The following is a 71,854-nucleotide window of genomic DNA, read 5'->3' on the forward strand; positions in this document are numbered from 1 at the left end:
AAAAAAAAGAAAAACAACCGGGAAAAAAAACGAAAGAAACGAAATCGGAGGAGCCTGCCGGAGATGAGGCCATTACGGCTCGCCATCAGGTGTCCTCCTCGGGATAGGGTCACTTAAAGAACGAGGGTCAGCACGACGTAAAAAAAAAAAAAAAAAAAAAAAAAAAAAAAAAAGAAAACAAGAAAAAACCGTGAAAAAAATCGAAAAAAAAATGGGAGGAGCCTGCCAGAGATGAGGCCATTACGCCTCGCCTTCAGGTGTCCTCCTCGGGATAGGGTTATTTAAAGAACGAGGGTCAGCACGACGTAATAAAAAAAAAAGGGAAAAAAATCGGAGGAGCCTGCCGGAGATGAGGCCGTTACGGCTCGCCTTCAGGTGTCCTCCTCGGGATAGGGTCATTTAGAGAACGAGGGTCAGCACGACGTAAAAAAAAATAAGAAAGAAAAACAAAAGAAAAAAAACAGGGAAAAAACGAAAAAAAAATCGGAGGAGCCTGCCGGAGATGAGGCCATTACGGCTCGCCTTCAGGTGTCCTCCTCGGGATAAGGTCATTTAAAGAACGAGGGTCAGTACAACGTTAAAAAAAAAAACGAAAAAAAAAACGAAAAAAACAAAATCGGAGGAGCCTACCGGAGATGAGGCCATTACGGCTCGCCTTCAGGTGTCCTCCTCGGGATAGAGTCATTTAAAGAACGAGGGTCAGCACGACGTAAAAAAAAAAAAAGAAAAAAAACGAAAAAAACAAAATTGAAGGAACCTGCCGGAGATGAGGCCATTACGGCTCGCCTTCAGGTATCCTCCTCAGGATAGGGTCATTTAAAGAACGAGGGTCAGCACGACGTCAAAAAAAAAAAAGGGAAAAAAAACGAAAAAAAATATCAGAGGAGCCTGCCGGAGATAAGGCCATTACGGCTCGCCTTCAGGTGTCCTCCTCGGGATAGGGTCATTTAAAGAACGAGGGTCAGCACGACGTATAAAAAAAAATTGAAAAAAAAATGAAAAAAAAAATCGGAGGAGCTTGCCGGTGATGAGGCCATTACAGCTCGCCTTCAGGTGTCCTCCTCGGGATAGGGTCATTTAAAGAACGAGAGTCAGCATGACGTTAAAAAAAAAAGGGGAAAAAAACGAAAAAAACAAAATCGGAGGAGCCTGCCAGAGATGAGGCCATTACGGCTCACCTTCAGGTGTCCTCCTCGGGATAGGGTCATTTAAAGAACGAGGGTCAGCACGACGTAAAAAAAAAAAACAGAAAAAAAAACAAAACTGGAGGAGCCTACCGAAGATGAGGCCATTACGGCTCGCCTTCAGGTGTCCTCTTCGGGATAGGGTCATTTAAAGAACGAGAGTCAGCACGACGTATAAAAAAATATAATAAAAAGGGGAAAAAACGAAAAAATCAAAATCGGAGGAGCCTGTTGGAGATGAGGCCATTACGGCTCGCCTTCAGGTGTCCTCCTCGGGATAAGGTCATTTAGAGAACGAGGGTCAGCACGACGTAAAAAAAAAAAAAAAGAAAAAAAGAAAAACAACCGGGAAAAAAAACGAAAGAAACGAAATCGGAGGAGCCTGCCGGAGATGAGGCCATTACGGCTCGCCTTCAGGTGTCCTCCTTGGGATAGGGTCATTTAAAGAACGAGGGTCAGCACGACGTAAAAAAAAAAAAAAAAAAAAAGAAAGAAAACAAGAAAAAACCGTGAAAAAAATCGAAAAAAAAATGGGAGGAGCCTGCCAGAGATGAGGCCATTACGCCTCGCCTTCAGGTGTCCTCCTCGGGATAGGGTTATTTAAAGAACGAGGGTCAGCACGACGTAATAAAAAAAAAGGGAAAAAAATCGGAGGAGCCTGCCGGAGATGAGGCCGTTACGGCTCGCCTTTAGGTGTCCTCCTCGGGATAGGGTCATTTAAAGAACGAGGGTCAGCACGACGTAAAAAAAATAAGAAAGAAAAAAAAGAAAAAAAACAGGGAAAAAACGAAAAAAAAAAAATCGGAGGAGCCTGCCGGAGATGAGGCCATTACAGCTCGCCTTCAGGTGTCCTCCTCGGGATAAGGTCATTTAAAGAACGAGGGTCAGTACGACGTAAAAAAAAAGGAAAAAAAAACGAAAAAAACAAAATCGAAGGAGCCTGCCGGAGATGAGGCCATTACGGCTCGCCTTCAGGTGTCCTCCTCGGGATAGGGTCATTTAAAGAACGAGGGTCAGCACGACGTAAAAAAAAAAGGAAAAAAAACGAAAAAAACAAAATCAAAGGAGCCTGCCGGAGATGAGGACATTACGGCTCGCCTTCAGGTGTCCTCCTCGGGATAGGGTCATTTAAAGAACGAGGGTCAGCACGACGTAGAAAAAAAAACGGAAAAAAAAAACGAAAAAAAACAAAATCGGACGAGCCTGCCGGAGATGAGGCCATTACGGCTCGCCTTCAGGTGTCCTCCTCGGGATAGGGTCATTTAAAGAACGAGGGTCAGCACGACGTAGAAAAGAAAACGAAAAAAACAAAATCGGAGGAGCCTGCCAGAGATGAGGCCATTACAGCATGCCTTCAGGTGTCCTCCTCGGGATAGGGTCATTTAAAGAACGAGGGTCAACACGACGTAAAAAAAAATAAGAAAGAAAAAAAGAAAAAAAACAGGGAAAAAACCAAAAACAAATCGGAGGAGCCTGCCGGAGATGAGGCCATTACGGCTCGCCTTCAGGTGTCCTCCTCGGGATAAGGTCATTTAAAGAACGAAGGTCAGTACGACGTAAAAAAAAAGGAAAAAAAAACGAAAAAAACAAAATCGGAGGAGCCTGCCGGAGATGAGGCCATTACGGCTCGCCTTCAGGTGTCCTCCTCGGGATAGGGTCATTTAAAGAACGAGGGTCAGCACGACGTAAAAAAAAAAGGAAAAAAACGAAAAAAAACAAAATCGAAGGAGCCTGCCGGAGATGAGGAAATTACGGCTCGCCTTCAGGTGTCCTCCTCGGGATAGGGTCATTTAAAGAACGAGGGTCAGCACGACGTAGAAAAAAAAACGGGGAAAAAAAACGAAAAAAAACAAAATCTGACGTGCCTGCCGGAGATGAGGCCATTACGGCTCGCCTTCAGGTGTCCTCCTCGGGATAGGGTCATTTAAAGAACGAGGGTCAGCACGACGTAAAAAAGAAAACGAAAAAAACAAAATCGGAGGAGCCTGCCAGAGATGAGGCCATTACAGCATGCCTTCAGGAGTCCTCCTCGGGATAGGGTCATTTAAAGAATGAGGGTCAGCACGACGTAAAAAAAAAGAAAAAAAGGAAAAAAAACGAAAAAAACAAAATCAGAGGAGCCTGCCGGAGATGAGGCCATTACGGCTCGCCTTCTGGTGTCCTCCTCGGGATAGCGTCATTTAAAGAACGAGGGTCAGCACGACGTAAAAAAAAAGGAAAAAAATGAAAAAAACAAAATCGAAGGAGCCTGCCGGAGATGAGGCCATTACGGCTCGCCTTCAGGTGTTCTCCTCGGGATAGGGTCATTTAGAGAACGAGGGTCAGCACGACGTAAAAAAAAAAACAAAAAAACAAAAAAAAAACAACCGGGAAAAAAAACGAAAGAAACGAAATCGGAGGAGCCTGCCGGAGATGAGGCCATTACGGCTCGCCTTCAGGTGTCCTCATCAGGATAGGGTCATTTAAAGAACGAGTGTCAGCACGACGTAAAAAAAAACGTGGAAAAAAAACGAAAAAAAAATATCGGAGGAGCCTGCCGGAGATGAGGCCATTACGGCTCGCCTTCAGGTGTCCTCCTCGGGATAGGGTCATTTAAAGAACGAAGTATAGCACGACGTTAAAAAAAAAAAAAAAAAACATGGAAAAAAATTGAAAAAAAAATGGGAGGAGCCTGCCGGAGATGAGGCCATTACGGCTCGCCTTCAGGTGTCCTCCTCGGGATAGGGTCATTTAAAGAACGAGGGTCAGCACGACGTAAAAAAAAGCGTGGAAAAAAAACGAAAAAAAAAAATCGGAGGACCCTGCCGGAGATGAGGCCATTACGGCTCGCCTTCAGGTGTCCTCCTCGGGATAGGGTCATTTAAAGAACGAGGGTCAGCACGACGTAAAAAAAAAAAAAAAAAAAATAGAAAAACCGGGAAAAAAATCGAAAAAAAATGGGAGGAGCCTGCCAGAGATGAGGCCATTACGCCTCGCCTTCAGGTGTCCTCCTCGGGATAGGGTTATTTAAAGAACGAGGGTCAGCACGACGTAATAAAAAAAAAAAGGGAAAAAAATCGGAGGAGCCTGCCGGAGATGAGGCCATTACGGCTCGCCTTCAGGTGTCCTTCTCGGGATAAGGTCATTTAAAGAACGAGGGTCAGTGCGACGTAAAAAAAAAAAGGAAAAAAAACGAAAAAAACAAAATCGGAGGAGCCTACCGGAGATGAGGCCATTACGGCTCGCCTTCACGTGTCCTCCTCGGGATAGGGTCATTTAAAGAACGAGGGTCAGCACGACGTAAAAAAAAAAAAAAAAGAAAAAAAACGAAAAAAACAAAATTGAAGGAACCTGCCGGAGATGAGGCCATTACGGCTCGCCTTCAGGTATCCTCCTCAGGATAGGGTCATTTAAAGAACGAGGGTCAGCACGACGTAAAAAATAAAAGGGAAAAAAAACGAAAAAAAAATATCAGAGGAGCCTGCCGGAGATAAGGCCGTTACGGCTCGCCTTCAGGTGTCCTCCTCGAGATAGGGTCATTTAAAGAACGAGGGTCAGCACGACGTATAAAAAAAATCGAAAAAAAAATGAAAAAAAAAAATCGGAGGAGCTTGCCGGAGATGAGGCCATTACGGCTCGCCTTCAGGTGTCCTCCTCGGGATAGGGTCATTTAAAGAACGAGAGTCAGCATGACGTTAAAAAAAAAAGGGGAAAAAAACGAAAAAAACAAAATCGGAGGAGCCTGCCGGAGATGAGGCCATTACGGCTCACCTTCAGGTGTCCTCCTCGGGATAGGGTCATTTAAAGAACGAGGGTCAGCACGACGTAAAAAAAAAAAAAAAAAAAAACACAAAAAAATACAAAACCGGAGGAGCCTGCCGAAGATGAGGCCATTACGGCTCGCCTTCAGGTGTCCTCTTCGGGTTAGGGTCATTTAAAGAACGAGAGTCAGCACGACGTATAAAAAAATATAATAAAAAGGGGAAAAACGAAAAAATCAAAATCGGAGGAGCCTGCCGGAGATGAGGCCATTACGGCTCGCCTTCAGGTGTCCTCCTCGGGATAAGGTCATTTAAAGAACGAGGGTCAGTACGACGTAAAAAAAAAGGAAAAAAAAACGAAAAAAAACAAAATCGGAGGAGCCTGCCGGAGATGAGGCCATTACGGCTCGCCTTCAGGTGTCCTCCTCGGGATAGGGTCATTTAAAGAACGAGGGTCAGCACGACGTAAAAAAAAAAACGAAAAAAAACAAAATCGAAGGAGCCTGCCGGAGATGAGGACATTACGGCTCGCCTTCAGGTGTCCTCCTCGGGATAGGGTCATTTAAAGAACGAGGGTCAGCACGACGTAGAAAAAAAAACGGGGAAAAAAAACGAAAAAAAACAAAATCTGACGAGCCTGCCGGAGATGAGGCCATTACGGCTCGCCTTCAGGTGTCCTCCTCGGGATAGGGTCATTTAAAGAACGAGGGTCAGCACGACGTAAAAAAAGAAAAAGAAAAAAAACGAAAAAAACAAAATTGAAGGAACTTGCCGGAGATGAGGCCATTACGGCTCGCCTTCAGGTATCCTCCTCAGGATAGGGTCATTTAAAGAACGAGGGTCAGCACGACGTAAAAAGAAAAAAAAAGGGAAAAAAACGAAAAAAAAAATATCAGAGTAGCCTGCCGGAGATAAGGCCATTACGGCTCGCCTTCAGGTGTCCTCCTCGGGATAGGGTCATTTAAAGAACGAGGGTCAGCACGACGTATTAAAAAAATCGAAGTAGCCTGCCGGAGATGAGGCCATTACGGCTCGCCTTCAGGTGTCCTCCTCGGGATAGGGTCATTTAAAGAACGAGGGTCAGCACGACGTAAAAAAAATAAAAAAATAAAAAATAAAGGGGGGAAAAAACGAAAAAAAAAATCGGAGGAGCCTGCTGGAGATGAGGCCGTTACGGCTCGCCTTCAGGTGTCCTCCTCGGAATAGGGTCATTTAAAGAACGAGGGTCAGCACGACGTAAAGAAAAAACCGGGAAAAAAATCGAAAAAAATGGGAGGAGCCTGCCGGAGATGATGCCATTACGGCTCGCCTTCAGGTGTCCTCCTCGAGATAGGGTCATTTAAAGAACGAGGGTCGGCACGACGTAAAAAAAATCGGGAAGAAAACGAAAAAACAAAATCGGAGGAGCCTGCCGGAGATGAGGCTATTACGGCTCGCCTTCAGGTGTCCTCCTCGGGATAGGGTCATTTAAAGAACGAGGGTCAGCATGACGTAAAAAAAAAAATAAAAAAACAACCGTGAAAAAAGCGAAAGAAACAACATCAGAGGAGCCTGCCGGAGATGAGGCCATTACGGCTCGCCTTCAGGTGCCCTCCTCGGGATAGGGTCATTTAAAGAACGAGGGTCAGCACGACGTAAAACAAAAAAAACATGGAAAAAAATGAAAAAAAGATCGGATGAGCCTGCCGGAGATGAGGCCATTACGGCTCGCCTTCAGGTGTCCTCCTCGGGATAGGGTTATTTAAAGAACGAGGGTCAGCACGACGTAAAAAAAATAAAAAAATAAAAAATAAAAACAGGGAAAAAAATGAAAAAAAAAATCGGAAGAGCATGCCGGAGATGAGGCCGTTACGGCTCGCCTTCAGGTGTCCTCCTCGGGATAGGGTCATTTAAAGAACGAGAGTCAGCACGACGTAAAAAAAAATATAAGAGAGAAAAAAAAAGAAAAAAACAGGGAAAAAAAACAAAAAAAAAATTGGAGGAGCCTGCCGGAGATGAGGCCATTACGGCTCGCCTTCAGGTGCCCTCCTCGGGATAGGGTCATTTAAAGAACGAGGGTCAGCACGACGTAAAAAAAAATATAAGAAGGAAAAAAAAAGAAAAAAACAGGGAAAAAAACGAAAAAAAAAATCGGAGGAGCCTGCCGGAGATGAGGCCATTACGGCTCGCCTTCAGGTGTCCTCCTTGGGATAGGGTCATTTAAAGAACGAGGGTCAGCATGACGTTAAAAAAAAAAGGGGGAAAAAAACAAAAAAAAAACAAAATCGGAGGAGCCTGCCGGAGATGAGGCCATTACGGCTCACCTTCAGGTGTCCTCCTCGGGATAGGGTCATTTAAAGAACGAGGGTCAGCACGACGTAAAAAAAAAAACGGAAAAAAAAAAACAAAACCGGAGGAGCCTGCCGGAGATGAGGCCATTACGGCTCGCCTTCAGGTGTCCTCCTCGGGATAAAGTTATTTAAAGAACGAGAGTCAGCACGACGCATAAAAAAATATAATAAAAAGGGGAAAAAACGAAAAAATCAAAATCGGAGGAGCCTGTCGGAGATGAGGCCATTACGGCTCGCCTTCAGGTGTCCTCCTCGGGATAGGGTCATTTAGAGAACGAGGGTCAGCACGACGTAAAAAAAAATAAAAAAATAAAAATAAAAATAAAAACAACCGGGAAAAAAAACGAAAGAAACGAAATCGGAGGAGACTGCCGGAGATGAGGCCATTACGGCTCGCCTTCAAGTGTCCTCCTCGGGATAGGGTCATTTAAAGAACGAGGGTCAGCACGACGTAAAACAAAAAAAAAAACATGGAAAAAAATGAAAAAAAAATCGGAGGAGCCTGCCGGAGATGAGGCCATTACGGCTCGCCTTCAGGTGTCCTCCTCGGGATAGGGTCATTTCAAGAACGAGGATCAGCACGACGTAAAAAAAATGTGGAAAAAAAACGAAAAAAAAAAAGATCGGAGGAGCCTGCCGGAGATGAGGCCATTACGGCTCGCCTTCAGGTGTCCTCCTCGGGATAGGGTTATTTAAAGAACGAGGGTCAGCACGACGTAAAAAAAATAAAAAAAATAAAAAATAAAAACAAGGAAAAAACGAAAAAAAAATCGGAAGAGCATGCCGGAGATGAGGCCGTTACGGCTCGCCTTCAGGTGTCCTCCTCGGGATAGGGTCATTTAAAGAACGAGGGTCAGCACGACGTAAAAAAAAATATAAGAGAGAAAAAAAAATAAAAAAACAGGGAAAAAAAACGAAAAAAAAATCGGAGGAGCCGGCCGGAGATGAGGCCATTACGGCTCGCCTTCAGGTGTCCTCCTCGGGATAGGGTCATTTAAAGAACAAGGGTCAGCACGACGTAAAGAAAAAACCGGGAAAAAAATCGAAAAAAATGGGAGGAGCCTGCCGGAGATGATGCCATTACGGCTCGCCTTCAGGTGTCCTCCTCGAGATAGGGTCATTTAAAGATCGAGGGTCGGCACGACGTAAAAAAAATCGGGAAGAAAATGAAAAAACAAAATCGGAGGAGCCTGCCGGAGATGAGGCTATTACGGCTCGCCTTCAGGTGTCCTCCTCGGGATAGGGTCATTTAAAGAACGAGGGTCAGCATGACGTAAAAAAAAAAAAAAAAACAACCGTGAAAAAAGCGAAAGAAACAACATCAGAGGAGCCTGCCGGAGATGAGGCCATTACGGCTCGCCTTCAGGTGTCCTCCTCGGGATAGGGTCATTTAAAGAACGAGGGTCAACACGACGTAAAACAAAAAAAAACATGGAAAAAAATGAAAAAAAAAATCGGAGGAGCCTGCCGGAGATTAGGCCATTACGGCTCGCCTTCAGGTGTCCTCCTCGGGATAGGGTTATTTAAAGAACGAGGGTCAGCACGACGTAAAAAAAATAACAAAAATAAAAAATAAAAACAGGGAAAAAACGAAATAAAAAATCGGAAGAGCATGCCGGAGATGAGGCCGTTACGGCACGCCTTCAGGTGTCCTCCTCGGGATAGGGTCATTTAAAGAACGAGGGTTAGCACGACGTAAAAAAAAATATAAGAGAGAAAAAAAAAGAAAAAAACAGGGAAAAAAACGAAAAAAAAAAAATCGGAGGAGCCTGCCGGAGATGAGGCCATTACGGCTCGCCTTCAGGTGTCCTCCTCGGGATAGGGTCATTTAAAGAACGAGGGTCAGCACGACGTCAAAAAAAATATATGAAAGAAAAAAAAAAGAAAAAAACAGGGAAAAAAAACGAAAAAAAAAATCGGAGGACCCTGCCGGAGATGAGGCCATTACGGCTCGCCTTCAGGTGTCCTCCTTGGGATAGGGTCATTTAAAGAACGAGGGTCAGCATGACGTTAAAAAAAAAAGGGAAAAAAAACGAAAAAAACAAAATCGGAGGAGCCTGCCGGAGATGAGGCCATTACGGCTCACCTTCAGGTGTCCTCCTCGGGATAGGGTCATTTAAAGAACGAGGGTCAGCACGACGTAAAAAAAAACGGAAAAAAAAACAAAACCGGAGGAGCCTGCCGGAGATGAGGCCATTACGGCTCGCCTTCAGGTGTCCTCCTCGGGATAGGGTCATTTAAAGAACGAGGGTCAGCACGACGTAAAACAAATAAAAACATGGAAAAAAATGAAAAAAAAAAATCGGAGGAGCCTGCCGGAGATGAGGCCATTACGGCTCGCCTTCAGGTGTCCTCCTCGGGATAGGGTCATTTAAAGAACGAGGGTCAGCACGACGTAAAAAAAAATATAAGAGAGAAAAAAAAATAAAAAAACAGGGAAAAAAAACGAAAAAAAAATCGGAGGAGCCTGCCGGAGATGAGGCCATTACGGCTCGCCTTCAGGTGTCCTCCTCGGGATAGGGTCATTTAAAGAACAAGGGTCAGCACGACGTAAAGAAAAAACCGGGAAAAAAATCGAAAAAAATGGGAGGAGCCTGCCGGAGATGATGCCATTACGGCTCGCCTTCAGGTGTCCTCCTCGAGATAGGGTCATTTAAAGATCGAGGGTCGGCACGACGTAAAAAAAAATCGGGAAGAAAATGAAAAAACAAAATCGGAGGAGCCTGCCGGAGATGAGGCTATTACGGCTCGCCTTCAGGTGTCCTCCTCGGGATAGGGTCATTTAAAGAACGAGGGTCAGCATGACGTAAAAAAAAAAAAAAAAAACAACCGTGAAAAAAGCGAAAGAAACAACATCAGAGGAGCCTGCCGGAGATGAGGCCATTACGACTCGCCTTCAGGTGTCCTCCTCGGGATAGGGTCATTTAAAGAACGAAGGTCAACACGACGTAAAACAAAAAAAAAACATGGAAAAAAATGAAAAAAAAATCGGAGGAGCCTGCCGGAGATGAGGCCATTACGGCTCGCCTTCAGGTGTCCTCCTCGGGATAGGGTTATTTAAAGAACGAGGGTCAGCACGACGTAAAAAAAATAACAAAAATAAAAAATAAAAACAGGGAAAAAAACGAAATAAAAAATCGGAAGAGCATGCCGGAGATGAGGCCGTTACGGCTCGCCTTCAGGTGTCCTCCTCGGGATAGGGTCATTTAAAGAACGAGGGTCAGCACGACGTAAAAAAAAATATAAGAGAGAAAAAAAAAGAAAAAAACAGGGAAAAAAACGAAAAAAAAAAATCGGAGGAGCCTGCCGGAGATGAGGCCATTACGGCTCGCCTTCAAGTGTCCTCCTCGGGATAGGGTCATTTAAAGAACGAGGGTCAGCACGACGTCAAAAAAAATATATGAAAGAAAAAAAAAAGAAAAAAACAGGGAAAAAAAACGAAAAAAAAAATCGGAGGACCCTGCCGGAGATGAGGCCATTACGGCTCGCCTTCAGGTGTCCTCCTTGGGATAGGGTCATTTAAAGAATGAGGGTCAGCATGACGTTAAAAAAAAAGGGGAAAAAAACGAAAAAAACAAACTCGGAGGAGCCTGCCGGAGATGAGGCCATTACGGCTCACCTTCAGGTGTCCTCCTCGGGATAGGGTCATTTAAAGAACGAGGGTCAGCACGACGTAAAAAAAAACGGAAAAAAAAACAAAACCGGAGGAGCCTGCCGGAGATGAGGCCATTACGGCTCGCCTTCAGGTGTCCTCCTCGGGATAGGGTCATTTAAAGAACGAGGGTCAGCACGACGTAAAACAAATAAAAACATGGAAAAAAATGAAAAAAAAAATCGAAGGAGCCTGCCGGAGATGAGGCCATTACGGCTCGCCTTCAGGTGTCCTCCTCGGGATATGGTCATTTCAAGAACGAGGATCAGCACGACGTAAAAAAAATGTGGAAAAAAAACGAAAAAAAAAGATCGGAGGAGCCTGCCGGAGATGAGGCCATTACGGCTCGCCTTCAGGTGTCCTCCTCGGGATAGGGTTATTTAAAGAACGAGGGTCAGCACGACGTAAAAAAAATAAAAAAAATAAAAAATAAAAACAGGGAAAAAACGAAAAAAAAATCGGAAGAGCATGCCGGAGATGAGGCCGTTACGGCTCGCCTTCAGGTGTCCTCCTCGGGATAGGGTCATTTAAAGAACGAGGGTCAGCACGACGTAAAAAAAAATATAAGAGAGAAAAAAAATAAAAAAACAGGGAAAAAAAACGAAAAAAAAATCGAAGGAGCCTGCCGGAGATGAGGCCATTACGGCTCGCCTTCAGGTGTCCTCCTCGGGATAGGGTCATTTAAAGAACAAGGGTCAGCACGACGTAAAGAAAAAACCGGGAAAAAAATCGAAAAAAATGGGAGGAGCCTGCCGGAGATGATGCCATTACGGCTCGCCTTCAGGTGTCCTCCTCGAGATAGGGTCATTTAAAGATCGAGGGTCGGCACGACGTAAAAAAAAATCGGGAAGAAAATGAAAAAACAAAATCGGAGGAGCCTGCCGGAGATGAGGCTATTACGGCTCGCCTTCAGGTGTCCTCCTCGGGATAGGGTCATTTAAAGAACGAGGGTCAGCATGACGTAAAAAAAAAAAAAAAAAACAACCGTGAAAAAAGCGAAAGAAACAACATCAGAGGAGCCTGCCGGAGATGAGGCCATTACGGCTCGCCTTCAGGTGTCCTCCTCGAGATAGGGTCATTTAAAGAACGAGGGTCAACACGACGTAAAACAAAAAAAAAACATGGAAAAAAATGAAAAAAAAATCGGAGGAGCCTGCCGGAGATGAGGCCATTACGGCTCGCCTTCAGGTGTCCTCCTCGGGATAGGGTTATTTAAAGAACGAGGGTCAGCACGACGTAAAAAAAATAACAAAAATAAAAAATAAAAACAGGGAAAAAAACGAAATAAAAAATCGGAAGAGCATGCCGGAGATGAGGCCGTTACGGCTCGCCTTCAGGTGTCCTCCTCGGGATAGGGTCATTTAAAGAACGAGGGTCAGCACGACGTAAAAAAAAATATAAGAGAGAAAAAAAAAGAAAAAAACAGGGAAAAAACGAAAAAAAAAAAAATCGGAGGAGCCTGCCGGAGATGAGGCCATTACGGCTCGCCTTCAGGTGTCCTCCTCGGGATAGGGTCATTTAAAGAACGAGGGTCAGCACGACGTCAAAAAAAATATATGAAAGAAAAAAAAAAGAAAAAAACAGGGAAAAAAAACGAAAAAAAAAATCGGAGGACCCTGCCGGAGATGAGGCCATTACGGCTCGCCTTCAGGTGTCCTCCTTGGGATAGGGTCATTTAAAGAACGAGGGTCAGCATGACGTTAAAAAAAAAAGGGGAAAAAAACGAAAAAAACAAAATCGGAGGAGCCTGCCGGAGATGAGGCCATTACGGTTCACCTTCAGGTGTCCTCCTCGGGATAGGGTCATTTAAAGAACGAGGGTCAGCACGACGTAAAAAAAAACGGAAAAAAAAACAAAACCGGAGGAGCCTGCCGGAGATGAGGCCATTACGGCTCGCCTTCAGGTGTCCTCCTCGGGATAGGGTCATTTAAAGAACGAGGGTCAGCACGACGTAAAACAAATAAAAACATGGAAAAAAATGAAAAAAAAAATCGGAGGAGCCTGCCGGAGATGAGGCCATTACGGCTCGCCTTCAGGTGTCCTCCTCGGGATAGGGTCATTTCAAGAACGAGGATCAGCACGACGTAAAAAAAAACGTGGAGAAAAAACGAAAAAAAAAAAGATCGGAGGAGCCTGCCGGAGATGAGGCCATTACGGCTCGCCTTCAGGTGTCCTCCTCGGGATAGGGTTATTTAAAGAACGAGGGTCAGCACGACGTAAAAAAAATAAAAAAAATAAAAAATAAAAACAGGGAAAAAACGAAAAAAAAAATCGGAAGAGCATGCCGGAGATGAGGCCGTTACGGCTCGCCTTCAGGTGTCCTCCTCGGGATAGGGTCATTTAAAGAACGAGGGTCAGCACGACGTAAAAAAAAATATAAGAGAGAAAAAAAAAAGAAAAAAACAGGGAAAAAAAACGAAAAAAAAAATCGGAGGAGCCTGCCGGAGATGAGGCCATTACGGCTCGCCTTCAGGTGTCCTCCTCGGGATAGGGTCATTTAAAGAACAAGGGTCAGCACGACGTAAAGAAAAAACCGGGAAAAAAATCGAAAAAAATGGGAGGAGCCTGCCGGAGATGATGCCATTACGGCTCGCCTTCAGGTGTCCTCCTCGAGATAGGGTCATTTAAAGATCGAGGGTCGGCACGACGTAAAAAAAAATCGGGAAGAAAATGAAAAAACAAAATCGGAGGAGCCTGCCGGAGATGAGGCTATTACGGCTCGCCTTCAGGTGTTCTCCTCGGGATAGGGTCATTTCAAGAACGAGGGTCAGCATGACGTAAAAAAAAAAAAAAAAAAACAACCGTGAAAAAAGCGAAAGAAACAACATCAGAGGAGCCTGCCGGAGATGAGGCCATTACGGCTCGCCTTCAGGTGTCCTCCTCGGGATAGGGTCATTTAAAGAACGAGGGTCAGTACGACGTAAAACAAAAAAAACATGGAAAAAAATGAAAAAAAAATCGGAGGAGCCTGCCGGAGATGAGGCCATTACGGCTCGCCTTCAGGTGTCCTCCTCGGGATAGGGTTATTTAACGAACGAGGGTCAGCACGACGTAAGAAAAATAAAAAAAATAAAAAATAAAAACCGGGAAAAAAACGAAATAAAAAATCGGAAGAGCATGCCGGAGATGAGGCCGTTACGGCTCGCCTTCAGGTGTCCTCCTCGGGATAGGGTCATTTAAAGAACGAGGGTCAGCACGACGTAAAAAAAATATAAGAGAGAAAAAAAAGAAAAAAACAGGGAAAAAAACGAAAAAAAAAATCGGAGGAGCCTGCCGGAGATGAGGCCATTACGGCTCGCCTTCAGGTGTCCTCCTCGGGATAGGGTCATTTAAAGAACGAGGGTCAGCACGACGTCAAAAAAAATATAAGAAAGAAAAAAAAAAGAAAAAAACAGGGAAAAAAAACGAAAAAAAAATCGGAGGACCCTGCCGGAGATGAGGCCATTACGGCTCGCCTTCGGGTGTCCTCCTTGGGATAGGGTCATTTAAAGAACGAGGGTCAGCATGACGTTAAAAAAAAAAGGGGAAAAAAACGAAAAAAACAAAATCGGAGGAGCCTGCCGGAGATGAGGCCATTACGGCTCACCTTCAGGTGTCCTCCTCGGGATAGGGTCATTTAAAGAACGAGGGTCAGCACGACGTAAAAAAAAAAACCGAAAAAAAAACAAAACCGGAGGAGCCTGCCGGAGATGAGGCCATTACGGCTCGCCTTCAGGTGTCCTCCTCGGGATAGGGTCATTTAAAGAACGAGAGTCAGCACGACGTATAAAAAAATATAATAAAAAGGGGAAAAAACGAAAAAATCAAAATCGGAGGAGCCTGTCGGAGATGAAGCCATTACGGCTCGCCTTCAGGTGTCCTCCTCGGGATAGGGTCATTTAGAGAACGAGGGTCAGCACGACGTAAAAAAAAAAAAAAAAAAAAAAAAACAACCGGGAAAAAAAACGAAAGAAACGAAATCGGAGGAGTCTGCCGGAGATGAGGCCATTACGGCTCGCCTTCAAGTGTCCTCCTCGGAATAGGGTCATTTAAAGAACGAGGGTCAGCACGACGTTAAAAAAAAAAAATGGGAAAAAAATTGAAAAAAAAATGGGAGGAGCCTGCCGGAGATGATGCCATTACGGCTCGCCTTCAGGTGTCCTCCTCGAGATAGGGTCATTTAAAGATCGAGGGTCGGCACGACGTAAAAAAAAATCGGGAAGAAAATGAAAAAACAAAATCGGAGGAGCCTGCCGGAGATGAGGCTATTACGGCTCGCCTTCAGGTGTTCTCCTCGGGATAGGGTCATTTCAAGAACGAGGGTCAGCATGACGTAAAAAAAAAAAAAAAAAAACAACCGTGAAAAAAGCGAAAGAAACAACATCAGAGGAGCCTGCCGGAGATGAGGCCATTACGGCTCGCCTTCAGGTGTCCTCCTCGGGATAGGGTCATTTAAAGAACGAGGGTCAGTACGACGTAAAACAAAAAAAACATGGAAAAAAATGAAAAAAAAATCGGAGGAGCCTGCCGGAGATGAGGCCATTACGGCTCGCCTTCAGGTGTCCTCCTCGGGATAGGGTTATTTAACGAACGAGGGTCAGCACGACGTAAGAAAAATAAAAAAAATAAAAAATAAAAACCGGGAAAAAAACGAAATAAAAAATCGGAAGAGCATGCCGGAGATGAGGCCGTTACGGCTCGCCTTCAGGTGTCCTCCTCGGGATAGGGTCATTTAAAGAACGAGGGTCAGCACGACGTAAAAAAAATATAAGAGAGAAAAAAAAGAAAAAAACAGGGAAAAAAACGAAAAAAAAAATCGGAGGAGCCTGCCGGAGATGAGGCCATTACGGCTCGCCTTCAGGTGTCCTCCTCGGGATAGGGTCATTTAAAGAACGAGGGTCAGCACGACGTCAAAAAAAATATAAGAAAGAAAAAAAAAAGAAAAAAACAGGGAAAAAAAACGAAAAAAAAATCGGAGGACCCTGCCGGAGATGAGGCCATTACGGCTCGCCTTCGGGTGTCCTCCTTGGGATAGGGTCATTTAAAGAACGAGGGTCAGCATGACGTTAAAAAAAAAAGGGGAAAAAAACGAAAAAAACAAAATCGGAGGAGCCTGCCGGAGATGAGGCCATTACGGCTCACCTTCAGGTGTCCTCCTCGGGATAGGGTCATTTAAAGAACGAGGGTCAGCACGACGTAAAAAAAAAAACCGAAAAAAAAACAAAACCGGAGGAGCCTGCCGGAGATGAGGCCATTACGGCTCGCCTTCAGGTGTCCTCCTCGGGATAGGGTCATTTAAAGAACGAGAGTCAGCACGACGTATAAAAAAATATAATAAAAAGGGGAAAAAACGAAAAAATCAAAATCGGAGGAGCCTGTCGGAGATGAAGCCATTACGGCTCGCCTTCAGGTGTCCTCCTCGGGATAGGGTCATTTAGAGAACGAGGGTCAGCACGACGTAAAAAAAAAAAAAAAAAAAAAAAACAACCGGGAAAAAAAACGAAAGAAACGAAATCGGAGGAGTCTGCCGGAGATGAGGCCATTACGGCTCGCCTTCAAGTGTCCTCCTCGGAATAGGGTCATTTAAAGAACGAGGGTCAGCACGACGTTAAAAAAAAAAAATGGGAAAAAAATTGAAAAAAAAATGGGAGGAGCCTGCCGGAGATGAGGCCATTACGCCTCGCCTTCAAGTGTCCTCCTCGGGATAGGGTTATTTAAAGAACGAGCGTTAGCACGACGTAATAAAAAAAAAAAAGGGGAAAAAAAATCGGAGGAGCCTGCCGGAGATGAGGCCGTTACGGCTCGCCTTCAGGTGTCCTCCTCGGGATAGGGTCATTTAGAGAACGAGGGTCAGCATGACGTGAAAAAAAATAAGAAAGAAAAAAAAAAGAAAAAAAACAGGGAAAAAACTAAAAAAAAAATCGGAGGAGCCTGCCGGAGATGAGGCCATTACGGCTCGCCTTCAGGTGTCCTCCTCGGGATAAGGTCATTTAAAGAACGAGGGTCAGTACGACGTATAAAAAAAAAGGAAAAAAAAACGAAAAAAACAAAATCGGAGGAGCCTGCCGGAGATGAGGCCATTACGGCTCGCCTTCAGGTGTCCTCCTCGATATAGGGTCATTTAAAGAACGAGGGTCAGCACGACGTAAAAAAAAAAAAAAGAAAAAAAAACGAAAAAAACAAAATTGAAGGAACCTGCCGGAGATGAGGCCATTACGGCTCGCCTTCAGGTATCCTCCTCAGTATAGGGTCATTTAAAGAACGAAGGTCAGCACGACGTAAAAAAAAAAAGGGAAAAAAACGAAAAAAAAATATCAGAGGAGCCTGCCGGAGATAAGGCCATTACGGCTCGCCTTCAGGTGTCCTCCTTGGGATAAGGTCATTTAAAGAACGAGGGTCAGCACGACGTATAAAAAAATTGAAAAAAAAAACGAAAAAAAAAATCGGAGGAGCTTGCCGGAGATGAGGCCATTACGGCTCGCCTTCAGGTGTCCTCCTCGGGATAGGGTCATTTAAAGAACGAGAGTCAGCATGACGTTAAAAAAAAAAAGGGGAAAAATACGAAAAAAACAAAATCGGAGGAGCCTGCCGGAGATGAGGCCATTACGGCTCACCTTCAGGTGTCCTCCTCGGGATAGGGTCATTTAATGAACGAGGGTCAGCACGACGTAAAAAAAAAAAACAGAAAAAAAAAACAAAACCGGAGGAGCCTGCCGAAGATGAGGCCATTACGGCTCGCCTTCAGGTGTCCTCCTCGGGATAGGGTCATTTAAAAAACGAGAGTCAGCACGACGTATAAAAAAATATAATAAAAAGGGGAAAAAACGAAAAAATCAAAATCGGAGGAGCCTGTCGGAGATGAGGCCATTACGGCTCGCCTTCAGGTGTCCTCCTCGTGATAGGGTCATTTAGAGAACGAGGGTAATCACGACGTAAAAAAAAAAAAAAAACAAAAAACAAAAAACAAAAAAAAAAAAAAAACAACCGTAAAAAAAAAAACCAAAGAAACGAAATCGGAGGAGCCTGCCGGAGATGAGGCCATTACGGCTCGCCTTCAGGTGTCCTCCTCGGGATAGGGTCATTTAAAGAACGAGGGTCAGCATGACGTAAAAAAAAAAAAAAAACCGTGGAAAAAGCGAAAGAAACAACATCAGAGGAGCCTGCCGGAGATGAGGCCATTACGGCTCGCCTTCAGGTGTCCTCCTCGGGATAGGGTCATTTAAAGAACGAGGGTCAGCACGACGTAAAAAAAAACGTGGAAAAAAAACGAAAAAAAAATATCGGAGGAGCCTGCCGGAGATGAGGCCATTACGGCTCGCCTTCAGGTGTCCTCCTCGGGATAGGGTCATTTAAAGAACGAGGGTCAGCACGACGTTAAAAAAAGAAAAAAAAAAAAAAAACCGGGAAAAAATTTGAAAAAAAATGGGAGGAGCCTGCCGGAGATGAGGCCATTACGCCTCGCCTTCAGGTGTCCTCCTCGGGATAGGGTTATTTAAAGAACGAGGGTCAGCACGACGTAATAAAAAAAAAAAAAGGGAAAAAAATCGGAGGAGCCTGCCGGAGATGAGGCCGTTACGGCTCGCCTTCAGGTGTCCTCCTCGGGATAGGGTCATTTAGAGAACGAGGGTCAGCACGACGTATAAAAAAAAAAAAAAAAAAAAACAAAAAAACAAAACAAAACAAAACAAAACCGGAGGAGCCTGCCGAAGATGAGGCCATTACGGCTCGCCTTCAGGTGTCCTCCTCGGGATAGGGTCATTTAAAGAGCGAGAGTCAGCACGACGTATAAAAAAATATAATAAAAAGGGGAAAAAATGAAAAAATCAAAATCGGAGGAGCCTGTTGGAGATGAGGCCATTACGGCTCGCCTTCAGGTGTCCTCCTCGGGATAAGGTCATTTAGAGAACGAGGGTCAGCACGACGTATAAAAAAAAAAAAAAAAAAAAAAACAACCGGGAAAAAAAACGAAAGAAACGAAATCGGAGGAGCCTGCCGGAGATGAGGCCATTACGGCTCGCCTTCAGGTGTCCTCCTCGGGATAGGGTCATTTAAAGAACGAGGGTCAGCACGACGTAAAAAAAAACGTGGAAAAAAAACGAAAAAAAAATATCGGAGGAGCCTGCCGGAGATGAGGCCATTACGGCTCGCCTTCAGGTGTCCTCCTCGGGATAGGGTCATTTAAAGAACGAGGGTCAGCACGACGTTAAAAAAAAAAAAAAAAAAAAAAAAAAAAAAAAAAAAACCGGGAAAAAAATTGAAAAAAAAATGGGAGGAGCCTGCCGGATATGAGGCCATTACGCCTCGCCTTCAGGTGTCCTCCTCGGGATAGGGTTATTTAAAGAACGAGGGTCAGCACGACGTAATAAAAAAAAAAAGGGGAAAAAAATCGGAGGAGCCTGCCGGAGATGAGGCCGTTACGGCTCGCCTTCAGGTGTCCTCCTCGGGATAGGGTCATTTAGAGAACGAGGGTCAGCACGACGTAAAAAAAAAATAAGAAAGAAAAAAAAAGAAAAAAAACAGGGAAAAAACGAAAAAAAAAAATCGGATGAGCCTGCCGGAGATGAGGCCATTACGGCTCGCCTTCAGGTGTCCTCCTCGGGATAAGGTCATTTAAAGAACGAGGGTCAGTACGACGTAAAAAAAAAAGGAAAAAAAAGCGAAAAAAACAAAATCGGAGGAGCCTGCCGGAGATGAGGCCATTACGGCTCGCCTTCAGGTGTCCTCCTCGGGATAGGGTCATTTAAAGAACGAGGGTCAGCACGACGTAAAAAAAAAAAAAAAGAAAAAAAACGAAAAAAACAAAATTGAAGGAACCTGCCGGAGATGAGGCCATTACGGCTCGCCTTCAGGTAACCTCCTCAGGATAGGGTCATTTAAAGAACGAGGGTCAGCACGACGTAAAAAAAAAAAAAAGATAAAAAAAACGAAAAAAAAAATATCAGAGGAGCCTGCCGGAGATAAGGCCATTACGGCTCGCCTTCAGGTGTCCTCCTCGGGATAGGGTCATTTAAAGAACGAGGGTCAGCACGACGTATAAAAAAAAATCGAAAAAAAAAAACGAAAATAAAAATCGGAGGAGCTTGCCGGAGATGAGGCCATTACGGCTCGCCTTCAAGTGTCCTCCTCGGGATAGGGTCATTTAAAGAACGAGAGTCAGCATGACGTTAAAAAAAAAAGGGGAAAAAAACGAAAAAAACAAAATCGGAGGAGCCTGCCGGAGATGAGGCCATTACGGCTCACCTTCAGGTGTCCTCCTCGGGATAGGGTCATTTAAAGAACGAGGGTCAGCACGACGTAAAAAAAAAAAAAAAAAAAAAAAAAAAAAAAAAAAAAAAAAAAAAAAACAAAACCGGAGGAGCCTGCCGAAGATGAGGCCATTACGGCTCGCCTTTAGGTGTCCTCCTCGGGATAGGGTCATTTAAAGAGCGAGAGTCAGCACGACGTATAAAAAAATATAATAAAAAGGGGAAAAAACGAAAAAATCAAAATCGGAGGAGCCTGTTAAAGATGAGGCCATTACGGCTCGCCTTCAGGTGTCCTCCTCGGGATAAGGTCATTTAGAGAACGAGGGTCAGCACGACGTAAAAAAAAAAAAAAAAAAAAAAAAAAGAAAAACAACCGGGAAAAAAAACGAAAGAAACGAAATCGGAGGAGCCTGCCGGAGATGAGGCCATTATGGCTCGCCTTCAGGTGTCCTCCTCGGGATAGGGTCATTTAAAGAACGAGGGTCAGCACGACGTAAAAAAAAACGTGGAAAAAAAACGAAAAAAAAAAATCGGAGGAGCCTGCCGGGGATGAGGCCATTACGGCTCGCCTTCAGGTGTCCTCCTCGGGATAGGGTCATTTAAAGAACGAGCGTCAGCACGACGTAAAAAAAAAAAAAAAAAAAAAAAAAAAAAAAAAAAAAAAAATGGGAAAAAAATCGAAAAAAAATGGGAGGAGCCTGCCGGAGATGAGGCCATTACGCCTCGCCTTCAGGTGTCCTCCTCGGGATAGGGTTATTTAAAGAACGAGGGTCAGCACGACGTAATAAAAAAAAAAAGGGAAAAAAATCGGAGGAGCCTGCCGGAGATGAGGCCGTTACGGCTCGCCTTCAGGTGTCCTCCTCGGGATAGGGTCATTTAAAGAACGAGGGTCAGCACGACGTAAAAAAAAATAAGAAAGAAAAAAAAGAAAAAAAACAGGGAAAAAACGAAAAAAAAAAAATCGGAGGAGCCTGCCGGAGATGAGGCCATTACGGCTCGCCTTCAGGTGTCCTCCTCGGGATAAGGTCATTTAAAGAACGAGGGTCAGTACGATGTAAAAAAAAAAGGAAAAAAAACGAAAAAAACAAAATCGGAGGAGCCTGCCGGAGATGAGGCCATTACGGCTCGCCTTCAGGTGTCCTCCTCGGGATAGGGTCATTTAAAGAACGAGGGTCAGCACGACGTAAAAAAAAAAAAAAAGAAAAAAAACGAAAAAAACAAAATTGAAGGAACCTGCCGGAGATGAGGCCATTACGGCTCGCCTTCAGGTATCCTCCTCAGGATAGGGTCATTTAAAGAACGAGGGTCAGCACGACGTAAAAAAAAAAGGGAAAAAAAACGAAAAAAAAAATATCAGAGGAGCCTGCCGGAGATAAGACCATTATGGCTCGCCTTCAGGTGTCCTCCTCGGGATAGGGTCATTTAAAGAACGAGGGTCAGCACGACGTAAAAAAAAAAAATAAAAAATAAAAAAAAAATCGAAAAAAAAAAACGAAAAAAAAAAATCGGAGGAGCCTGCCGGAGATTAGGCCATTACGGCTCGCCTTCAGGTGTCCTCCTCAGGATAGGGTCATTTAAAGAACGAGGGTCAGCACGACGTAAATAAAAAAAAAAGGGAAAAATAACGAAAAAAACAAAATCGAAGTAGCCTGCCGGAGATGAGGCCATTTTCTTCCATAGTTGCATCCTCTCCCTCATCAATCACAATCAATTATCACGTTCATCCCCATCAATATTTCTTGCAATTCTTGTTTTCCCTGAAATTCAGTTGTTGGTGGAACATCATATTTGGGACTTGAAGCGAATGAATTAAATAAGTTCACGTCTTTATAGTTGACTTTATTTCTTAATGAGAGGTAGTTGAATCTGAAAGAGGTTAGGTTCAGCCTCAGTTTCATCAAGTGGATTTCATGATCGATCTATTGCAAATTATCTTGTATTCATTCATCTTAATAAGTCATAAATACCATACTAGGTTCGGTTATACTTGTATAAGCTTTCTGTGATTGGACTTTCTTTTTATCTAAATGACGTGTTACTAGTTAAAGTTGGACTTGGACTGGTTGGTTTATCCTCTCTTGATTTGTTGTTACATTTATTAGTCATCTTATTATTATGTGCTTAACGCTCCAATCAATGAGTTTGAATTCCAATTTTACATCTTTGATATTGACATGTTGCAGGAATGGGTTATCAGTCTTTTGGAAGCCCTCAGAGACCAAGAGGGGCTACCATGAAGTTTACATTGAAGGTGATACTAGTTTTGGTTGTGTGTGCCTGGTTGGTATATCAAATCATGCATTCCATGAATAAGACAGGGAACTACGGCGGTCAAACACAGCATGTTTTAGGATATGGAGCTGTATTGTTCGGGCGCAAAGGGCTGGACGAAAGAGCTCTTCCCGGTCTGCGAAATGTAAATTCTGTAGAAGATAAAGGGTCAAGTAATGGCAGAGATGATGATAATACTGAACAAGAATCTGTCAATTGGACAAATGGAGGAAATGAAGTGGAACATGAATTAGAAAGTCAACATACGGAACCATCATCCAGGAATGGACACAATGGTTCTTCTCTTGAAGAATCTGGAAAGGTTTTCATAGAAAGGAAGTTGGACCATAAAGACCATGTCATTGACAAGTACCAAAAGATACTGATAGAAGGTGTTGCTACAAGTAATAAGAAGGGAGGAGGAGAAGAAGAACTCAAGGAAACTCCAAATGCTGATTCAGATTTCTTGGCAAAGGAGGATGACAAAGACACCAGGACGCAGGACAGCATGGTTGAGGGGGCTATGGATGATGTCTTAAGCTTCCATGATGAAAACGGTGTCCCTCCTGATGGTAATGAAACTAAAACAGTAGCTCATGAAGATAACATGTCAAAAGTTAGCCAGGGAATCAGGCTAGGAAAAATTAATGCCAATAAAGTTACATTTGGAGAAGATAAGGGGCTTGAAGTGAGTCTGGAAGGACAAGAGAATAATGCTGCAGCAGTTGAAGAATTTAACTCTCAAGCCTTTACTCATGGTGATATTTCAGGCATCAAGGACCGACCAGAAATAGAAAGAGGAGATGGTAAAGTTTTATGACATTATGGATCTATTCCATACCATTGTGAATTGGAGTGCAGGAAAGGCTTGTTCTCATTTGTTTGATAATACAGAGAACCGTAGAGGAGATCAATTGCTAGGTAATATTAGCTTTTGGCAATGTAATGTTACAGATATTTTGTAACAACAAAGCATTCATGGTCTTGTAATTTGCAAGTTGTAATGGAACCCCTTTACATGCTATGATCAATCTAGTTGTTATATAATCTCCCTTTTTTTGGTGTTTCGACCCCTTTTAAACTTAAATATAAGTAATCGTGTTGCACATTATAAACTCTTTTGTCCCCTTACCAAGCTACTCAGCCTACTACCCACGAAAACCGTTCAATTCTTTTTTCTTTATTGTAAAATATAACGTAAGGATCAAGGATGCAAAGCATTTTCATAGGGGGTTCAAAGACAAAATCCCTGTTGTCACTTGCCAGTTCATAGACGTTAGCCACTGTAAGTCCATTTTTTACCCCGAAATATTGATGACATTATAAAATAAAATATGGTAATTTAAATTTTGAAAAAAAAACTGAAACTTAACTAAGTATGATATAGCAGATTTATTGCTTCCATTAAGTTATTGGATGGTAGAGTATTTATACAGAGACAGTTGATACATGTTTAATTTATGAGCAGTTAGATTTTGGTTGGCAAGTTGTAATTCTTTTTGAGGAACTTGGAAGCTGTGTCATGGTGTCGATAACACAAAACTCGCAATAGCGTGCTTGGTTCAGTAGGACTCCATTGACCAGTTGTTGAAGGCAATGGTTGGAGCTGAGACTTGCCCAAAGGTCCACACATTTCCATAGTGAAACCAAGTTGCTGAATCAAGTACTCAGTATCCATGCTAAGCAGTGGAAGCACATCTTTGACGGTAGTGGAAAGTTGTTCTATCAACTCAGTAGGTAAACCATTCCCATTGGACCAGAACATATCAGTTAGACACTTGAAGTCTTCCTCTATCATAGCAGAATCTTCAAGGGAGAAACTACGTGATGGACCACCGGCTAACAAAACCAACAAGAACCCTTCAAAAGCAGCCTCCATTACCTTAGTAGTCACAAGCCTTTTGGCTCTGTCTTGCACTGTTGATGATACAGTCTCCAAGTACTGCTCAAGTTCCTCAAGAAAAGGTTCAATCCTTGTTGCTGAAACTTCACCAACGTAAAGGCCATTCCAAAGAACATGACACAGATCACGGAAAATGATTTTGTATGCTATGGTCTCGGAGAGCTGGTTGACACCTTCAATAGAAGCAGCCGTAGAAAGCTTGAAATTGAATACCGCCTTAGCATCATCTTCTTCAATGAAAGCGAAACTCCGTAAACGAGTCATTGTCCTCCTCTGCAAAACCTTCAATTCCATTGACATGCGTTGCAGGGTATTGATGCGAACAAAAAGCTGGGGTAGCTCCAATGAGCTTTCGTGCTTTTTAGTACCAACCTGTGAATTCCTACTCTGTTTCAATTGTGTCTTTTCTTTTCTCTTGAATATAACATCAAATTTTGACCCTCTAGAACACCGAGTCAAAGGTGGCAAAGTTGGAATGAAAGTATTGCGGTTCCCTGCAGATCATATCATCATTATTTCATATCAAAGAAAAATCTGGTCATCATGCGGTTTGAATAACTATAATTTGGTGAATGAATTGATGCTATGCATCAAATATATACCACATCCAGATTTGGCCTTGAAAATGTATTGTTGCAGAGAGTTGTCAAGACCAGTGATTAATTCAGGAAGCAATACTGCATGCGTTGGTATAGGCAGCAGAAAGAACTCTTCCAGAGTGTCATCTATCATTCGTAGGACTTCAACAGCGGAAAGAGCAATGCTTTCTTTCTTTGCATGAGGCTTCCATTCCTGCAAGAATAGACCATTGTTTATAAAAAAAATATAGAAGTTAATATAAAAAAGAAAGAATACTAATTTGACTTTAATTAGATTATATTTGTAACAAGATGGCATGCCTCTTGTTGCAGATTTGTGTTAATCAATTCCTGCAATCTATCCACTTTGGTATTTATCCATGACTTGACCAGAATGGAAATTATAGCTTCAGCCCCATAAGGGTGCATCTCCCTTATAATGGATATCCCTCCATCTTCACTGTCAATTGAATCTTCAACAGCTATCTGTACCAAATGTTTCTCCAATTTGTCAGCAGCCAACAACACTTCTACAGCATCAGGTGTCAACTCTGTTATACTCCTCACATATTGCTTCAACTCATTCCCATAACACAAATGAAGGGTAGCCACAGCAACACCAGCTGCAAGTGGATGCCACCTCTTTAGTATTGGACTAAACATTGCCTTCTCATAAGAAGCTAGTTCACTGACATCTTGTGCAAGGATAGAAAGGCCATGAAGGGCTTTATTCTGTTTTTCGGATACATACTTGCTGGGGTCTAGTTTCTCCGATTTCTGCATAAAAACACACTAGTCAGAAACGGAATTTCACTATTTCATGCTTTTAAAGAAGGTTGAATGGTGGAACTTGCCTGAGAGAAAACAGCAAACAGTGACGATCTGATGTAATTTTCAACTCTGGTGCAAGAAACTTCTGCTTCTTTACTAATCATATTTCGCTTATTGAGAGAAGTATCTCCCATCAATATATTTGCTGATGATACAGCTAGAGAAACGACACTTTGCATTGTCCCAATATTACCAATGTAAAAAGTATCATGGTAAGCAAGGAGCCTTTTTTCTGACCAACTTAACATCAAGCCCAGTGTGGACCTCAAGGTGTTTGAGAGAAAAGGATCCTCCATGGACTTGAGATCTTTCTCAGCTTCTGCTAATAGATTACTTGAGGCAAACAACAAATCATTATCCACTTGCTGGCCAGTGGAAACATACTTATGAAACAAAATCCAGGAAAAACAAATATTATGCAGCATCTGGTTCATTCCAAGCACAACCCAGGTCTTCTTAATGAGCTCTATGACTTCATCAACTTCTTCTATCACACAGGTTTCTTCTTTGTTATCAAAACATGCTTCTATTAGAGTTTGGTAGATCTTAAGGTTTATAGGAAAGCCATCAGCCCAGTGGAATGTCTCGGGAACAGAACAATCAGATGACCTGGAAGCAAGAGACATAACCACACTCCGGAGAGCTTGCACTAATTCATTGTTGTTTCCAAGATCCATTGGCTTCTCAATACTTGCACTGATCATACGCTTAAGGTGCACCATATCATCAGTGTGTGTCTCAACCAACGGCAAGTGAGGGTGCAAGAGGATTCCTGCTTCAAGAACCTTCAAATTTCTCCTTAGCCAAGCCTCATATTCTTGTTGACTAGGAAAATCTGAACGCCTAACATGTTGGATTAGCTCAAGCGGCATAACCATAGACACCATGCGTCTTCCAAGCTATTTCACGAAACAAAGTCCCAGTAAAAAAATGTTTGGATGAGAAATTTTAGATCATTCTGGTGCATGTAATGCGTGCTTTTGAAGTATTTACAACAATTTATTCTTGGTTTTTTATATGAGTGACTCTGTGACTGTAAATATTCCAAAAGCACACATTAAATGTACTACAAGATGAAGCAAAGCATTGAGTATGTTGTGATGCATAAACTGTGACAGTGGTACCTGGCCTGCAGCACCAACTCTGAGTAAGGCTCGCCTGATTATGGTGTCAGTGAGCTCTGAAACTCTCATCTGCACTCTCATTAACTCTCCCCTTGCCCCTGACCGCGTACTCCTTGACGACACTGTTTTCAGACCCACCGTCTTCTTCCATGTCGGAGACCTCTGCACCACCGCATTCCTATCCCCTGCGTTTGGCCCTGAGCTCCGGCATGCTGCCAACAGAATCTCGTAGGCAGTTTCCCGAAGCTCAGATTCCGATAAGTTGGGAACAACGTTAGTGAAAGGGGAAGGAAGGTTTTCTTCCATTGTGTTTGGTTTGTTAGTCCAAAGTAGCAGTGTGAAGGTGGTTATTATTGTTGAGATTGATTGATTCCTTTTGCTTACAGCTTCCAACATAACATGGAAAGGCGTGAGGGCAAGAACAACAACTACTTTCTATTTTGGTGAGGTAATGAGGCTGAGTTAAGTGACATCACAGAGTTAGTGTCAAGACTCGGTTTTGATATCTTTGCTTCACTTTCAAGGTGATACCACATTAGTAGTGTTGCTTCATTTCTAGTGGTAGTAGAGGCATAGATACAACTCTTAGAAGGAAATTTTAGAGACCTGTCTTTAAACTTCAACAAGCTCCAGAAATAATTTTGTGGAGGTTTTTCCGTATTTTTACTATGAATTGGCATATCAATTGTCAAAGCTAGCATTTAGAATCGGAAGGAGGAAAATAAAGAAAAGGAAAAGACTGATTGTTTGCCGTTGCTCCAAATCTTTTGCCTCATATGATGGAATCAACATTATTATATTTGGTGAAAAAGGTATAAAATTGAATTATATCTTAGTATTTTATTTGATTTAAAATAAATAGGAAGATGAAATAAGAATATTTATTAAAATATTTTTAATTATTAAAAAAATGTTAAAATTTTTGTTTTTATTTTTAAAAATTCAGTCCTTTGTGTTCTTATTTTTTAAAATATTAAAGAGATTAAAGTTTTGTGTCTTCGAATTCAAATTTTAATTTTATTCTTTGACCACTAGATATAATACTAAATCTCAGTCTCAAAATTTTTATTTCAATCTCTAAAAAAAAAAAAAAAAACTACCTAAATGAATCAAGTTGGTGACCAAAACATTATCGCGGTATTGTAAGTTTGACTTGTTAAATTACTCCAAAATGTTCGTGTATTACTAGGTTAGTAGGTTAGTAGCCTAGTACATAGTCATATTACAAACATTTAACTCCTGGGTTTTTTTTCTGTCATAAATTAAAAAAATATATTATTTTTAAATAAAAATTATTCTAACTTTATATTCTGAAATTCATTTTTTTTTGCGTCAAGAATAAGTTTGTCGTTCTCCTTGGCAAATCTTGTCATTTTTATAAGGTTCACCGCTTCCTTCGACGAACTTCAAGTCATCTCCTCAATAAAATTTTATCGAAGCCGGTTGGGAACCAAAATCACTACTAGTAACTTATTATTTTTCTTTTACTTTGATCTTCTACTTATTCTATGTAATGTCTGAAATTCTATTGTTATTCATTCATTATGATGGTGAAATAGTATATAATGAAGAGAGATATATCATGTTTAGTTCTCCTCAACTAGTATTTGTATATATGCCACCTGAAGTAAAAAGTTTAACAACGTTGAAGAATTTTATATTGCATACTATTGGTCAACAACACACGAAAAGAGTGAAAAAATCTACTATAGATATCCGTCCGAAGTAAATAACACTTTGTTTTACAAAAGGTATATCGTAGATTATAATTGTTATTATTATTTTGTTGTTTTTTTTATTTGTTGACGATTTTGATAAGATTTTATGTTTTTGTGAATTAGGTATCGGTTACGTGATGACGAGAACATACGTCTTATTAGAGTCTAGCACAACTATTGGACAAATGTCCATCTGTTGGAATTATTTATTTTTCTAGTTGACTTGGGTGGAGGAACTTCTGTGGATATTGTTGATGATAACCTTTTAAGTGCGGCAGTTAGAAGAAATATTAGAAGGACGATGATTGACCTAAATATGCCACCTAAAAGTAGTCAAAAGGGATCAAATATTGAAGATTTTAATGATGGTATGATGCAAGTTGATGTTGAAAGTCACGAGAGTTTTGCTATTAGAGACCCGGCGATGGATCCCTATCAAGTTAACCCTGATGCCTGTGAAGATATTGAGGCTAAACCAACTGAAATTCTAGATGACGAGGAGGAAAAGATGACCTACTATAATGACATACAAATCGTATTGACACGGCCTGCCATTTTCCGACCATATGATCGTCGGATCACTTTTCTTCATTGAATCTCGAGGCAATGACTTCAGATTATTTATTTAGTCAAGGAGGCCCCAAGGATGATTCCAACAATGAATTTAAGATTGGACAACAGTATAAAAACAAGGAGGAAGTTATTATAGCAATTAAGACGTATAACATTAGGAGGGTTTTGGAGTATAAGATACTAAAGAATGACCAGTTGAAATATATTATACAGTGTACCCAATTTGGGTATGGTTATCAATGGAACATATGCATATTTTATCGTTGAAAGTAGAAAAAATGGGAGGTGAGGAGATATAGTGGTCCTCGTACTTGCATGCAAACATCAATGGGTCAAGACCATGAAATGTTGGACTCAAAGGGGATTGCTCAGTACATATTCACAATGGTCAAAGCAGATCCAACCATCAGCATAAGGGTTCTGCAAGGAAGTGTAAAGAATCATTTTGGTTACAAGGCGTCGTACAGAAAAGTTTGGCTTGCAAAGTAGAGAGTCATTGCTAGGATATATGGAGATTGGGAGGAATTATACAACGAGCTTTCTCGTTGGTTATTCGCAATGCAGGTGTACTTACCTGGTAAGATTCATTACATCGCCTTTACTTATAAGTGCTTAATTAAGTCACCACTTATATGTTATAACAACTGAATTTTTTTAGGTACATGAGTGCAACTTGTAACACAGTCTTGGCTTGCTTCAGTCAATAGTGTCATGTTTCATTGGGTGTTCTAGGCGTTTTCTCCATGTATTGAGGCTTTCAAGCACTGTAAACCACTTATTTCCATTGATGGCACCCACGTGTATGGTAAATACGGAGGTACTTTGCTCATGGCTATTGCTCAAGATGGCAATTCAAACATATTACCTATTGCATTTGCCAAAGTCGAGGGTGAGACAAATGAGGCTTGGTCATTTTTTCTTTCTTATCTGAGGCAGTATGTGACACCCCAACCAAGCCTCTTGGTGATTTCAGACAGGCACAAATCGATTGATGTGGCGTTGAACGCTGATGAAAGTGGATGGAAACCACCGTATGCCTTTTAGGAGTTTTGTGCAAGACATATTGCTGCCAACTTCATGACACACTTCAAGAACAAGGACTTGAAGAAGGTGCTTGTTAATGCAACATATTCGAAGTCACATAGGGAGTTTGCTCATTATTTTGGTCGTCCGAGGGGTGAGAATGTCACAATCACAAACTGGCTTGAAGAAATGCCACATTCACAATGGACGCAATATGCAGATGAGGGTCGTCATTTTGGGCACATGACGACAAACATCTCTGAGTGCATCAACATTGTGATGAAGGCTACTCGCAATTTTTCCATCACCAGTCTTGTCAAGTCGACCTATTTCAGTTTGAGTAAACTTTTTGCGAGGAAGGGTTCAGAGGCCCAGGCATAGCTTTAAGTGGGTGTTGAATTCTCACAGATGTTGATGAAGGCTATTGAGTTCAACTCGAAGCATGTGAATATAATGAATGTTTATCAGTTTGATTGGTCCAGGTCCAATTTCACAGTTGAGGAATTAGCGACAGTTCCCGGGTCCCAGCAGTAGAATTACCAAATACTTCTTGACGAGGGTAAGTGTGACCCTGGATACTTTTAGGCTCTTCATATTCTATGCTGTCATGTTCAAGCAGCATGCTCTTACGCACGACTTGATTAGAAGCAATTTGTCCATCCTGTGTATCGCATGAAGACCATCGTCAGTGTTTATAGGTCAGAGTTTAGATCGATCGGTCACGAGGATGACTGGCTATCATATGACGGGCCCTGGATCTGGTCAATCCTAGGTTAATGAGAGTAAAGAGAAGTCGGTCTGTTAGCACCAGAATTTGTAATAACATGGATGATGTTGAGCATAGTGGAGAGAAGAGGTGTGGCTTTTGTCGTCAGGTCGGCCACACGCGGAGGACTTGTACTACACTTGATGGTGGTGCGTCAACATCAAGAGGGCATTAGATATAGTTGTGATTTCCGTTCAATGCATTTCATATTTGACCATAGCTTTATTTGTATTGCGTTCAATGTATTTTATTATGTTTGATCATTTGAATTCTAAAAACATAATTGAAATTGAATATATAAATTTAACTAAATATGGAACTTCATAAGCATAATAACATTGAGCTATAGTAAAGTAAACATAATGAAGTCAACATGGGTCCATCATAAGCATAATAAGATAAATATACATCATAATAATAAAGTAAACTACACTACTGTCCACATCCGCGCAGCCCACCCCGTGGTCCAGCTCATCGCCAAGGAGGCACTACATTAAGACATCCACCTATCCCATAAGGTGGAGGTCTGGGCTCTCACTGTCCTCTTCCGAGCGGTGGATCAACAGCAGGTGGATCGGTGACTATGCCAGAAGCGAACGTGGTCATCTCACCCTTGAGTGTCCCACGTGAGGCAATTGAGGATGACCTATTAGAAGGATCGTCCATGTGTCGTGGCTGATTGGCTGACGGTGGTGGAGACGTGTGCATCTGTGAAAAAGGATATGTCTGGTGTCCCCGGTCATATCACCTAGAAACCCAACGACATCCGAATCGATGAAAGTATGCACACATTCCAGCCAACCCACAGTCACCTTCTCAAAGTCTTGTGTATGCAAAATGGGACAATAGGGGTGATCGGCATCAAAACCCTGACTAGCTGAACTGTGGATTGAAAGGAATATGATACTGGTTACTGGTCCCTGCCCCTGTCACAAAACCCTGATGATTTGTCCCAACCTCTAACGGCTGTGAAGTTCCTAAAGGTCCAAGTGTCAAATAGTCTCCAGGGACGGGTCCTGCTGCAGCCCCACGCCTAGGACGAGCTCTACCTTGTCTCCCTCTCCCTCCCCGAGGCCACACCTGGGAAGCTCTCCATCCTCTGGCTTATGCAAATTTAGAGCATTCGGGTAATGGATCGAGAGATCATCTGGCACAACTCCTCCAACCACCAACTGCTAGTCGCCCTGACCAACCAACTCTATGTACGCCTACTGAAAGTACCATCTCAAATACTATTGTAATGGGCGCAGGTCAAATGCATGATGTATAAAGAGTCCATGGCCTCCCCAAGATGCCCACATCTCATGCCACCCTCCTAAAAAAACAGGGCACCACTTGTCTCTACCGAATCTCCCATCGTGCCCATCCATTTCATCGATGTTCAATGGCCTAGTCGGAATGTGCTGGAGGCCACCAAACTGATGCCACTTGACGATGGCAAACCACAACAATGGGCATACTACTACAGCGGAGGATTCAGACTCAGGGATCCTCTATGAAACTATATGCTGGATGAGTGGGTTAGCATATGGCATCCAATCAACCTATTCATAGATACCAAGACTTACGTTATAGATACCGATTCGATTGAGGACACGCCTTCACTGTCGAAGCCTTGTGTCAACTCTGTCAGTAGGTGGCTCCAACCCCACCCTCCTATAACATCAACGAATAGTTAGAAACTAAAAAGTATTTCGTTAACTTAAGAAATGAGACTTTCTGCCCCCTAGGGCGCTAAACGCCAACAACACGGATCACACTTTTACGAAAGGAGCATTTTTTGTTGGATTTAGCTTTTAATCGTTGTATCTTATTTTATTTTAGTTATTTTTATTTACAAACAAAATCTTTTAGCATTAGAATTTATTATTTCATTTTAGTTTCAAATCAAATTAGGTTAGATATAAAATGAAAAAAGATCTGGCCCTTCGGGGGATCTTCTCTCTTACACACTTTCACACTTTTGGAACCCTAGTTTTCTCTCTGAGTCATGAGCCACTAAACCTCCTTGGTTAAGGTTAGGAGCTCTGTTTATTTCTATGGATTAATACTATTATCATTCTATTTTAATTAATGTATTGATTCAGTTTCAAAGATTACTTTCGTTCTTCATCTTATGAATCTGGGTATATCGGAAGAACAATCCTTGTTCTATATGAATTCTTGTGATTCTTGAAAAAGTTATCTCACTTGAATACTAGCTTGAAAGTAAATTCCTCCTAAACTGCTAATTACTTGGACTTAACAGGATACATGACATATAATCCTCTTATATTTGGGTAATTAGGATTTTTGTAGCTAATAAACTAGAATTGAACCTAACCCTCTAATCTATATTAAGTGACCAAGGAATTAGTGGTTGATTAGGTTAGAGGAGACCAAATCACTAAGGAATTAGGGTTTAGTCAATTACAGTTTGCCATGAAATAAATATTGCATGATTACAATAATTGGTAAGAAAACTTAATCCGGAAGAATAAACAACTCTGAAACCTTAACTATTTTCACATATACATTTCACACCAATTCTACTGTTTGCTTTCTTACTCTTTGACGTACTGTTTTAATGCTTTTGAACCCAAAACACTATTTTCTTTTTGTCTGACTAAGTGATTCATTCGACTATTGTTGCTCAATCCATCAATTCTTGTGGGATCGACCCTCACTCACATGAAGTATTACTTGGTACGACCCAGTGCACTTGCTGATTAATCTGTGGATATTCGAAATCCACACCAAAAGGTTGATAAAAAAAGAAGATTATTCCTTTGTCTTGGATACGTCACATTAAATTAAAAATATAAAATATTCTAATATATAGATAAAAATTTAATTGTAGAATAAAATATAATATAATATAATATCTGTTATATACCACGGTTGATACAAAGAAAAAAGATAAAAAAAAAATAAGAATTTAAACTAAATAAAAAAATATATTAAAATTAAGATAGAAAATAAAAGGGATAGATTGAAATTGAATACAAAGAGAATCACTATACTTTCTATCTAATTTTTTGATGCAACAAGAAAAAAACTCTTCAACCTAATTTGTACACGGCTACACGCCATAATTTAGGAATTGAATCGAAAAGACTTCTCAACCTTCTATCCAATTCTCCTATGCAACAAGAGAGGGACTCACTAAACCTCACTTGTCCACATCATGGTTTCATCATGAAACTAAAAAGTGCTAAAGCACCTCTAATCACTTAATATTACGATTACAATAGCTAAGGAGATATTTATAATCTCTTATTATGTTAAAACAAAGAAAATCTTAAAGCCCACAAACATAAAGTCTAATCTAATAACTAAATAAACAAAATTAAAATACATCAAATAAACTAATAACTTTTAAATAATATTTGATATCTTCATATCACGAACATTTGAAACACGTATCATTCTCCTCCTCTTCAAAAAAGATTGGTCCTCAAATCTTGTAGCTGGAAAAATAGTATATGAAAAGTGATAAATATAAAGAAGATAATTTCTTCTTATTTTTATATTTTTCTCTTTTTTTTTTAATTTTTTTTTTTTTTGCATTGTATGCTTTTTTATTTTTTTAAATATAAAATCAATAAGAATGACAAGATAATAATGAAATATAAACAAGAAAGATAATAACTTAAAGAAAGACGTGAGGGACACTGGACTCTTTCTTTTTTTTGGATACAAGAAAAACAGACATAAATTAATAAGAATTAATCTAATACGTGAACTTTGATACCAAATGATATGAAAAAGAAAATAAACAAAAAGATAAGAATTCAAACTAAATAAAAAAACATACATTGAAATTAAAATAGAAAATAAAGGGATAGATTAAAATTGAATACAAAGAGAATCATTCTACTTTTTATCCAATTTCTTGACACAATAAGAAAGAGATTCTTCAACCTAACTTGTACACACCATAGTTTGGGAATTGAATTAAAGGGACTTTTCAACCTTCTATCCAATTTTCTGATACAACAAGAGAGTGACTCACTCAACCTCACTTGTCCACACAATTGTTTCATCACAAAATCAAAAAGTGCTTTGACACCTCTAATCACTCAATACTACGATTACAATACTAAGGAAGAAATTATAACCTCTTATTAAGTTAAAACAAAGAAAATCTTAAAACCCACAAACATAAAATCCAATCTAGTAACTAAATAAACAAAAATTAAAATACATTAAAATAAATCAATAACTTTTAAATAATATTTAATCTTTTCATATCACGAATATTTGAAAACGTATCAAAGATAAATATTTTTTATTAAGATTTTGATCGACAGAGCTTTTATTTTTAATTCTTTTCATAAAAATAGAGATCTTTTGAACCGTCTATAAATATGTGTAGTGATGATCTTTATTTTGTTTGTTATATGTGTTTATTTGTACATTTCATATTTCATAAATTGCGTGAGTTATATTTATACTACCAATTGTATACAAAATATTATAATATTTAGTATATATAAAAGTTGGATATATTTATAATTTTTTTTAATTCAAATTAAGAAAAATTTTTAATTATTTTTTATTTATTTTAATTTTAAATATTATTTACTAATGTAATGAAAAAGTAAAAATAACAATAATCACTTGTATAATTAAAATAGATCATTCTAATATATCTATGATACTATATATATTAAGGATTATTATATACAATAAATAATTTTTTATTTTTTGTAATGACCATATAGTTAATTTATGTGTAAATTAACTAATCTTTATAACATATAATTTATTGTATAATTTTTTTTTTCTCTTAATATAAGTAAATTAATAAATTTAAGATATAAGATGTTATGTACATTATTTGGTATTGAAAAAATAAATAAATAGTATAAATTAATTTTTTTATAAAAAAATAATAATAATGATTATTAATTAAGTTAATTATATAATATAAATTATGAATAATTTTTTAAATAATAATAAAAAATAAGACTTACATACTACAAAGTTTATAAAAAAATATAATAAATCAACTCTCAATTAATTATATTTTAATCCCATAAAAAAATTATATATTAGATATTATTTACATACAAATATAATATATTATCAATTTTTAAGTTATAATTAATTTTTAGTCTAACTTTTGGTAATTAAAATTTAAAAGATTCTAATTATTAAATGCTAATTATTTTGTATCGAACCAATTTTTTTTTTATTGAAATTGAAAAAATGCATGTGAGTTGTGAATCAATTTTGAATTCAAATTTAAATTTGAATAAGAAAATAACACATTATTTTAAATTTTATGTTACTAATTAAACTTAATTTTAAAATAAAAAATTATTTTATACATTGTTGAATAATATGATCATTTGCTTTTCTTTAATGACAATTATTGCCAGATAAAATAGTGTAAGAAATTGAGAAAAATGTATTTACCAATTTAGGGGATAATAATTCATTTTTCAATAGAATATATTATATATTGAATAACAAAAGTTATTATTATTTCTCTTCACTCAAACTAATACTCAATGATGGTATTTCGGTAATGTTACCAAAAAATATTAATTAATCTAATAACTTTTATAATGACATAAGTCTATAAGTTTAGAAACTTAAAAATCATGTCATAAAATGTAAAGTTTTAATAGGTAGCAACATTAATTATATTGTTTTGACTTTAAGAATGAATATGATACCAATAAATAAAACTGTTTCAAATAAATTTTAACAAAGATAAATCTTTATAAGTATTGCTATCAATGAGAAATTATTCTATTTTAAAGACAAATACTTTTTTTTTTACGATATTTTCTAACTCTGTAAACCAATAACTAATCCATCACGGATTGAAACTCCATTTATTAAAAATCTGCTATTAGCCAATAGATTACTACATACAACGTGAAATTCAAATTCCTAATACTTACTTAAACAAACGAGTGAGATAACTACATAATTAATCTAAATTGATTAAAACAAATACTAATATTTTTAATATTTTTAACATTAAAATTTGTTAAACTTTAATTTTAATTATAGCTTTGTAAAATATTTATAATGATAATTACTATATATTACTTTTTATTTAATTTTTTAATATAAAAACTTCATATATTTTTATAAATTATTCAAGGTAGGCCATAGAATCATTGGCACTGATAAATGGTTTATTGGCAGTGCTCGTCTGAATACCATTAAATAAAAAAAAATTAATAAAAAAAATATTTTTATTTTTTGGTGTGTTTAGTAAATTTCTAATAGTGAAAGTAAAAGTACTAAAAAAATATTTTTTTTTGAGAAGTTACAATTTATATTTTTTTAAAAGATCTTTTTTTCTTTAAAAAGATACTTTTTTCAAATAATAAATGAACAAAAAAGTAATTACATCCATTATCTCAAGTTATGGATCAAACCAATTCATTAACCCAAATAGTTCATGGTAGAAAATTGAGTTATTTGGGCTTCGGAGGAGTGACGGGACGAAGTGCTAGTTTTCGGATACGAGATATCCATCCTAGTCATTATGGACGCATTTGTCCAATTGATACGTCTGAAGGAATCAATGTTGGACTTATTGGATCTCTAGCTATTCATGGGAGAATTGGTTGTTGGGAGTCTATAGAAAGTCCATTTTATAAAATTGATAAGAGATAAAAAAAAAATACGGATGCTTTTTTTACCACCAAGTAGAGATGAATACTATATGGTAGCTATAGAAAATTCTTTAGCACTGAATCGAAGTATTCGTGAGGATTAGATTGTCCCAGTGCGATATCGTCAAGAATTTCTGACTATTGCATGGGAAGAGGTTCATCTCCGAAGTATTTTTTTCTTTCAATATTTTTTTATTGGAGCTTCGCTCAATCCTTTTATCGAGCTATCCAAACATAATTGATAAATAAAAAGATATTTTTATATGAAACATCTAAAAATAAAATTATTTTTATTTTTATAAAAAATCTTTTAAAAGAATATCATTTAAAAAAAAATCTTTTTTAAAATTGACACTCAAACAAGCCCATAGTAGAGCTCAAATATCTTCTAGACGTATCAAGATTTTAATAAGGTCGAAAGGCATATAATTTGTCTTGGTGGAGGAGAATGTTTTTTCTTGATGTTTTTTATAATTCAAGAAGACAGATTCTTTTCATTTAAGTTTATGCGTCACCAATCACTGCCAATGGGACGATCTTGAGATAAAACTAGCTTAAAAGATCAAAATCATCGTTCGGAAATAAGGGATAAATATTGTTTTGGTTCCTAATGTTTAGGGTCAGAATCGAAATCATCTGTCACATAATTTTTTATTTAAAATTATCTCAAACGTTTTATTTCGTATTAAAATCATCCTTTTAATTTTTTATGGATAAAAATATCCTCCACCACCACCACCACCTCCCTTACTCCCACCAAATACTAATAATCAGATTCAAGAACACGAACAATAAGACATTATTCAAATTCAGAAACAACAACATCAAATTCAATAACAAAATCAACACACAACAACAATAAAATCAGAAAATAACAAATCAAAATCAGAATTAGAAGCAAAAACAGAAGTAGAAGCAGACACAAAAATAGAAAAAACAAAAGCAGAAGATCAATCAAAAACAGAAAACAGAGACCAAAGCAAAAAGCAGAAGCCAAAACAAGAAGCAGAAGCAGAAGCAGAATCAGAAATAGAAAGGTGCAGCGGCGAGGTGAGACAACGAGGTCGGTAGCAGTGGCAGCAGTGGTAGAGCGTGACGGCGAGCTCTCTCCCTGGCTCGCGTCTCCTCTCTCCTTCACAAGCTCTGATTCCTGACGGCGGCGACAGCGGCTCCAAGCTTCGCCGGCGCTGTCCCCCTCCTCCCTCCCCTTCCCCTTCCCCTTTTCCCTTTTCCTCCCCCCTCCTTCGCGCCCTTTCCCCTTTCCTTCCCCCTGCGTTCTTTTTCTTTAGAAAAAAAAATATAATTTTTTTTATTAAAATAAGGATAATTTAGTAATAAAATTAAAAATTTTATTAAAAATGACGATTTTAATACGAAATAAAACGTTTGGGATGATTCTAAATAAAAATTTCGTAAGGGACAGTTTCGATTCTGACTCTAAACGTTAAGGACCAAAACAATACTTACTCCCGAAAATAGTGGTAGAGTACTCCAAATTAAAGTCATCAATATACAAATTATTTACTTATATTGTTTAGAAAAAATGTTACGTAAAGTGTAATAACTAATAACTAATTGACTATTATACCTAATAACTGCGAAAAGATAAAATTAAAATTACATATACTAGACTATGAAAAAAACCTTAAAATACATATTCTTTCGTATTTTGTTTTCTGCTTTCTGTTTTTGTTTATAATTATCATGTATAGTTGTTAAAACTAGTCGTTTATACAGTATTTTTAGTTTGTTTATACTTTATACCGGGTCAATTTGATGTGAGCTACTAAAGATTTAAAATCGTTATAATTTGAAATCGTTATTTGCTGCATAACAGCATTAGTGACAATACTGCAGCAGTGTAGTTCTAAAAGTCTAAAAGGCCCAACAGTTTGCTTAAGAATGCTAAAGTAGCTTCTCAACAAAAGACCAAAAAAAAATTAGCTTCTCAACCAGAACAACAAATAAAAGCGTGTGATGAGATGAAAACATAAAAGGACACGAAGAGAAAAACAGATAGCATAGAAATACTTGTAACATGCCACCTCAATCCTGTAGTATAAGTTCAGGCAATAAGTTTCCCAGAACAATATTTTCTAATATTTAAGGAGCAACATCAGAAAGAAATTAAAAAGCTTTTGCTGCATTATTATTAACGCTCTCAATACTGGAACCATCTTCGTGGATTGAAGCTTCATGTAAATGTAGAGCATACTTCAAGCTCCGCAACACTTCACCCATGGTTGGCCTGTTAGAACCATATTCTTGTAGGCATTTTCCCACTATGTCACTAAATTTTTCGAGCGAGTTTTGATCTATTTGGTCCTTTATGGAAGGATCAATTATGGCTTGCAACATCCCTTTTCTTTTGCAAAGGATTCCCCAATCTGCTAAGTTCATTTGCTCTCTTGGAAGAGATTGGTCAATGGTTGGCCTTGCACACAACACTTCGAGAAGAACTACCCCAAATGAATAGACATCACATTTTTCTGTCAATTTTTCCGTCTTAAAATATTCAGGATCAAGATACCCAAAAGTGCCTTTGACATTAGTACTAACATGTGTTTGATGGTCAAGTGGAGCTGTTTTCGAAATGCCGAAGTCTGAAACCTTAGCCACGAGGTTCTCATCAAGCAATATGTTAGTAGACTTCACATCGCGGTGGATGATTCCCCCGGGTGCTCCTTCGTGAAGATAATGAAGGCCTTTGGCAGCTCCAATGCAAATCTCAAGTCTCTGCTTCCAACACAGGCTTGGCAATTTGGTATCGTATAAATGATCTCTGAGTGCCCCATTCTCCATATATTCATAAACCAATATCATTTCAGAATTCTCCTCACAATACCCTATCAAAGAAACAAGGTTCCTGTGACGAATCTTAGACAAAACCATGATCTCTGTTTCAAACTGCAGAAGGCCTTGACTTGACCCTGATTTACTGCGCTTCACAGCTACTCTTGTACCATTCCTGAGGACTCCCAAGTATACATTGCCGAAACCACCAGTTCCAATTATTTGTTTCTCGTCGAAATTCTCGGTTGCCAATTGAATATCATGCAAAGAGATCTTTAGTCCAAGATTAACGTTTCTCTCACTCGTTCTGTTTGGAGAACCCTCTCCTACAATGGTAGGAATTGACAACACATCAGAAGGCCTCTGTTTACGGATCTTAAGATGCCAAACTAACCCCAAGACTACCACCAAAAAAATTAGCACCAAGCATCCAATAACTGAACCTAACACCAGAAGAAGACTATGGTGGTTGCCATTGGATTGGTCCGTTAGGGGACGAAAATCTGTTGAATCGTTACCCATTACCATTATTTCTAGTCCGCTTAAAAAGGCTCTGACAATAAGGGAAGATTGTTGTGGCTCTACACTAATCCTCATGAAGCCTGAATCATCAGAGTGTACCAAAAAATCATAATAATAAGGAGCAGGCAATAGTTGAGACACTAACGTGTCATTATTTACAAACAAAGTAAACTGGTCATAAATGTATAGACCAAAGATTGTAAGACCATCCTGGATATTCCAAATGTCACAAAAGTGAACTCGAACAAGGTGGTCTACATTCATGTCAACTGGAAGAACCCAAGTTATGTTTTGAGAGGTATCATTAGTTTCTCTAGCTGTTTGGTAGATAACACGGGGCGCTGTATAATAATTAGCATTTGGACCATCAGAGTCTTTACCAACCAGGAATGTTATGTTACCAGGGAATTCAAAATTCCTCACCTGATTAACAAGGTAAGTTTCATCCGAGCTCCAGAGCCTCAATAATGGGTCTTCCCCTCTTGGGATGACACGACCGCCGATGTTAAGCCTGTATTTGGTCTCCAACACTCGGGAAAGCACGCCGCTGTAGGTGGACAAGGAATCTTGTCCAATGGAAGGTTGCGGATTGAAACGCGAGACTTGATTGGCAATTAAGAAGCGGGGGAGTAAGAAGAGTTCAATGGCATTCACGAATGCAAACGAGTCTGTCTGAGGAGTAAAAATAAGTCTGAAGCTTCCTGCAGTTATGTTCATGAAGAACTCTTTGACCGAAGCAGAATTGGTATGGTTCTGGGCCTCAAAGTTTTGCAAAAGCCCAAATCTATGTACTGAGACACTGAATGTGGCAGAAGGGAGATTACTTGGGGATTTGAAAGCAAGGAAGTGAAGGCGTAGTAAGTAAATGCCACTGATCTTAACTGGGAAGTCATACCAAGATTGATTTGGGAAGATTCTTGCTGTTTGGTAGAGAGGTGAAGACACTGAGGATTGGCTGGTTTCTATCTTGCTTGTGCTGCTAAAATTGACTAAAGAGTTTGAGTCACCAGTGTAAATCTTTCCGCTTTCAACAACATTGCTGTGCGACCCACAATTGATACAGTACTTGTCTGGTGGAGTGCACCCAAGTGATGAGAGGAAAAGAAATGATGACAGTTGAAGAAGTTGCAGCAAAAGTGCACTCAAAGATGAGTATTGAATTATGTGTAATTCATGAGTTGCCATGGAAAATTGGTGCTTAATTTCAGATATGAATTATGATGATGGTATTTGGGACTGAAAACTAGCGGTAGTGGAGATTAATTAATCAAAACCATAAACTGTTAAGAGGAAGACTTCAGATAAGGACATAAGGTCAACTGTTAACTTTGATTTTTCTTCATTTCCTTGATGATTTTTCTTTCTTTCTGTTTTTTCTTAGTCCATTAATTTGTATGCATGGGTGAGTCAAGACAATTAGAAATTTAGAAGTCTTTGTAAACGATTGAATTGGTTCGAGACATCTTTCCATCATCTTTCATATATATTTAGCTAACTTGTGTCATAAAAATATATTTTAAATATATAATAATAATTTTTTATGTTTTTAATATAGTAAATAAATTAAAAATATAAAAAAGTTATTTTTTCAACAAATTTTATAAAATATTTTTTTATAGTATTTATAATTTATTTTTTAGGACACAAATTAACAAAATCTTAATTATATATATCGATTTCGTCATTTATAAGAAAAAGTTGAGTTTGGAGTAGATTTTGATCATTTTCATACAGTTTAATTGTTCTGTTAGTTTTTATAATTTTATTAAATTTGTAATTAAATTTTTATATTCTTTTTCTTTCAACTGAGTTTTTATGTTATTTTTAATTTTGTAATTAGGTTTTATTGTGTCAAAAATATTAACATTAATGGAACATTCCTCCCAAAAAATATATAATCAAAGATTTAATTAGGTTCTTTTTTGTAAGTACCTTTAATTTACAAAAAAAAATTCATTAACTATAATATTTTTTACATTAACAAAGATCTAATTACAAAATTAAAAATAACGTAAAAACCCAATTAACTAAAAAAAATATAAATACCTAATTACAACTTTAATAAAATTATAAAAACCAACAAAATAATTAAACTTTTTAAAACAAAATTCTTAACTTATTTAAGAGTTACACACAGGTACAAAAGAAAATTTTAATGAGTCCTGCTAGGGAGCCAATGGCTTATTTGTACAATGTGTACAATGTGCTATATGAGTTATAAAATGAACATCACTCATAATATTATTTTGGGGTTCACCAAGGATCGAATTCTTGACTTTCCGGATCTAAAGCTCTGATACCATGTCATAATACCACTCATCCCAAAAGCTTACACTGATGGAAAAAAGTAACATTAATGGTTATATCTCTAATACTCTCTAAACCTCCATTATACGCATTGTACAAATATTCTATTGGCTCCGCATACTTTTCCAATTTTAATTGTCATTTTAAAAGATGTTATCAGTATCCACCAAGATTTCGTTTCATTGCCATGCGCGCGGAAATTTCATGGACAACCTATTATATGATACTTGCAATGAACATGGTATTTGTCAACTGGACTCTACAATTCTAAACTAGGCTACTTCCAAATATTGTAATTTTTCACTCTCCATTCGCACGGCTTCCCTCTTCGTAAACCTATGACCTATACAAAACTCGAGACTCCATCTATGTTGTAACCGTCATCACTGATGTTGGTAAATGAATTATCATCCTACATCGCGTTAAGGTCCAACGTCTAATACTAGGAAGAACCGACAGATCTAGAACAGGGAGTAGGGGTGGAAGAAGGTATCGAACTCCTCGATTGACCGAGGTCTTTGGTACAAATCGATCCTCATTGTTACTCTCATTGGGTACATGGATCTCCGCGATGTATTTCTCATTTGACTCATCATCATTCTCCATGTAATTCACAAGATTGGCATATTGGAGTAAAGGAGCTGCAAGTGGCGGACCATCTTGCATGGTGTTAAATGTAAACCCACATAATTAGTGAATAATTAGTGAATAAATTAATTATTAACTAAGAAAATTACAAAATAGAATTTTATAGTTTAATGAGAAAAATTAATTAAATATAAATTTTGACATTAATTTCAAAGAATTTGGTCTAAAATTGAGTCGAACGGACCGAACCAGGTGAACCGAACCCGTATTAGGCCCAAGGCCCAATCCAACATACTTAAGAACATGAGTTTCAGCTCATTCTCCTTCCTCTTCACGAATGTCACGCTGAAACATACATAAGGGAAGGGAAGAAAAGTTCCAAACCCTTGGTCCCAATTCAAATCTACATATCTTCCAACTCCGAGTTTCAATCGCCACACCGTTTGCGACCATGCATCCACGGCGTCGAGCTCTACAAAGTCCAGTATTTAATTAGGTAAGGAAGTTATTTTTTAGTTTCGATTCTTTTCTCCCCCAATTTCGAAAATCCTATGATTTAGGTGTTGAGATTTTGTTGGCTTTAATGTTTAGGATCAAGCTAACTTAGTGGCTTTGCCGGATTTTGACCCAATCTTTCGTCAGTGAGGTGAGAATTCTCAAACCCTAATAAATTTCTTGATTAATTGTGATTGAGCATTAAGTTGGTGCATTTGAATATAGTAATGTGATTTAGGTAGTGTATATATGTAAATTGGAGCGTATTTGTGAATATTGGATGCTTGGTGGAGTTTTGGGTGCTGTTATCTTGGAGATTGAGAATCTTGGGACTGAGTTTTGTGCCAATTTGTGGTGTCTTTGGCTTAGGGAAGAAATCGGGCAAGGTATGATTTTGGTTTCTCGTATGTAATATATAATGTCTTGTGAAAACTTAGGTTAGACGACCATAAGATAAGATGAATCATATGTTGGTGTATATGTGGTAGTTTTGATTATTGAATTATGTGTTGTTTGATGTGGATATTAGGTATGTTGTTGTTAAATGGATGCAGTGAATTGGTTGATAAAATAGTGATTATTATGAATAACAATGATATATTGATGATTGAGTATAGATGTGGTGTTGAATGTGAATGGTTGGGGTTGAAATTGATGAAATTGTGTATGGAAGTGTTATGATGTGAATGTAAGATAATCATATGCGATTTGGTATATTTGGAGTTGTTTAAAGGCTTGGAGTGTTGATAATGAGTTATGATTTTGGTAAAATAGAGGTCGGAGAAGTTTTGTAAAAAACTAAATTTTTGGCCAAATTTTGGCGAGCCATAACTTGGCTTCCGGACTCCCAAACTTTTCCAAACTTGTTTGATATAAAAATTGGGTCTGTGAAGTTTACACTGTTTGAAGAACGGATGAAAAATAAATTTTAACGAAAGAGTTATGTACGTCAAAAGTTGGAGATGTAAAATGTGAAATCTGCACCTTAGTAACTTTTTAAAGAAAATGAAGGGGGCGCGTAGGCGGGCTTATGGCTGCGTACGAGGCCATCCGCTCTGTTTGGCGCATGCAGGCAAGTGTCGCATACACGGTGTGGGAAAATAAGGGCACTCACGTACGCGGGAATATAGCCGCTTATGCGGTCATTCGCCTCTGTCCAGTGTACTCGCGTACGCGGACAAGGGGTGCTTATGCGAGCTGGGAAAAATACCACATCCGCGTACGCAGGACCCTTTTTTCAGCAAATTGAGTTTTTGTGTTTTAAACATGATTTTAAATCTCTAAACCTCTATTTTTACTCCTTTAGACCCTAAATATTAGTTTTAAGTTTAGTGAAGAGATTAAGTTATGAGAAAGGGGTAACTTGGAAGTGAAGAAAGCTTGAGACATGATGAATTATGAATAGGAAGTGCAAAAATGGGGTATGTATGAGGTATTTGGCCTTAATGAAATTGAATGAATGATGATTTGGCTGGCCATGATGAATATGAATGAATGAATATGAATTTGAATGTGGCTTATGTACTTCTTTATCTGAGATACGAGTTTTCTTGGGTAAGATGCAATGGCTTGCCACCACGTGCTCTAGGTCGAGACTCGATACTATGTTGACCCTACGTCGCAAGATGGGACCGGGCCCTTTAACGCCCCGAAAATTCTCCCAATGAGCAGAATTTATTTATGAATGAGAAAAAGCTATGCATAGACTCTTGGAGATGCGCACACGGGAGACTGTCCAGGGTTTAGCAGCCGAACATGTTGAGTTGGTTTTATAACCGATAGATGAGACTCATCAGCGATAGGACAGGAATACATCATATGCATATGCTTGTTTTGTTTGCTTGTGCATTAATTAGGTCTGCCTATGTGAATCAATATGATATTTGTTATACTTGTTACCTGCATTAACTGTACTCTAATTGTGTTTTCCTTGTCTGTTTTGTTTGTCTGTGTGGCTCTATTGGTGTTTTGGAGGGTTTTGGAAGAAGGAGAAGGATTTTGGAGGGGTTTAGTTAGAGTTTGGTTAAGTTTAAGAACCTTAGAGAACCACCCTACGTATGGTTTCTGTTTAAAATCTTTAAGTTTTATAATATGAGCGTCGGAGTTCTAGGATCACCTCTAGCTTTCCCAGGACCTTATACCTTATGTATGTAGCACCTTACCATGCTGAGAACCTCCGGTTCTCATTTCATACAGATATTTGTATTTTTCAGATGCAAGTTAGAGGCACCTCGCTAGGTGTCTGGAGTTCCTGTCATAGCGGAGTTGGAATGTCGTTGTTGGGTTATTTTGTTGTATATATATATATATAGACTCCTCCTTATTTTGCTTAGCTCTTGTACCTCGTAGAGGCTTTTGATGGAGAACTAGGATTATTTCAAGTACTTTATGACTTGGGATTTATATGTATGTATGTAAATATTCTTCGGCCAGCCTTAGCTTCGCAGGTTGAGCTCGGACCCTCTACTCTCATTGTCTATATATATATATATGCATATGTACCTATACTTTTTTCGTACGCAAGTAAATGTTATTCCTGAGTGTTGCACTTTTAATTTCACAGTTTTGCTTTAACTATCCTTTAAGGCTCCTCGAATAGTATATTCTTTCAATTATTATACGTATATTTGTTTTATTTTTTAGGTCGTAATACCACACCACCTCTTTTTTATGGTTTAAGCGTAAAACTCTGTGTGGTAGTGTGTTACATTATGGTATCAGAGCAGTTCGTTCCTATAGAGCATGAGGGACGGATGGACTATGCTTCTTGGCATACTCTGAAAGTCTTTACATGCTAAATTAGGTTATCTATCTGATATATGTAGCATGAATGTTCATGAGCATGCATTTGGGACTTTGAAGCACTAAACTTGCGATATTAAGACTGATCAACTTGATATCACTTGTTTGGTGTGAACATGAACCATATGGCGACTCGTGGACGTGGTCGTGAGCAAGGTAGAGGCAGAATAGGTAATGCGAACCCTGGTACGGTGGGAAACGACCCTGTAGACTTTATGGCTGCCCTGGAAAACATGGCTGCGGCTATGTAGGCGACAGCTGAAGCGTTCAGGAATTAAATGAAAAACGGAAATGGGAATAACGGTGAAAAGGGGCCGATGACACTTGTTACTTTTCTGCAGGTGCACACTCCGACCTTCAGAGGGACCACAAACCCTACTGAAGCTGATAATTGGCTTCAAGCAATGGAGCAGGCTCTGTAAGCTCAACAGGTTCTCGAACAACAATAGGTGGAGTTTAGGACCTACCAGTTGCAGGGTGAAGCCCAATACTGGTGGCAGGGGACACGGCGTATTCTGCAACCAGATGACACTGTGATATCTTAGGAGGTGTTTCGAATGGAGTTTTACAGAAAATATTTTTCTAATTCAGTTAGGAATGCTAAAGAGCTTGAGCACCTTATATATTATCGAAGTTCTAGGATTGCCTCTGGCTTTTTCGGGACCTTATATATTATCTATTTGGGCACCTTTACCATACTGAGAACCTCCAGTTCTCATTTCATACATATGTTGCTGTTTTTCAGATGCAGGTCGAGAAGCACCGCACTGAGCATTCTGGAGACCTTCTAAAAGCGAAGAGCTATATTTTGGGTTTAGCGTTATGTTCTGATTATATATATATATATATATATATTAACATAATTGTTCTCCACTCTCTTGTATTTTTTACTTTGTCCCTCCTAGAGGTTGACTTGGAGAAACAGGTATTTATTTTACAATTTGGGGTTGCATTCTGGGTTATGTATATATATATATATATATATATATATATATATATATATATATATATATATATATATATATATATATATATATATATATATATATATATATATATATATATATATATATAGACATATATATGTAAGCATACTCTGGCCGGCGTTAGCTTCGCAGGTCGAGTCAGAGCTTGTTATCTGTATTTTGGAATTCTGATCCATATGTATATGTTTTAAACCTTTCTTTCAAAACTTGCTTATCCATCTATGCGTAACTTTCATGAGTGATGCATTTCTGTTTCGTTTTTTATTAACTTCTCTTTCAAGACTCCTAGTTACAACTTCCTTCAATTATATTACATTAGTATTTTTTAATTTTAGAGGTCATAATGCCTCGCCACCTCTGGTTTACGTCCTAGGCGTAAAGCTTTGTGTGGTACGGTGTTACAATATGTATGTTTATCGAGAAATAGATTACATAAGATGAAAGTGATAAAGATTATCTCTAAACTCATTCATGCTGATGTTTCACTACATAGCAAAGTAACAGAAGAACACTTTGAAAGAACTAGCAGTGTCCATGGATTTAGAAGGAGATGATTTATCATTATTGTTAAGCTCAGTAGTAGTATTTTTAGACTTATTTCTATATTATTTCTTTGACTTTTTTATCCGAAATCAGTTGTGTACTCTATTCTTGATAGACTTGTCTTGATCACTATTGAATTTTTTCATAGGATTGTACACTACAAGATACTTTTGCCTGTAGAAGTGATAACCGTCGCCGTCATAAGTAATCTTCAATATGGCGAAAGTCTCAAGTTCGCTCGAAAGTGGAGAAAAGAGGATCAAGCCATCTTCTGCTCCAATCACCGCTCTCTTTCTTTGAATCTACGTTGATTAGGTTCTTTTAAAATACTGTCATTAATTTGGCCTCTCCATAAGATTTGTTGTTATCATCTTTGCTCTGATTGGGATTTTTGTTTTTTCTTTTAAGCTCTCCTTGCAACCTCAGTTCATGGATGTTGGATAGCGATGCATCTTCTTTCTTCTTAGTCAATTCAAAGCTTTACTTTTTTTTTACTTAAATATTATCTTTCACCAACAAGTTCTATTTGAATATTTTTTTTTATTTTGGCCTCTATATATAATAGTGTTTCGAAATTTCTAATAAGATAAACCACATTTAACAACTTTTTATCTTATTTTTAAATTAAATTTTAATTTATTAAATAGTGTGATTTTTTTAATTTAATTTAATTTAGTTTAATTTAATATTATCTATATATATATATATATATATATATATATATCTCATTCAAATATTATTTTTAAATATTTAAAGATAGAATTATATTGCAGAAGAATAAAAAATTTTATTGATTGAAGATTTAAAACAGTTTCAGAAGATATATAATATATAGATAGATTTTGAAATATATAAAATTTCATGTGTACGATAAAAACTTTACTTGATTTGAAAAATTAATAATATATACCTACTGTTTATTTATTAATAATATATCTTAAAAATTTGAACATTATAATTTTTTCTTCTCCTAATATAAATGATGGTGTCAAAGAACAGCATAAAATAAGATGGTGAATTTAGAACTTTGAATAGATTGGACAAGATCCTTTTTTTTCTATTTAATCTTTAATTTTTTCACTAACATATGTAATTGTTATAAAAAAAAAGTTATTATTATTATTATTTGACATATAGCACACATAATTTACTAAGTTATTAGGACCATAATTAGAATATTTACAAAAAGACTAATTTAAATCATATTTATACATTTAAATATTTGATTGATTTATTGACGGTTTACAAAAGACTAATTTAAACCATATTCATTTAAATATCTGATTGATTTATTGACTATTGTAATGACCAGATTAACTTAATATAATTAAGAAAAACACATAAGAATATATTCACATGACAATTTTTTAAAGAGTTATTGTTACACCATTTATAATAAAATAATGAGTTTAATTTTAATATATCGATAGTATAAAATATTTTATATAATCGTGCAAATATATCTGTCTTTTTGAATAATCATTTACATAATTAATAAAAATAGTAGTTATTTTTTATGATGTAATGTTACGTAATTAAATACACGTATAAAATTATTTTACATTACATAACATCAAAATTAAATTTCTAAAAATAATATCCTAAATCTTAGTTGATTTTACTTTAAAATTACCACAGTTACATGACATATATGTGAAGTTTTAATTTTTTTTTTCTAAAAGTAGTAGATTATATTTCATTAATTATTAAAAAATAAAATATAAAGATGTCTAAAAATAAGACAGCATAATAAAAGGTGGAGATTTTTTAAAATAATACTGACATGGTTGAAAATGAAAAAAAAATATCAGAAAAAAAAAAGAATAATAGGTCAAATTGAATAAGACTAAGAGTTTGCCTCATGAAGATGATCTAAACTGGGAGTTCTTTAGATTTACGGAGCAACTTGACAGAGTTTGCTAGAATGACAGACGGCATTGAAGTAGAACCTTAAAAAATTAACTGGTTGCGAGCTTTCCAGCAGTTCCAGCAAATGATGGCAGCAATTGAGAATTACGATCAACATTTTTCAACGGGTTAAGCATCTTTGCTGATGCAGCCCACCATGTCCAAAAATCATTAGGACTGTGAGGGGAAAGACAGTCACGGAGATAACTCTGAGACCATACTTCTTTAATCCTACAGCAATCGATCAAACAATGAGCGATCAAACAATATGAGACTTTTAATTATTTATATATGAATTTTCATTTATATTATGCACACAAAAAATTAGTTATTATGTATTTATATATAAATATATATAATTTTTTCTCAAAAATAAAGTGATATTCATTTATTATGAAAAATAAACATGAGTGTGAATCCAAATCAGACTAAACAGCAATGTAAAAAAGAATTCAAATAAGGAAGTTTCTATGATGAGAAAAGTATTTTCTAGTCCTCGAAGGATGTGGATACTTTTCAAATTGTAAAAAAATTTGGGATTGTTTTAAAATTATGTATCCATACCTAACAATCGCTCAACTACCTATTCAAAATCCAAACAAAGTCCATGGAGAGCCCAAGCTAGCGGGAGAAGATCCTCTCCTGTGCCAAAAAAAAAAATGACACTCTTCGGTACTAAATCTCAGCCTTTAATTAATGGTAACGGTGATAATTATAGTTGTTTTACGACATCATTTTATTTAACCCACAAGTTATCTTTGCCTTCTCTTTAGGTATGTTAAACCTTTCTTCTACCAGGCCTTTTTTCTTTCTTGTAAGTTTCATCTTTACAAACTACAGGCCATCGAATTTGATGTTCATGATGCCACTATGCTTCTGACCTTAGATCTTTTGCTTGACCCTCCTTCTTCTTCACACAACTCCATCTTTTCGGGCTTGATGTTGAGGTCGATGATGCCACTGTCATGTTTGACCTCATAGAATTGAGTTTATTCACACTTTATTGCTTAGACAACAAATCGTAACACCTTCCAATCTATTCAAGTGATCAATGCACCTAAGCTATTGATATTGATGAACGAGACTAACATCTAGTTGAAGAAACTAATAACTTGTGTATATCTTGAAAAAAATTTTGTGACCAAGATGAGGTGAATGGCAATGATGAAATGCAAATAGTTTGGCATGAAGCTCCTTATGCTAAGTAAAAAATCTTTCAATTTTTAATAATATTTTAAGATGGAGCAATAATGACAAACAAGAAGTAATTTATGAAAAAGAGCATCCTCATTCAAGACTTGAATCTAGACCCCACGATTAAACCGAAGTGGAGTTAACTAAGGACATATCATGGAAGCCATAAAGCTTGTTCTTGGTGCTGGGATTCAAGTTCAACACATTGAGAGAGATGATTAGTATTGGGTTTGGGTTCAGGCTGGTTGGTGTTGCGGGTTTGGGTACGGTTTTCGTTAGCCCAAGACCCAAAAAAAAAATATTCAAACAAAGCCACAGCAAACATTTGCCACATTCCATTCATTTACTTCAAAGAGCTGAAGGTTTTTCACTATCTATATTATTTTATTTTATTAGGAATTCATAAATTCAACATTGCAATTTTTTTTTTAAAACTAAGATAAAAAAAACTAGGTAATAAGAATTGATCGGGACCACTACAAAGTCGGCATTATAAACCATAACTCGGCAATTTACGTTATTATTCGGCGTTACAGTCACTGGTCGGCAATCAATGTCATTTATTGGAAAGTGACGTTACAAATCAGCTCAACGGACTACTTCACAAAATGAAACGTCTAAACTAACATTCACCCTTATTATTGCTCTTGAATACGGGCAATAAAGCAGGAACGTAACCAACTTATACACTATCATCTATAAAAAGGTATGATCTTCTATCCTAAGGAGGATAAGAAATTCTCGATACTAACTTAAGCTTCGGAGTGCCTTTGCAGGTATACTCCCCCCTTGTTTCTTGCTCAAAGCCCTACGCGATTCACTCTTGGAGAAAAGCTCGGCTTATCACGGTACTTGAGAAGTCGGCCCCGAAGGTAATAGCTCGGAATCAACTTCCAGAGACTAAGCTCTCATTCTCCAGGTATCCATACAGGAACAATTGGCGCCCACCGTGGGGCCGAGAATATAAAACTCTCTTCCTATATTATCGGCCTCAAATTTCCCATCTTGAAGTCATGGCTGAACAACCTCCACCCTCGCCATCCGAATTGCTCCGGATGGTGACCGAGTTGCGACAAGTCGTGGCTGAAGAGAACCAAAGAATGGCAAATCAAATCGCCAACTTGAATAATGCTCGAACTGAAAATAATGATCGACAAGAACGGACAGAAGAAGCCGAGCAGCAGTCAGGGACAACACATGTCTCAGACACTGCTCGGAACGAAGGGGAGCAGCCCGAACATAATGAAGATACTCAGAAAAACATCGGAGATGACGATCAGGAAACCTCCCCTGGACCATTCACGGCAGAAGTGATGAACTTCGTGCTACCCCGAAGGTTTACCCTGCCAACCACCTTAACTCCGTATGATGGGTTAGGTGATCCGAAGAAATACATCAAAAAGTTCACCTCCATAATGATAGTAAACGGTGCATCTGATAAAGTTTTATGTCGCTGTTTTCCATCTTATTTAGACAGCCCTGCACTTGATTGGTTTTGTTCTTTGCCTGCAGGTTCTATCTCTCGATTCCGAGACATATCAAAACCCTTTGAGGAACACTTTGCTGGATCCGCCATCTACCTCCACGATTCCGATTACCTGAACACAATCAAGCAAGGCCAACATGAAAGCCTCAAGGACTACATCACGCGCTTCACAAAGATAGCCATAAGCATACCTGACCTCCACCCCGAGGTAGAACTGCACGCCATCAAAAGTGGATTAAGACCAGGAAAGTTCCAAGAAACCATTGCTGTGGCCAAACCAAAAACTATGGCCGAATTCCGCGAAAAAGCTAGGGGACAGATTGACATTGAAGAACTTCGACAAGCTCGGAAAACAGAAAGGCCTCACTATAAGGACGACGACAAGCCACGGGACAGCAAGAAGAATTTCAAACCAATCCCACGATATGAGACCTACACCAAATTCAACACCAAGCGCGATGACATCATCAAGGAGATCTTGAATTCGAAGTTAATCAAGCCACCACGAAAAGCTGGCAATTACCCAGATTCAAAAGGCACAGACCGCTCGAAATACTGCTCTTTCCACCAGAAGCACGGACATAATACCGACGACTGCATCATCGCCAAAGACCTGCTAGAGCGATTAGCTCGGCAAGGTCATCTGGACAAATTCATCGGCGGACACATGCAGCGGCGACTATCTGCCCCAGGAGATCAAGGCTCGACTGCACAACATAACCGAGATAGAGACCGACCGAACCATAACCATCCCGAATTACCATCACGTACAATTAACTGTATTTCCGGAGGTTTTGCAGGTGGAGGAGCCACAAGTTCGGCAAGGAAAAGATCTTACCGAGCTATCCTCTCCATCAACACCGACCAATCGCCACCTACATCTCCACAGATAACATTCCAAACAGGCGATCATGACTACAGCATAACAAATCTGGATGATCCAGTCGTAATCTCCCTACAGCTCGGAGATCTCCTCATTAAAAAGGTGTTGCTCGACCCAGGCAGCAGCGCCGATGTCCTCTTTTACTCGACCTTTCAGAAAATGAAACTGAGCGATAATATCATCCGACCCTCCACTGGTGACTTAGTAGGATTCTCAGGTGAGCGAGTCCCGGTTATGGGATCTGTGTGGTTACAAACCACACTTGGTAAGTTCCCTTCATCCAAAACTTCGGACATTCAATACTTAGTTGTTGATTGCTTCAGTCCCTATAATATTATACTTGGCCGACCTTTTTTAAATAAGTTCGGCGCTATAGTATCTACAATTCATCTCTGCGTTAAGTTCCCTTTGCAGGATAACACAATTGCAACCATTCATAGTGACGCCCGAGAGGCCAGGGAGTGCTACAACAATAGCCTCAAAAAACCTCATCGTAACACAAATGCCCAAATCCACAACATCGGCAACATTAACAACCAACACATGTTGGCAGACCTTGATCCTAGAGCAGGAACACTGGAAAGGCCAACCCCAACAGAAGACCTGGATAAAATCTACTTCACAGAAAACACGGATAAATTTACATACGTCGGATCAACATTATCTTCAGAAGAAAAATCTTCGTTCCAAGCATTCTTACAGCAAAATGCCAACCTATTTGCATGGACCCCAGCCGATATGCCAGGCATCGATCCATCCATCATATCCCACAAGTTAGCATTAGATCCATCTATCCGACCTGTAGCACAGAAAAGGAGAAACCTCGGACACGACCGAAAGCAAGCTTCCCTAGAAGAAACCAAGAAGCTCATCAGCGCGGGCTTCATCCGAGAAATCAGATTCACAACATGGCTGGCGAACGTCGTCATGGTTAAAAAACATAACAGTAAATGGCGCATGTGCGTTGATTTCACAGATCTCAACAAAGCATGCCCCAAAGATTCCTACCCTTTACCATCTATTGATCGTTTAGTTGATAATGCCTCTGGTTTTGAGAAACTTAGCTTTATGGATGCATATTCTGGTTATAACCAGATCCAAATGCATCAATCCGATCAAAACAAGACAGCTTTTATTACTGAATATGGAAACTATTGTTATAAAGTCATGCCATTTGGCCTTAAGAATGCAGGTGCAACGTATCAACGTCTAATGGACAAAGTCTTCGCCAAACAAATCGGCAAGAACGTTGAGGTCTACGTTGACGATATGGTCGCCAAGACAAAGATCGGCAACAACCACCTTGACGACCTCACAGAAATCTTCGGGCAACTAAGACAATACAACATGCGGTTAAATCCCGAAAAGTGCGCATTCGGGGTTCAAAGTGGTAAATTCCTCGGCTTCATGCTCACTAGCCGAGGTATTGAGGCAAATCCTGAGAAATGCCGAGCAATTTTAGACATGACAAGCCCACAAACCATCAAGGAAGTCCAGCGGTTAACAGGGAGACTTGCTGCACTTTCTAGATTCTTGCCCTGCCTAGCTTCTAAATCATCATGTTTCTTCCAAACCTTAAAAACAAAAAGAGCTTTTCAATGGACTGATGAATGTGAACAAGCATTTACAACCTTAAAAGAGACTCTTTCAAAACCACCAATTTTACACACACCCCTACAAGGGGAGCCACTATTATTATATTTGTCTGTCACTAACTGGGCTATAAGCTCTGCTCTTGTTGCAGAAAGGGAACAGAAGCAGCTCCCAATCTATTTCACCAGCAAGACCTTACAGAACGCAGAGCTCCGTTACCCGACCATTGAGAAGCTAGCACTCGCACTTGTCTTCTCAGCCAGAAGACTCCGACCATACTTTCAGAGCCATGAAATCCATGTTAGGACAGATCAACCTTTACGACAAGTACTACAGAAACCTGAATTGGCTGGCCGACTAGTCAAATGGTCGGTGGAACTGTCAGAATTTGACATCAAATACGAAAGCCGAGCATCCATCAAATCACAGTTCTTGGCCGACTTCATTGCCGAGTTCTCAGTCCCAAAGATAACTGAAGATTACATTGAATGGTCTTTATACGTCGACGGATCCTCCAACCCACACGGGTGTGGCGCAGGTATTATACTTGACGATGACCACGGCAACATCATCGAACATTCCCTCCACTTCTCATTTAAAGCAAGCAACAATCAAAGTGAGTATGAAGCACTAATTGCCGGCCTTACACTCGCTGCCGACCTTAACATCACCGAAATTAAGGTATACTGCGACTCCCTCCTTGTCGTCCAACAGGTAAACAAGCTATACCAAGTAAAAGATCCCTTGCTCTCTAAATACCTGGATGTCGTACAAAATTTACTTTCAAAATTTAACAAATATGAAATACAGCACATACCAAGGGAGAGTAATGGCCGAGCTGACATTCTGTCTAAACTCGCCAGTACTCAACCAGACAGGTCATCATTTTATCAATCAACATTACTTAAACCGAGCATTGAAATAACCCATGTCTTAAGTGTGACACAGGAAGCAGACTGGAGATCTCCATACATACAATATCTCCAAACAGGGATCCTGCCAGGCGACGTCGGACACACTCGACAGTTTCGACGACAAGCTTCCTTTTTTACAATTTATAATAACTGCCTATATAAACGAGGATTCTCTCGTCCACTACTTAGATGTCTTTGCAGATCAGAAGCAGAGCTTGCGCTTGCGGAGGCACATGAAGGGGTCTGTGGAACACACCTCGGAGCCCGAAGTCTACATTCAAAAATCCTCAGAGCTGGATTGTACTGGCCGACTATCAAGCAAGATTGTCACACAAAAGTCAAAAATTGTGTCAATTGCCAAAAACACAGCCCGATAACACATCTCCCGGCCGAACTCTTACACTGCTCAGAGGTTAGCTGGCCATTCAACCAATGGGGAATTGATATCCTCGGACCTTTCCCCACAGCTGCAGGACAGGTAAAATTCCTTGTAGTAGCAATTGATTATTTTTCCAAATGGATAGAAGCACAACCTCTAGCCAAGATTACATCACAACAAATTCTTTCCTTTGTTTGGAAATGCATTATCTGTCGATTCGGCATTCCTCGGCACATTATCACTGATAATGGTCGCCAGTTTGCCGATCAAAAATTCACATCATTTTTGCAGAACTTAAAAATCAAACAGCACTTCTCGTCAGTAGAACACCCACAAACAAATGGGCTAGCTGAAGCCGCAAATAAAGTCATATTACACGCGCTAAGGAAGAAACTGAACGATACAAAGGGTCTATGGGCCGAGCTTATCCCAGAAATCATATGGGGGTACAATACAACAATTCACTCAACCACAAAGGAAACACCTTTCCGCTTGGTCTACGGTTCAGACGCAATGATACCTGTGGAGATCTCCCAATCCTCACTACGCACAGAATTGGCCGACCTAACTACACAAGACAAAGCTCGGCAAGCCGAACTTGATCTCATTGAAGATCTCCGATCATCTGCAGCAATCAAACATTTAGCGATGCAACAGCACATCGCCCGTAAATATAATCAAAGACTACAACCAAGATCTTTCCAAGTCCACGACCTAGTACTCAGAAAAACAGAACAAGCTAGGAAACCTACAGCACATGGCAAACTAGCAGCTAATTGGGAGGGCCCTTACAGAATCACAGAAGTAATCGGCAACGGAGCTTATCGACTACAAACATTAAAGGGTAATGATCTCCCTAACACTTGGAATGTATCTTTCTTAAAGTTATATTACAGCTAATACCAGGGACAGGCAAGTACTCTTTTTCCTACTACCAAGATTTCTCCCACAAGGGTTTTGCTTGGAGAGGTTTTAACGAGGCTAGCCTACCTGGGCCTTTAAATTCAAAGGTCTTACATTAATAAAATTCCCTTTTCCAGTCAACATTATTCTTTACTTTTTCAAAAATTTCTCAAAAATCAAAAGACCGATCTTAATTATATCCGACAAACATCCGATCCAATCTCGGATTCCGACCATTATATCAGATAAATATCCGATCCAATCTCGGATTCCGATCATTAAATCAGATAAATATCCGATCCAATCTCGGATTCCGATCATTACATCAGATATATATCCGATCCAATCTCGGGTTCAGATCATTATATCAGATAAATGACCGATCTTACTCGGATTCCGATCATTATATCAGACAAATATCCGATCCAAACTCGGATTCAGACTATTATATCAGATAAATATCCGATTCAATCTCGGATTCCGATCATTATATCAGACAAATATCCGAACCAAACTCGGATTCAGATTGCTACATCAGATATATATCCGATCCAATCTCGGGTTCAGATCATTATATCAGATAAATGACTGATCTTACTCGGATTCCGATCTTTTCGATCACCAAAAAATCAATCCAAGTTGAATCCAAACCAAACTCAATCAGACAAAATCTCCGAATTAAACTCAACGAATCCTATGATTCAAATATCACCACATACCCGACCAATTTCTGTCATTAACACAAATATTCTCATACTTACAAATCGGCTTCCAAACTAGCCAAACTACCACATTTCGATTAAATTCCATGGTATTTCACCATCTCAAAATGGCACCATTACAAACCAGATATAAACCCAAATATCAGCATCATATTATAGTCATAGCATGCAGAAACAATAACTAAACAGAGATTTCCAAGTTTGTTCCTCAAACACAGTAGCAAAACATAAGTTAACAAGTTCAAAAAGCCCGACTCATGGTCAAAATATGTCTACAAACTACACATTTTCATCTCCTTGCTCAGCAGCACCATCATCTTCAACCATAGCACCATCCTGCACTATTTTGCCTGGATCCATTGCCGAAACATCCACCTCCGGAGCCAGAAATTTAACCTGAAGAACGGCCCTCTCAAACCCTTCAAGGAAAGAATCAAGAATCTCTCCCTGCTTATTTTTCTCCACTTCCTTCAACCGAGCAGTAACCTCAATCATACGAGTACTCATAGCAGATAAGTCAGCTTCTTTCTTCTTTAAATCCTCAACATCTTTGGCATAACTCTCCTTCACTTCTTTCAAATGCTTCTCCACATCACATAACTTCACCTCCAGCTCAGAAACTTTAGCAACCTTTATAGCCAACTCTTCCTTCAAACTCGGATCCTCCTTTTTCTCAACAAACTTCCGATGAATTTTCTCACGACTCCGCCCTAAACTCGCCAACCGAAGACCCACAACCTGAAAATCAGCCATTATCACAATTTTCCATAAAACCAAAACAAAATTCAAACACTATAGCTCAAGAACATAAAATACCTGCATATACTGGTCAATCGCCACATCCCCCACCTCTTCCGCCAAAATAACATCGGACGGGGTCTGACACACCTCATCAGCAGTAACCATGAAGGGATAATCTTTTTCCCAGAGAGAAGACCCCTCACTCCGCTCCACAAAATCATGTAACCTTCTCTGATTATCATAAAAACTATGAACCTCTTCCACCGGAACATCATCTTTCTCATCATCAGAAACGTCTGACAAATCCACCACACCGCCCTTCCTTTTCCTAGCAATAACCTTTCTCCTCCCCGGCTTTGGTTGATCAACCTCACCCACACCTACAACTTTCTCAACTTTTGACGTTGAGCCCTCCTTATCCAAGTTTTTACTTCTCACACGAGACCTCAGCTCCGCCGCAGACACACCAGGATATTTTCCACCTGAAAACAAATAAAAACAACTTCTCACCAATGCATTTCAAAGACTGAATACAAAATTAAACCAAACAAGCTCACCTAAGTAATCCACAACAGCCTGTTTATTTTCCTCCCACTTCAACAACTCAAATACCGAGATCAATTCCTTCCTATCAATAGCTTCAATAAGATATTCAATAATACACTCATCCCTAGGCTTGATAAGCTCCGGGCCGAGTATATTATTTGGCTCAGAACACCACCAAATCGGAAATTTCTCTCCCAAATGCTCGTTCACATAAAAAGGAAAATCCCCCTCAACACTCCTTACCTTCAAATACATTTCCTTAAATTCCTTAAACGATGACTTATACAGCTTAAATATAGCAAACCTCGGCGAACTATTCAAGTTCACCCACCCACCTTTCCACACACCCTTCGCTTGAAAAAGCGAGAAAAATAACTCTACAGATGGCTTTTCTTCCAAAAAATCCATCAAAACCTCAAATGCACGAAGAAAGGCCCACCCATTAGGATGTAATTGAGAAGGAGCACAGTTCATCTGCTTCAAAACCTGACATTCAAAATCACTAAATGGAAGCTTAACCTTCAACTCTTCAAGCACACAACTATACATAAAAAAGTATTCAAAACCCTCACCCCTATGAAAAACCCTATCACTTTCAGAACAGGGCAGCAGCTCCAGTTGAATTCCAGAACCAAACCTAACAACTTTACTTTTATCCACCTCATCTACAACTTCCTGATCCAAGAACAATGACACACGATTCCTAACATCTTCATTAACCCAATCATATGACCAATCTATCCTCTCTTTTTTCTCCTTCTCAAAACCCATCAATGGCAACCAAACAGAAATAGAAGAAGAAGAAACGAAACTCAATGAAGAAGCAAATAACAAAAGTTTTTTCACATACCTCTTTTACTCATTCTCTTCTTTGAAAAAACTCCAACAGCCAAATCTCACTAACCCAAGAAATGAAGACACTGCACTAAGTGGATTTCCAGTAACAGTTTCCAAGGAGTTACAATAACCCCTTCAGTAACAAAGCCCACTCAGTCACCTCAACCTCCAGCACATTCGCCGACAAATACACAACCGCCGACTTATGCTTCATTTAAAGCTCAACCTGCTTCATTAAAACATACTCTCAGGCTAAGCTTGGGGGCTATGATCGGGACCACTACAAAGTCGGCATTATAAACCATAACTCGGCAATTTACGTTATTATTCGGCGTTACAGTCACTGGTCGGCAATCAATGTCATTTATTGGAAAGTGACGTTACAAATCAGCTCAACGGACTACTTCACAAAATGAAACGTCTAAACTAACATTCACCCTTATTATTGCTCTTGAATACGGGCAATAAAGCAGGAACGTAACCAACTTATACACTATCATCTATAAAAAGGTATGATCTTCTATCCTAAGGAGGATAAGAAATTCTCGATACTAACTTAAGCTTCGGAGTGCCTTTGCAGGTATACTCCCCCCTTGTTTCTTGCTCAAAGCCCTACGCGATTCACTCTTGGAGAAAAGCTCGGCTTATCACGGTACTTGAGAAGTCGGCCCCGAAGGTAATAGCTCGGAATCAACTTCCAGAGACTAAGCTCTCCTTCTCCAGGTATCCATACAGGAACAAGAATAATTGATAATTCACTAAATAAAACTATAAAAAATGGACAAAAATGCAAAAAAATGTATTCAATTAAACTAAACATTTTCGAGCCACAATTATACCGGGTCCAAATCGGATCTTTAAAGTTTTAACAATAATTTATAAAAAAATTTATTTATGATACACTTATTTATAAAGAAAAAACTTGTTACCGAAAAGTTGATATCCATATTTGAACTTGAATTTGTCCATAAATTCTAATTTGATGCTTTTTTGATCTATTTTCTAATTCAACAATTGTGATTAAAAATAAAATAATAAGTTTATAATTAATATAACATAATATTAAAATAAATTTAAAGACATATATTTTTTTTAGTTTTTTTAGGGTGTACACGAGTCCGGTAAAGACATATATATCATTTTTTTATATTGTAAGAGTGAACGAAAACAAAAATTAATTTTTTATTTATATTTTTACTAAAAATATGAGTACTAACAGTATAATAATACCAAAAATCTTTTCGATAGAGAATACAAAGAATACCAAAAATTTTATAATGATAAAAACTCACTTTTTTTCATAATAAAAAAAGAGTATATACTCATTTTGGTCCTCAAAGAATTTCAGACTGGATACTTTAGTCCCCAACTAAAATTAATTACTCGATTGGTCCCTAATAATTAATTCCGTCAGTCATTTAGGTCCTTTACTCCATTAACTCTAACGGAGGACAAAATAGTCCTTGACAACTCTAACAGGGGACAAAATGGTCCCTAATCTCCTCTATTCGGAAACGACAATGTTCTCTCCTAATTTCCATCATATCTCGCATAACACTAGCAGTCTAACACTGTAACTTCAAACTACACAATGCACACTCTATAAATTTAATGTTCACAAGAAAAAAACCCTCAACTTGTTCTCAACCAATTCATACTCAGGAAACTAATGCCTATGTCTCTCAACTAGTTATCGTCTTCGATGGATCCCATGAATCTAGACAGCAAGTCTGATTTGTTAAGACCCGTCGCCATCGTTGCCATCTCCCTCCTCCTCTGCCCTATCATCTCCATGACCACATTGTCCACCACTCCGATCGCTTCCTTCAGCTTCTTCTCCGAACCAATGTTCAGTAATCGCTTCAGTTTTCATATGAGCGGCAACGTCGACATTACTCGTTGTACTGATAGCTTGGATACGAAGTCGAAGTTGTCTGCCAATTTAGACTCTGGAAAAGAAGGAATGAAGCACTCAGTGTCTATTTCAAATGAGAATTTGCATATCATGTCGAAGGAGAATCTTCTCATGATGTCCTAATGTCCAACAATCTATATTGCTTGCCAGAGAGTGGAGAAAGGCGTGCCCTTGGAGTAGTTGTGGAACTTGGTCTTGAGGATGTCGTAGACGTGTCGGGGTTGGAGGTGATGTTATCAAAGACGTGGAAGTGGATGCTTTTGGTGGGTGAAGTACAGAGGAGGTGGATGTACCACTCACAAAGATTTAGGAAGTGTGTGATCCATGATATGTTGAGATAGGTGCGACACGTTTGACAATTACACCATGGCTTAATCATGCAAGATTTAATTCCTGGCAAACTATATATGACTAAACCCTAATTCCTTAGACCTTTTTAGTCTCCTCTAAAATTCATCAACCGCTAATTCCTTGGTCAATTAATTTCAATTAGAGGGTGAAGTTCAATTCTAGTTTATATGCCACAAAAATCCTAATTATCCAAACATAAGAGGATTATATGTCACGTATCCCGTTAAGTTCAGATAATTAGAATTTAGGAGAAATTATTTTCAAGCTGTTGTTCAAGTAAAGAGCTTTTCCAAGTTATACAAGAACTCAATTAGAAAGAGGGTCATACTTTCGTTCCACCCAAATTCATAAAACAAAGAACGAAAACAATTCTTGAATTATAAATCAGTACATGAATTAAAATAGACAAAAATAATAGAATCAATCCATATAATAGATTGAGCTCCTAACCTTAACAATGGAGGTTTAGTTGCTCATGACTCAAAGAGAAAAACTAGGATTCAGGTACAGAATGAGATGGAATAATCCCCAGAAGAAAAGTTTTTTCTTTTTATATCTAATCCTAATTAATTTAAAATCTATTTTCTAAAATTAAAATAATATCTTTTCCTATTTTAAAATAAAATTTAAATTTAAATCAGAATTAATTAAATAATCCGCGCCTTGTAACATGGGGACCACTTGACTTCACTGGATCCACGCCTAACTTGGCTAAGAGCTGCGCCTAACTTCATGCTATTCACCACACAAGGCACCTTACTTGGACTGAAGAGGAGGCAATGTGCCTTACTTGGAGGAGAGCAAATGTTGCGTGTTGTTGTTGTTTCTTGCGCCTAACTTGAGAAATCTCAAGTTAGGCTCAGCCTTGGCAGAGTTAATGGAAGAGAAGTATAGACTATTATATATCGTTGGAAAGCTCTAGAAGTTAGCTTTTCAACACCACTAGAATTACGTCCATTGGACCTTTGTAACTCGAGTTATTCAGGTTTGAGTGCAGAGAGGTCAGGGTTGACAACATCATTCGCCTTCTTCTCTTTTTCTGCGGAAACTCCATCAAATCTAGCCAAATGCTACCTAAAATAAACAGAATTGCACAAGACTCAAAGTAGCATCCATAGTGGCTAAAAGATAATTAATTCTTGATTAAACTCAACAATTTAAATGTAAATTCACTAGAAAAAATAGGAAAGATGCTCATGCATCAGGGGTCTACAATAAGCTCAATCCCATCCTGCCCAAGAGCTTCCTCCACAGCATAACCATTCAGATTTTCGGCACTCGGCTTCTTGCAAAATCATTGCAAATCAAATCCAAGAGAGTGAAAGGGCAGAAAAAACTCTAAATGTAGGTCCCTCACTCCCCACAATTCATGCAATCAACAAGACAAGGACAGAACATATCAAAACCAACATGCACATCCATTTTTAACTAATACGGGTTGCGCTGCGAAGATGAGCGGACGAGAGAGGCGACAGAGGGAGAGGGAGAGAAAAGACATCCATGAATTGAAAAGGCATAATGATTAACTAACCTCTAAGCGTTGAGGCAGCGTCTTGCACGGCGGCGGCGGAAGCAGGTTGCAACATCGTCTGAGGCGTGTTGCGGCGGTAAGGATTGGCGAACGAGAGATACAACAGAGGAAGATGATGAGAGAATGGCGGTGATTGAAATTGGATGAAAAAACCTAAGCTAACAGACATGCTTCTCTTCTCTGAATCTGAAATTAAAAGGAAAAGGAAAAAAAGTGTAAAAAATAAAAATTAGAAGGGTCAATATCTAATTATTAATGTTTTTTAAAAGAAAGGAGTATATTTTATAATTATTTTAATGATGATTAATCATACTTCTACATAAAAGTAGGAGTAAAAAATCCATGGCCTGATAATTTACTAGATAAAACTACAAAAATTAGACAAAAATGCAAAAAAAAAGTATTCAATTAAACTAAAAAATTTAAATTGAATAACCACTCAAATTTTTATTCAAATAGAAATAAAACGAATCTTAAATAATTAAAAACTCTAAAATGATAAGGTTACTATGAGAAAATTTTTTAAATTTATTTATTTATTAAATTTAAACTTAAAATAATGAATTCTTTTAAAGAGAAATGTTAAGAAGTTAATTAATTTTTTTAGTTTAATTATTTTTTTAAAATTTAACAATATATTTTATTCTATATTTTTAAACATTTAATGATTAACGACAAGAACAATAAATTTTGACTATTCTTGGGCATTCTGTTTCTTTCAAATTCTAAAACATACAAACTGAAAATTTATAAAACCCTCAAGACAATCCTCCAGACAACCATTTCCCCTTTCTCCTTTTGTCAATCTCCAGCGTCACTCTCTTGTTTGGCGTCGAGTTCGCCGTCGACGAAGAAGCTTTGCAACCGTTTCTTGAGTGGTTCACATACGGTTCTCTCTCTCTCTCTCCCTTTCTCTCTCTTTCATTTTCGATCTCTGTCTCTCTCACACACTTTCGATTTCTCTCTCTCGTTTTCTTCTGTTAGTTGCAGGAGATACTAAATAAGAGTAAATTGATTGCTATTGATGCTGGAAACAGGGGCTACCCTCCGAATAAGGTATGTAAGTTGATGATTACGATATTTTTGACACCAAATTTTCGATGATTTAATGATGACACTGATCTGAAGTAGTTAACATCGTTGTTAAGTTTGCATAAAGTCATAAGTTGAAAAGTTATTTTTCACAGTGAGTACTTTTGAGTTTGTGGTGTTTGAAATTTAAAGGGAGAAAATGAAGGTTAGATGGTGAATTGGTAATTGAATTTTAGAGGACATAACCTAGTAAAAAATTTAGGATAGAGAATACAAAGAATACCAAAAATTTTATAATGATAAAAATTCACTTTTTTTCATAATAAAAAATTTTATTAAAAGTAAGTCGGCACCTCATTTAATAATAAAAAATAGAATAAATATGTAAAGTAATTTTTAATTAATCAATATTAATCTTTTTTATTATAAAATTAATTTTTTAGCTCTTATTTTTTAGAAGATTTAGGATTAGAAGTTAGGATTTAAAAATTTATAATTAGAAGTTAAGATAAAAAATATTTTTTAAAAAATTAACTGATACTAACAAAAGAAAATTAACTCTCTAATTAAATCCTTAATAATAAATAGGTGATTAACACTATACTTAACGTATATGCTAACACAAATTTTTTTGATGGAACAAATTGAATCTAGCTTTTGGTTTTTGTTTTTGATCTTTATCTTTTGCTCATTGAGACAATAATTTCTCATTTCTTCGAGTTGTAAATTGTGACCATACTCTATTAAAATTATACTTCTTCAATTCGGTGTGTCAACTAAGACTTCGTTCAATTCGTAGCTGTTATAAAAGAACCGCGGATTCGTGATAAAGTGGTAAGTGGACTGGCAATGGAAGTAGGCAATGGTATGCAGACTCGATTTTGGGAAGATAACTGGGTTCAAGGTGGTACTCTGAAAGGAAGTCATCCGAGACTCTACTCTATTTCCAGTCAGCAAGGACTTGTCATCGGGGGGTGTGGTTTTTGGGATGGGCTTGATTGGATTTGGAATTTTCAATGGAGGAGGGCACTGTTCCAATGGGAGTTGGAGCTTGTCAATCAACTGCATGAGAGGTTAAGGCCAGTGAGGTTGTCATCAGGTAGGGAGGACAATGTGGTGTGGAAGTTTGAAAATAAAGGTATTTTCTCTACTAGTTCTGTGATCCAGGCTATACAAGCGGAGACATTATCAGCTGAGATAACGAGTTATAGCTTCACGAGTTCCATTTGGAAAGGTTTCGTTCCTCCGAGAATTGAGCTCTTTGGGTGGTTTGTGCTAGTGGGTAGAGTTAACACCAAGGAGCGGCTGACTAAACTAGGAGTCAACATTCTGGGAGATAGTATGTGTGTACTGTGTACCAAGGAATTAGAATCTGTTGAGCATTTATTCCTTAGGTGTGAGGTAACATGGCAGGTGTGGTGCAAGTGGCTGAGGTTACTAGGAAGGGAGTGGGTGATTCCCGGAACTGTTAAAGAAATGTTTGAGAGTTGGCATGGAATGCATAATAGACAACAGGGGAAGAAGATGTGGATGTCAGTGTTTTTTGCAGTGATTTGGAACATCTGGTTGGAACGGAATGCACGAATCTTCAAGAATGCAAGAGCAAGCCTGGAGGTCATACACACAAGGATGTTGATGAGCTACACGGAATGGAGTGGTGGTGATCCTGGGGGAGGATGAGAGTACTGGGGATAGTAGGGGTTGATTTATTTGTTGGTAGCTAATTATGTGTCTTCTTTTTTCTTTTATTTGCTCCACTTTAATGTGTTGAGCTTCCTTTGTTTCAAAAAAAAATTCGCAGCTGTTATTCTTGAGTTCCTCCATTTCGTGATTGCCAAACTTAAAATAGGGTGTCAGATGTGCATAGTGGTCCTTGTATCCATTTCATGTGCATCATGCTTGAAATGGAGTGTAATTTTATTTTGTGAATGCTATCCCTGAAATGATCATCTGTATTTTATTCCAACTTTTTATCTATGTGTAGTTTGAAAAATAATGATTTATATATATATTTAAATAAAAAAGTTGGGCCATACACAACCGTACAGCTGAAATGTTTATTCAAATAAAAAAGAAACGAACCTTAAATAATTAAAAACTCTAAAATGATAAGGGTGGTATGAGAAAATTTTTTAAATTTATTTATTTATTAAATTTAAACTTAAAATTATAATAAATTTTTTTAAAAAGAAATATTAGGAGGTTAATTAATTCGTTTAGCCTAATAATTTTTTTTAAAATTTAATAATATATTTTATTCTATATTTTTAAAGATTAATAATTAAATGATAAACAAGGCAATAAATTTTGATGACTCTTCCCTTCTTCAGCATTCTTCTTCTTTCAAATTCTAAAACTTAAAAATTGAAAATTTATAAAACCCTCACCCAATCCTCCAGACAACCATTTCCCCTTCCTCCTTTTGTCAATCGCCGGCGTCACTCTCTTGCTTGGCGTCGAGTTCGCCGTCGACGAGGAAGCTTTGCCACCGTTTCTCCAGTGCTTCGCATACGGTTCTCTCTCTCTCTCTCTCTCCCTCTGCTCTCTTTCACCTTCGATCTCTCTCTCTCTCTTGCTCTCTCTCACTTTCTTCTGTTGGTTGCAGGGGATACTAAATAAGATTAAATTGGTTGCTATTGATGCTGGAAACAGGGGCTACCCTCCGAATAAGGTATGTAAGTTGATGATTACGATGTTTTTGACACTAAATTTCCTATGATTTGATGATGACACTGATCTGAGGTAGTTAACATCGTTGTTAAGTTTGCATAAAGTCACAAGTTAAAAAGTTGTTTTCCACAGCGAGTGCTTTTGAGTTTGTGGTGTTTGAAATTTAAGGGGAGAAAATGAAGGTTAGATGGTGAATTGGTGATTGAGTTTTGGAGCACATAACCTAGTCATGTGTTTGCTGTTTTTCATTGTTTTTCATGAACCAAAATTGCCTGCACTTGATATTCTTATTGCTTGCAATTCTTTTACTCTGCCAGATATTTGCAATTATGTCACCAAGAGCTAAAAAAAAAAGATAATTTTGTTTCATTACAATTTTGTTAGCTGAACTTGAATTTAATCAACTCAATTTAACTATTATGCATTTGTATTCTTTTACTTGTGTTCTACTTAACTATGATGCTCTTGATTCTCTTTTGCTGATATCCTACAATCAAACTTCAAGCTGTTTTGGATTAGAATTGAAGTTCTCTAGTTTGTATAAAGCATGTCTGCAGCATTCAATTTATTTGATATTAGCTTTCGTTAAAATTAAATGATGATATAGAATTTCACTTACAACGACAATGTATATTTCTTCTTCAAGTCGGGGGCTTGTCAAGAGTATGCTGCGGAAAAATCCAGAGCTTAGGCAAGCGTATGTTTACTTGCTTGACTTCATAACTGTTACTTTTCATCTTTTAACCTATGTATTAACTGGTGAAAAGTTGAAAATCAAAATCTACCCTTGCTGTTTGAATTTGCTACTAGTTCATTGATAAGTTCAATTTATTCCCTCTCTTTTGCTGAACAGATCTGCTACATATACTATCATCTACTCCGAGACATCCAAACCTCATTGAGCACACCAGTGAGAAAGCCAAGGAAGCTAAAGATATACAAGTGAGAAAGCTAGTGGATACATAGCTTATGCATCACAGAAACTCTTGGAAGCAAAAGGAACTACAGATTAAGTTATAGTGTTGTGTTTTAAATTGTTGTAGGAGCATTTGTTTGTATTTGTGAACATGTTATAAAAGCAAGTATATGAATGAATTAGATTGGCTGGTTTGTTGACATTGAATTCTTGAAATTAGATTGGCTGTTTTGGAAAATTCTTCTCTTCTTTACCTAGTTACAAACAAAACAAATGCAAAATCTGATTCAACAAGGTTTTCAAAACAACTAAAATTGTATATTGTCATAATTTCATATAAAGCATTAATATAGATGGGAATAACAACTTGCTAATAACATAAATGGTAGGAAACTATGAATTTGGCATATTGAAACATAGCATGAGTAAAAATTTTATGACAACTTGCTTGATTACTACATTCTTGATTAATATTCTTCCGTTTCCCTTAGTTGAAGAACTTCTACAACGCTAAACCAACTGGCTCAAAGATAAATACTAGTAGTAGCAAATAGCAACACCGAATCTCAATCTTGTTCTTGTAAATAACCTAACTCTTTCATAAATCACATTTATAATTAAAGCTAGTATCACAGTAAGTGAAGTTGGCTATAACATTGTAGTGTCCAATCATAAATCATATTCGCATCTAACCATATATCCATCAGAACTCCTCTCCCCATTACTAGAAACAAAGCCCAATTTTCATAAATAAATGACTTAACTCACCATGTTAATGTCTCTTAGCTGCAATTCCAGAGCCTCTGAACATTCATGGTGGTTTTTGAACAAACAAGCTACTAGTAATATTGCATCATATATAGATAATGTCATACGTGTTTTAAAATAGCATCAAATAGATTAAGATATGAAAATTTATATTTTTTTTTGTTATTGATTCTCATTAGCGCTGAAAAGTAAACAACAAATTAAGATATAAAGTTGCATGAGAAGAACATTTAACAATCACATTAAGTAAAACTATTAAAATTTGAAGAGCAAAAAAAAATGTATTCGACTAAATCAAATTTTGAACAAAACTTAATAACAAGTGAATTGTTTGCTAAAATAAAAAAAACCTTAAAAAAACAATAAAGTCTAAATCACTTTTGGTTCCTAATTAAAATGGAAACTGTCGTAAAGGATCTAATCAACATGAGTTATCCACTTTGGCATTAGCTTCTTCGCTTGCAGACTTGACAAATTTCTTCCAAAAAGAATGGTTTTGCCACACAACAGACATCTCTTCGATGGGAACTCCCTTAGTCTCAGGAAGAAACTTATGAATAAACCCGCTCATGACCAAAACAAAGAAAGCAAAGAAGATGAAAAGGCCAAATTTCATGTGGCAGAGCATGGAGGTGAATACTTGAGCAATTGCAAATGTGAAAATCATATTAACCGACACATTAATACTCTGAGCTGCAGATCTGACTTCAAGGGGAAATATCTCGCTAGGAACCAACCATCCAAGAGGACCCCATGACCATGCAAATCCCATCACATAGATGCATATAAATCCCACCACAAGGAACGCATACCATTTTGGCAAGATTCCGGGGTTTCCATCCACTCCAAACTTACTTGCTATCGCGGCGGTTATCACAATCTGACAGATAAACATCTGAGCACCGCCTTCGAGAAAGAGCTTGCGCCTTCCAACTTTGTCAACGGTAAAAATTGAAACAAAGGTAGCAAGCGCATTAAAGCCACCGGTGATCATGGAAGACATAAGAGAAGCGTTGCTGCCAAAACCAATGGTTCTGAACAAAACAGGAGCATAGAAAGTAATGACGTTCATGCCAGTGAGTTGCTGGAAGAAAGGAATGGCTATGGCCATCACGAGTTGAGGCCTATAATGCCTCTTCAACAGAGTGGCCCATGGGTGTTTCACTGCCATGGACGATTCACTCGCCTCAACAAGGTCCTTGAACTCTTCCTCCACGTCACTGGTTCCTCTAATCTTGATCAGCTCTTGCTTGGCTTTCTCATCTTTGCCACGCTCGATCAAGGAGCTCGGCGAGTCGGGGAGAAAGATTGCGCCGATGACGATCATGACGGCAGGGACAGCCGCGAAACCCAAGCTGTAGCGCCAGCCTTCACCGTTCTTCATCTTGGCGAAGAAATAGTTGAGGACGTTGGCCACAAAGATTCCAATGGTGATGGCCAATTGGAACATCATGTTAAGGGCTCCTCTGTATTTGTAAGGAGCAACCTCCGACACATAGATTGGAACAGACTGATTGGCACATCCAATTCCGAAGCCAAGCAACATGCGACCAACAATGAGCATCCACACTTTCTCAGCAAAGGCATTGAAACCGGCACCGACGAGAAACAGAATACCGCCGGACAACATGGTAAGACGCCTTCCAAAGATTCGAGTGATGGAAGATGCACAGAGTGATGCCACGAGAGCAGCCAGATACAGGGAGGATGTAAAGAGTGTCAAAACCTGGCTGTCAAACCTGCAATACTGATTGTCAGATGGCTTCATGTTCATCTCCTTTGCATACACGTCTGGGAAAAATTTCTTCAGAAAAGGATCCATCGATGTAACTCCACCTGAGATGCCAAGATCATATCCAAAAATTAGTCCTCCAAATGCAGCAACCATACACGTCACAAAAACCCGGAGAGTGAGTTTTCCCGGATATTGTTTCCCATTGCCAGACTCCTTTCCAATGAGTCCACCGGCCATTGTTATATTTGATCAGT

The 71,854-nt window shown here is 38.5% G+C and overlaps 4 protein-coding genes and 2 pseudogenes across 7 annotated transcripts; 2 read left to right on the top strand and 4 right to left on the bottom strand.

Annotated features, from left to right (window-relative positions):
* The first annotated feature begins 21,783 nt into the window (after positions 1 to 21,783).
* LOC107634368 (uncharacterized) lies at positions 21,784 to 23,409 on the top strand. 3 transcript variants are annotated; one of them, XM_021118707.2, is made up of 2 exons: positions 21,784 to 22,005; positions 22,314 to 23,409. In XM_021118707.2, the coding sequence occupies exon 2, from the start codon at positions 22,316 to 22,318 to the stop codon at positions 23,219 to 23,221; it is 906 nt and encodes a 301-aa protein (XP_020974366.1). In that variant the 5' UTR covers positions 21,784 to 22,005; positions 22,314 to 22,315; the 3' UTR covers positions 23,222 to 23,409. The 3 variants fall into 3 exon arrangements, with proteins under 3 accessions (XP_020974366.1, XP_020974365.1, XP_016193371.1); XM_021118706.2 differs by having other exon boundaries at positions 21,784 to 21,986; XM_016337885.3 differs by lacking the exon at positions 21,784 to 22,005 and adding an exon at positions 22,057 to 22,192.
* A 369-nt stretch (positions 23,410 to 23,778) lies between these two features.
* LOC107630255 (protein unc-13 homolog) lies at positions 23,779 to 27,203 on the bottom strand. The gene is made up of 5 exons (XM_016333354.3): positions 26,838 to 27,203; positions 25,737 to 26,612; positions 25,204 to 25,659; positions 24,907 to 25,096; positions 23,779 to 24,798 (listed from the first exon to the last, which is right to left on the bottom strand). Exons 1-5 carry the CDS (start codon positions 27,141 to 27,143, stop codon positions 23,870 to 23,872), a joined length of 2,757 nt encoding a protein of 918 aa, XP_016188840.3. The 5' UTR covers positions 27,144 to 27,203; the 3' UTR covers positions 23,779 to 23,869.
* Positions 27,204 to 29,455: 2,252 nt separating this feature from the next.
* Positions 29,456 to 30,532, top strand: LOC107632926 (uncharacterized). The gene is made up of 4 exons (XM_016336569.1): positions 29,456 to 29,604; positions 29,693 to 29,705; positions 29,861 to 30,091; positions 30,173 to 30,532. Exons 1-4 carry the CDS (start codon positions 29,456 to 29,458, stop codon positions 30,530 to 30,532), a joined length of 753 nt encoding a protein of 250 aa, XP_016192055.1.
* An 8,929-nt stretch (positions 30,533 to 39,461) lies between these two features.
* Positions 39,462 to 42,087, bottom strand: LOC107630256 (receptor-like protein kinase THESEUS 1 pseudogene; annotated as a pseudogene). Its single transcript, XR_015907020.1, has one exon. The product of XR_015907020.1 is annotated as a receptor-like protein kinase THESEUS 1 pseudogene (transcript).
* A 16,750-nt stretch (positions 42,088 to 58,837) lies between these two features.
* LOC148570303 (uncharacterized) lies at positions 58,838 to 60,616 on the bottom strand. The gene is made up of 3 exons (XM_088506959.1): positions 59,844 to 60,616; positions 59,375 to 59,801; positions 58,838 to 59,296 (listed from the first exon to the last, which is right to left on the bottom strand). The coding sequence occupies exons 1-3, from the start codon at positions 60,614 to 60,616 to the stop codon at positions 58,838 to 58,840; spliced, it is 1,659 nt and encodes a 552-aa protein (XP_088363085.1).
* A 9,670-nt stretch (positions 60,617 to 70,286) lies between these two features.
* LOC148570304 (sugar carrier protein C pseudogene) lies at positions 70,287 to 71,837 on the bottom strand (annotated as a pseudogene).
* Between the last annotated feature and the right edge of the window lie 17 nt (positions 71,838 to 71,854).

The sequence above is a fragment of the Arachis ipaensis genome, chromosome B3 (assembly GCF_059453495.1).
Source record: "Arachis ipaensis isolate K30076 ecotype BB chromosome B3, ASM5945349v1, whole genome shotgun sequence".
NCBI classification, from domain to species: domain Eukaryota; kingdom Viridiplantae; phylum Streptophyta; class Magnoliopsida; order Fabales; family Fabaceae; genus Arachis; species Arachis ipaensis.

Excerpts from the sequence above, each read along its gene's own strand:
- LOC107630255 (XM_016333354.3), bottom strand. The coding sequence starts at position 27,143 with ATGGAAGAAAACCTTCCTTCCCCTTTCACTAACGTTGTTCCCAACTTA. Across the intron at positions 26,613-26,837 it reads GAGTTGGTGCTGCAGGCCAG|CTTGGAAGACGCATGGTGTC; the intron begins GTACCACTGTCA and ends TTCGTGAAATAG. Across the intron at positions 24,799-24,906 it reads CAAGGCCAAATCTGGATGTG|GGAACCGCAATACTTTCATT; the intron begins GTATATATTTGA and ends TATGATCTGCAG.
- LOC107632926 (XM_016336569.1), top strand. The coding sequence starts at position 29,456 with ATGGGTCAAGACCATGAAATGTTGGACTCAAAGGGGATTGCTCAGTAC. Across the intron at positions 30,092-30,172 it reads CACCCCAACCAAGCCTCTTG|GAGTTTTGTGCAAGACATAT; the intron begins GTGATTTCAGAC and ends TATGCCTTTTAG.
- LOC148570303 (XM_088506959.1), bottom strand. The coding sequence starts at position 60,616 with ATGGGTTTTGAGAAGGAGAAAAAAGAGAGGATAGATTGGTCATATGAT. Across the intron at positions 59,802-59,843 it reads TACTTAGGTGAGCTTGTTTG|TTGTTTTTATTTGTTTTCAG; the intron begins GTTTAATTTTGT and ends ATTGGTGAGAAG. Across the intron at positions 59,297-59,374 it reads CGATTGACCAGTATATGCAG|GTTGTGGGTCTTCGGTTGGC; the intron begins GTATTTTATGTT and ends GCTGATTTTCAG.